Here is a 72,089-nt window from a genome sequence, read left to right on the forward strand (position 1 = left end):
GTTTTGACATCTAACTACTCCAAGTACAAGTCAAATGTAGCACACATCGCCAGGACCACTCGAATTGGTATGAGTCGAACCACTGGAGAAAATATCTCATTGAAGTCTATATCTTTTTTCTGAGCGAATTCTTTTACCATCAATCTTGCACGATACTTCTCCACTTGATAATTATCATTGCGTTTGATCTTGTAGACCCATTTGTTTCCAATGGCCCTCCTTCCTAGTGGTAATTGAAAAAGATCTCATGTTTTATTTTTATGAAAAGCTTCAATTTCTTCTTGCATTGCTTCCATCCATAGAGATGATTCTTGGTCTTTCATAGCCTCGTAAAAAGTTAAAGGCTCTCCATCCTCTGTCAATAGACAGTATGCAACATTGCCCTCCATAGAATAATCTGAGTGCCAAGATGGTTCTCTTATCTTCCTAGTTGATCATCGAACTTGTGGAGTTTCGATCTCAGTTTGCTCTTATTCTTCGTACTTTGGTGCTGCTTCAGAAGAAACTGGAACTTCTTTTATTTCTTCAACTTCAACTGTAGTAGTCTCTGAATTTTCTTTTGAAGTGCTACTTTGTTTTACTTGTATCTTATTTTCAACAAATACAATATTTCTGTTGATTACCACTTTTCGGGCAGTGGGATCCCACAAGGGATACCCCTTGACTCCATCAGCATACCCTAAGAAAATGCATTTCTTTGATTTTGGATCCAACTTCAATTTTTCTTGGGTATTGTACATGACACAAGTAGGACTTCCGAATATATGTAAGTAAGAATAATCAGCTGGTTTTCCTGTCCACATCTTCATTGGCGTTTTCAGATCAATTGCGGTTGATGGTGATCGATTGATCACATAACAGGCAGTTTTGACTGCTTTTGCCCAGAATGGTTTTTCCAACCCTGCAATTGCCAACATAGCTCTTGTCCATTCCAACAAGGTTCTGTTCATCCGCTCTGCTACTCCATTTTATTATGGAGTATATGCCACCATGAACTGCCTTTTAATACCTTCTTGTTTACAGAATTTATCAAATTCATCACCAGTGTATTCTCTTCCATTATTTGTCCTCAAACACTTGATTTTTTTCTCAGATTCAAGTTCCACTCACGCTTTGAACTCTTTGAAGACTGAAAAAACATCTGTCTTTCTCTTGATTGGATACACCTAACTTTTCTTGGAGTAATTGTCGATAAATGACATGAAATATTTCTCTCCTTCTAGGGACTCTACCAGTGCTTGTCAGACATCAGAGTGGACCAGATCTAATATTTCCTTACTTTTAGCAAATGAACTGCTAAACTTCAGTCTATATTGCTTACTGGTAACACAATGCTCATAAAAGGGTAGTGAAACCTTTTTGAGCCATGGAAGAAGCTTTTGCTCAGCAAGAATCTTCAAACCTCGTTCCGACATATGGCCAAGTTTACGATACCATATCATCATTGATTCTTCAAATGAATTTGCTGACGTGGTTGATGCTTCTCTTTCTTGGTGTGTTTCACCTTTAAGCACATATAGATTTGCAGCAAGTTTTTCCGCTTTCATCACTATAAGCGCTCCTTTTGATATTTTCATGATTCCATCATGAATCTTATATAAATATCCATTATCATCTAATTGTCCCAAAGACAATAGATTCTTCCTCAAGTCTTTTACATGTCGTACCTCTTGGATGATGCGTACCTTGCCAACATACATTTTTATTTTGATTGACCTAATACCAATAACATCCAAAGCATGATCGTCTTTCATGAACACAGACCATCCTGAGATAGGATTATATTGATGGAACCATTCTCTTCGGGAAGTCATGTTGCTCCTATTTCCATGATCCAGACATCAACATTCTCTTGAACATTTGATGACTCAGGGTGTTCATTCTTCTTTTTGAACCGACAATCTTTCTTGAAGTGTCTTTTCTTACCACAGTTGTAACACTTGATATTTTTCTTACTTTTTTATTGAGATCTACCATGATTGTGACATCCACTGGGGCCACGTTCCATTGGTCTTCCTCTCACCATCATCAAAGCTTCAGCTTGCTGCGAACTTGTTTGTCTGTCTTTCTTATTTTTGCATCAATTTTCTTCTTCTAAGACGGCGAATGCAATTTCATCGAAAACTAGACTGTCTGTATTGTTAGTCAGGTTGATGATGAGTTGATCATACGAGTCAGACAGTCTTTGAAGTAGAAGCTCCACACATTCAGTCCCCTCTATTTTGCAGCTCATTATTGTAAGTTGCGAAAATAAAGTATTCAAAGTATTGATGTATTCAGTAATCGACATGGACTCTATCATTCGAAGAGTATACAATCTTCTTTTTAAGAGGATTTTATTATTCAAAGACTTGTCCTCGTACAATTCCGTAAGAGTATCCTATATTTCCTTTGCCGTCTGTTTTTCAGCCACACTAGACAATACTTGATCAGCTAGTGCCAAGTGTAGATCAGAAACTGCATTGTTGTCTATGTCGTTCCATTTGCTATCATCAGTGAAGTCTGTGGGCTTGCTTTCAATTGCAGCTAAGCAATTGTCCTTTTTCAATATCATTCTTATTTTCATTTTCCACAATGAGAAATTAGTCTCATTAAATTTCTCAATGTCAAACTTTGTTGTACTTGACATTGTTATTTGTTTTACATCCTTCTAGATCGTTTTTGTATATTTTTGTGAATAATTATGATAAACTGTACCGTCACCAAAATTTACTATTCATGTGAATAGTACTTTTCACCGAATTTTATTATTCACGAAAATTTACTATTAATAGATAGTACCTTCGCATAAAATAAACAGAATAACCGAGGGCTCTGATACCATTGTTAGAAGGAGGAAGCATCACAACTAAAACCACAACTAAAGTTTGATATGATAATAAATAATGAAAATAAATTAGACACGAGAATTTTATGTGGAAATCCCTCAAACAGATAGAGAAAAAAACAATAATTAATACTTCTCTCTTGTAATAGGACAACTCACTAAAGAGGACACTCAAGACTACAATATTTATCTTGGTGTATAACTCTCTTTGTGTTGTTACTCTATTTTTTTGAATGAATTAAAAGAGGGCACGAGGCCCTCTATTTATTGGAGAATGAAAACGCGTAAAAGGATTTTATGTGTTTTATTTTTACGCGTAAAAGGAGGTTGTTGGCTGGTAATTATTTTTCAAAAATTGTTGCTGCCTACCTTTTACTTTTCCTTTTTTTGACTTTTCTTGAAATATTTTATGGCTTGTTGAGTAGCCCGTGTACAGAAAATTGAAAGTTTTTTTATCGTTAAAGAGATTATCATTTCTTGTTAACCAACTATATCACAAGAAGTAGGAAATCATAGTTTTAGCTGGAGGGAAGGAATTGAATTGTTTATGAGTTGATTTAATAAGGCTTGATATCTAATGATTAGCCATGAAAGATTGTTGGTTATAGTGCATAATTTGGATATGAAGGCCAATTCGAGGCCAAAATGAAACGACGTTTGAGCATTTAATGAGGATGTAGTTGATATCCTCAGAGTGAAGACCACAAAAATGACAGTAAATTTGGATTGGCATTTTCAAGTGATTTACGTAGACTATTATGGGGAGCCTTTGATGGCTCTAGACCCATAAGAAATACTTAATCTTTGGTGTAATAAACAGCTTTCATAACCAACTAAAATCCCCTCTTGTGTGGAAAGTTGCAAGAGAGTAATATATAGTTTTTGTATAGAAGGATCAATTGTGAGTAAGACCCCAAACTGCAATATCCAAAGATGTGAACTCAGTAGCGGATGCAGGATTTCAATTTTGGGGGATCAATATATAAAAAAATAAAAAAATAAAATCAAAGCAGATGCTCGTTAAATTTTAACCCAGCTTATTTGTCCTTTTAATGTTTTTTTCTATTTTTTCTACACCGTCAAGCTTTTTTTAAAAAAATCATATTTTTTTTACTTTCATTTTATAGTGTCCTGCTTTATTTTAAACTTTCTATTTTTTCTTTCAAATTAATACCCCTCAAAAAACTAAGTTTCTAAAAAAAAGGGTGAGTATTGAATTATTAATATCGTAATATGTTTTTTGAAATTGATTAAAAAAATAAAAAATATTATGCTATTAATAATTTAATACATATTGAACAACATCGATATATTAATATGTAGAATGATAAAAATATAATTGAAAAGAACACACTAGGTAACTCGATAAATAATAAAACGAGATATGCATAGTGTATTATTTCTTTTCTTTTGGTTGAAAAGTGTGTTAATATTAAAAATTAGTTAGAAATTATAGAAATGTAGCTAGGCCTTTAAATTAGCATGCGAGTATGAAAACGAGAGAAATTGAAATATTTTTCATTCCAATTATATAAAAAATATATACAAAATATTTTAAATACAATATGTAAATTTGAGAAATATTAAAATAATAATTAACTATTAAGTAAATAACAAATACACACAAATGAGTTAAATTCCCCAATTGCTCATTTCAGAGTGAGAAAGGCACAAGCCCAACAACATATTCAAAGCCCAAATCATTAAACAAAAAAGAGAGTGAGAAACTTTTAAAAGTTAAAAACAAGAAGGTTTTGAGTGAGTTTTGATCTCACAACCTTAGCTATAAATTGAACCCCCTTGACCACTAAGCCACTGCTTTTAATTGTTCTAAGGGGATTCATTAAACGGTATATATCTGCAATATTGAAATTTAACCTTCTATATACAATGTAATTTTTCGATTGAGGGGGTTCGGGTGAACCCCTCACTCTCATGTAGCTCCGCCCCTCGATGTGGTTTGTTGGGGTAAGTATACACTGTTAATACTACATATCAGTTATGTTGAAAACTGAAAAGATAAAGTTTGAAAAAACCATTGTCTATGGTCCCTAAGCTAAGAAATAGTAAGAGATACTTCATCTTTATTTAGAGATCATACAAGGTAGGATTTGAGTGACTTAAATTTTGTAAACATTGATCTTTCTAAAATTTAATGATTTTCTGTAACACCCCCTAAAAATATTGTATATGATATTTCAATTCTCGATGAAAATGATATCGCTTTTGTATTTTGGGCATAACTTTTAATAGGATGGTCCAAATTAGGTGATTCAAATTTCTGAATAACCCGAACATCATTACCTACAATTTTTGTGTATTTTAAGTTTCGGAGGTTAAGTAAATCAAATAAATTAATTATTGCAAGAAATAGTGTTGTGACGAAATGGAGTGTTTGTAGAAGAAAAATTGCATCTCACTGTAGGATACTCCAAATCGGTTGATTCTTAAATGACATGAAAGTAGACTTCTAGAGAAACAATTCATATGAAGACATCAAATCCTAATGAGGAAGTAATCATTTTTAAACGCAGCTCCAAAAAAAGGTATTCGATAAAAATAAGGTTCATCTCACTAACCATGGAAAGATCTAGATCCATTTGACATCACCCATGACATCACAATCTTCCATTTAATTTTCAGATTTTTCTTTATCATTATTTTAATTATTGTTAGGTCCCTCTTTCACACCTATAAATACCAACCTTATTTCATCATTTTGTTCATCAAGCTTTCTCAAGCAACCCTTCTCTCTATACACTCCTTTACTTATTCTCAAAATATAGTTTTAGTTCTTAGTAGTATAAAAATACTATTCCGGAGATTTATATACTTCGGGTGGTACACAAAACGCTCCGGTGAGGAGAAAATGCTAGGATTTAAGAGTGTTTATTAAGTCCTTCGATTCTAAGTAACGCTTTGGATTTCAGGTATGTAAGGCTTCAATGAGAGTGTTCCTTCCACTCTCATGTCTAAAGTATTTTGATTATATGATAAATTATGTTTATTTTCTTTAAGCTTTACTCTAAGTTATGTGGGTGTTTATCCATGGATTTTTCCACCCATGTAGTTCAAAACTCTTTCAACTAAATCTCTTGATTTTAAGTAAGATTTTCTTATGGGTAATTCTTATTTCTACTTAATAGTATGAATCATGGTTAAACTAATGATTATTGGTCTATTTTGATACAAAATGATTTCATATGTATAAATTAATGGTTTGCAAGTATTTTCTTTATTTAGCTCTTTAAAGGTTCTTGAAATTCATGGTGGCTGTTTAAAGCACGATTTTTAATTGATGGATTTCAAAGTATTTATATATAATTTCATCTACATTTATGTTTGAAAATTGAAGTGATTTGAACCCACCTAGTTTTGTTATGTTTTCAATGAAGTTTAACTTGAAAGCTTCGACTCCAAATGAATGTATATGAAACCAATATATATGATCAAAATAGAATCTTACGAAATGATAAAATGATGAAATAATATGAATGATGGATTCTTTATGCAATAAGGACAATTCTTGCATATTTGAATTACCAAAGGTTTTTAATGAGCTATTCTACCGAATATGATGTTTTGAATTCTTAAGCTATATGCTATGACTATTTTGAAGTATTAAACTATTCCGTGGGATTGACTTAGCACCGAATGGGTTATTGAGGTGGGATTCGGTAAGGGAATCCTAGTAGCAACCTTTGTCTCATTAACTATGTGCCAACATAGGAGCTCTTGTAGGCTTAGGCTAATGGATCCACAAATAGCCCTTAAAGTTAAAGTTAAAGAAATGAATGAAGTTGATGGAGTTCTACCCGGCAAGTAGTTTTCTCGGCCAACGTAGGGGGTTATGTTGGATTTCATGTAATAGCTCGCATAATCTTAAATGTCGGTTATGGTCATCTTCCCACAAAATAAATATTTTAAATAATATCTATATGATTGATTATGCATGCATTGCATTATATTTCATATTACATAAATATTTTAATGTTTCCTCAATGTTCATGCATGCTTACATACTTAGTACATTCAAAGTACTAACGCATACTCTTTTTCCTACATGATATCACCATGTAGGGACCAGTGCTCCTCCTCATTCTCCTCCACGTGGCTAGTTGAAATTTCATTTGAAGACTACTTTTGGTGAGTTTTCATGTTCCGGGAACAATACCCCTTTATCTTTCTAGCTTATGATATGTTGAGATCTTTAGACACTTACTATGGCATTTCTTTCTATTATGATTGAGGGTGAGCTAGGGACTTGTCTTAGCCCCGTTAAATCTAAAAGTTAGAGGTATTGTTGGACATATGTAAGTTGAAGATTTACTATTATGATTTCCACTTATTTATTTATTGTCATTACCTATGAAAGGCTAAAAGAATGCTAAGAGGCTTGTTTGAGGTACTTTCGGGTTCCTCATTCGCCATGTCACGTCTAGGCCTTAGGCTTAGGTAGTGACATTTTCTTCTTTTTCGATGTTTTATTTAATATTGAGTTTATATAAAAGTCAACCTTTCAGAATACTTTTCCAAGTAGATGTTATGGATCTAGTAATAGTTATGTTCGATGAAAGGTAATTAGAAAGGAGAATATAATCCCAAAAGGAAAAAGGTGAAGTGTATATTCTCCAAGTTAGATTAGCCATAGTGCAATATTGTTTTGTCTAAGCTTTTGAATATATCCCACTTGACTAGATGTAGTCTTCTGCGGGTGTCCGTAGAGCCCCATATAAATTTATTTTGAAGGCTTTTTAAACGTCGAATTATGTAACTTGGAATAGATATATATTGCATGACATGATTAGGCAAGCTATTGAGGGTGGATCAAATAAGAGTTGCCTGAACAATCAAACTAATAAATTTTATTCTTCATTATGCTAGTCTTATTTTGAAGTTGTCAATTAGGAATTGAAAATGTCTTTTAGTTGATCTAGATGTAAAGATCGAAAAACCTAAGTATTTTTCAAAGTTGGAATCCTCAATCATGAAAAAAGAATAAGAGGACAAATTGTTATTTCGGAGTGAAGTGTTCTGTGAAAGAATATTTTTGACTTTGCAAAATTAATTTTTTTGTCCAGAACATTGATTGAAATTTGTGAGATTGTCAATAATATTATGGCAGCTCTAAATAGCGGTCTTATAGAGAAGAATAATGTCACTGATAAAGAAAAAATAAAAAATTAGAGGACATTGTCTAAAGATTTTAATACCATCCTATTGTCTAGTTTATGAAGAGATATCAATTTGTCTGGATAACATTTCTAAGAACATAATAAAGAGGTATCAAGATAAAGGGTCCCCTTGTCGAATACCACTTAACGAAAAGAAGTAGGTAATGAGTGTCCCATTGATAAAGATAAATATGAAAAAAGTGATTATGCAATACATAATCATATCAAACAGTCAGGAAACTTAAAATAGCAAAGAGCGAGTGTAGTATATGTAAGACCACTCTATACTAACGAAAGCCTTTTTTAGATCCAACTTTAGCAACATACTATACGTACGTCTTTTGAATTTGTTAAAATTATGAAGGATTTTCTGGACAAATATAACATTATACGCAGCCCGTTTACCTTTTTGATAGTTGATTTGAGCATGACCTATTATGAATTGAATGTTAGACTTTATATGATTAACTATCATTTTGATAATAATTTTGTAAATGGTGTTGCATAATCAATTAAATGTAAATTGAATAACTCTGCACTTTCAAAATTAAGTAAAGGTAAGTAAGGTTGATTTCGAATGGTATAAAATGGTTATTAAAAGTTTCTTGACGGAATTGTATAATAACATTTTCAACATGTGTCCTGTAATATTAAAAAAGAAAAGAATTTAAACCATCTGATTTGTAAGCTTTTAAAGTCTAAAAAAATTTAACTGCTCAGTAGATTTCTATAACTGAGAGAGTAAAAGTAATTATAGGAAGTGTTGTTGGGTCATACAAAAGAGTATTAAAGAAATGTTGTTTTAAGGGAGAAGAATTATGTTTCGTATTAAATAGAGTGTGATAATACTCATGAATGATTAAACCATTATGACGTTGATGAAATATCCAGTTGTTAGTTTTATATTTTAGTGCTAAAATCTTATTTTTTCTACGACGTTGTAAGGTCGATATATGAAAAAATATAATATTTGCATCGCCTTCATTAAGCTAAATAATACGTGATTTGAGTTTTAAAAATCATCTTCCATACAAAGGATACAATTGTATTTATCTAAGAGATCCTGTTCAGATTGGAGGAATGAACTAATAGGGTAGTGAATGAAAGATTGTAATCCACCAAGGAGTGCCAACAATTTTTGTTTTTGTTCAAAAATATTATCAAAAATAGTCTTGTTTCAAATAGATAAGTTATGAGTGAAGTTATTAATGCTGGGAAGTAAAGAAAGCAGTGCTACGTAATTAGCAACCCAATGATGTCTCACGATATTGAGAAAATCAGGGTAAGAAGTTCAAATCATTTTAAGATGATTTTTTTTGTCAAGGGAGAAAAGGACATTTAAGAGCGAGAGAACTAAAGAATATATATATATATATATATATATATATATATATATATACACACACACGGTTGAGTGAGAGACAACTAAAGAATTAACTCAAAGCTCATTAATAAAATTTCTAGCTTTAAAAACTTAGGGGTCGTTTGGTAGTTGGTTAGAGTTATGTAGATATTTGTAATATAGAAATTAGGGGTCGTTTGGTAATTGATTTGAAGATGAGTTATGTAGATATTAAATACTGCATAATACTACATTTGGTAGCTGTTTAGAAGGTAGGTTATTCATATATAATTTATACTAGATTTGATTTGCAATTTAGAAACTACATAACTAAATATATATATATATATATATATATATATATATATATATAAAGTAAGAGAAAATTTATGTATTATTTTATGTAAAATAAAAATGTGGAATAAGTAATACATGAATAACTAAATCATGTAAAACCAAGCCATATAGACAAAATACATAATTTTTTCATAACTAATTCATGTATTGCTAATATCTGCATAAGTTAAAGTATCCACCAAACAGCTCCATTAGAAAATTCATGTTTTATTCAATACATGCATTAATTATTCCACTTTCTTCATAAATTTATTTATTCATATTTTAAACTATTTTAGTAAAAAATCTAACTCGGCTTATTTCCTTTCCCCATTTAAAAAAAATGAAGAGGAGAAGTCAAGAAAGGTAGAGTATTAAAAAAAAGAGAAATAAATACGGGATAATTACGTCACATGGTCATTCGGCAAAAATAATTAAAAAAATAGCCATTCGCTGTATAGACATATATAGTCAGTGTATATTTTATGTATAGTCAAACTATATTTAATTTTTAAATGTATCATAATGTATATTCAGTATAGCTCATATATGAATAATGTAAATAAAATATGACTATATTTATAATTTATTATATATATTTAAAATTGTACCAATAAATAATGTAAAAAAAAAGGGCCTTCTTCGCCACTAGCGGTGCAATTGGGAAATTTGGTGTATACCGATGACCGAAACCCCTTTCCCTTTTATGCAATGATTTCTCCGAAACCCTATAACCCATTTACAACTTCTCTAAAATCACCCATTTTCTCAGCTCATCAGTAGTATTAACACGACAACTTCCTCCTTTAACTCTGCAGATTCAGGTGAAAAAGTTCATCTTCTTGTTAGTATTACTTAAAGTTTAATACTACTTGTGTTTGTTTCTCAAGTTCATGTTTTGATCATGGGTTGTGTTTAGTTTGCAAAGTGATGCAATTGGGGGTTAACCCATCTTGATTATAGATTGCTTTTTTCAATTTTTTTTCTTGGGGTGGGGTTACTGAGATCGACTTCACAGTTCCAGAATGCAGGATTTTGATCTTTCACTTTCATACGCAAGAGTATAGTTGATGTGCTTATTTGGTTTTCTTTTTGTTTTGCCTTTGTATCAACAGATTGTCTTCTTTAAGTTTTTGAGACTTGAAACTTCAATTTTGATGGTGTTTTTTTGGAGAAAGATTCGTCTTGTAATCTTTGAAAAGGAAAAAAAACGTTATCTTTTGGATTTCCAGATGTGTAAGCAGAGACCATTTTGAAATTAGTCAAATTTAAACACTAAAAAGCGAAAGAATACTTTTTTCCCCCTTGATGAACAGCTTTTTGTTGTTGAAATAGTTGATCTTGAAGTTGCAATCTTCGTGCTACTCTCTCCCTCTTTTATTTTTACTTATTATATAAATAAAGTAGACGTGTTTAGAAAACAAACATGACGGTATGACATAGTTTATATGGTTACCTTATTAAGAAAATTAAAGAACTTTGTTTGCTATGGTAGTTGAGATTACCTCTCTTGGCTTGAGTTTGGTGAAGTAGTTGATTAATTGAAGCTTATTCTTAATTAACAATCACAGACGCGATTGAAGAGGAAAAGATGAGGATGGGAAGATCCTTGAATGGTTGACCTTTTTCATTTTTTGGTGCAAGTACAGATGGTTCACGTCTGACGGAAGCTTGTTGAAGTGAGAAAAGACGATCTTACAGATTGACAGAAAAGCAGTTTGCTTGGTATAAATTAGTGCTTTCAGCTCACAATTGTGACATGGCTGCAAAACCAATTGCTGATACCATATGGAGGTACATTGAAAACCTATTACTAATTTATTATTCTTTTTCCATACTAACTCTTAACTCTTCTGGAGGAGGCATTGATAAAAGCTGCAACTAGTTCTTATTCAGTTCTAGTATGAAATCTGGTTATTCTTATTTCACAGGGGTAGTTTCATGATCTCCCGTCCGGAGATGAGATTGAATCTTGTAGCCCATCTATCAAGTAAGGCATGCGCAAAAGTATGGCTGGCAGCTAAAGAGATGGAAGAGGTGATCTATCCTGAATTTCTTCCCAAGCGTGATGTGTGGCCAAAGAGTTTTAAAAGTTCTAAACTGATTGATGATAATATTGCCATTTATTTCTTTTCAGTTAAAGGCAGGTATGGTAACCAACCTAGCATAAATCTTTGCGTCTTCTGTTATACCACCTCTAACCTTGGTATGATTTTGTCTCAGAGATGATCAAGTTTTTGAAAATCTGCTGTATAATTTAAGACACTACGACATTGCATTAAAAGCCTTGGTTGGTGATTCTGAACTCCTGATTTTTACTTCTGCCCATCTGCCAGAAAAGCATCACAGTAATTCCTACCACCCCAAAGTCTTGAATAGACAAGCTTCTTCACATGTTCGACTAACCACACTAAATTTGCAGGATTTGAGGGTAAATTATATCTATGGGGTGTCTTCAGTGGAAGAGAATCTCCACCTCAACACTCACCCGATGATTGTTTCATTCATAATTCCCGAGTGACACAAGCTTCAATCCTGAATTCAGCAAATGATGGGAACGATAAAAGTTGCAAGGAATTCTCCAATAAGAAAGACCCTTGTAAGTCTGGGGGTAATTAAACTTGTTGGCTGCTTGCTTATATGCTCACCCGTGTAATTTAATGAATATTACCTTCATCAAGTAATGTATCAATTTAGCTGGATAATGTGAATTTCTAGCTTTAATTGTTTGTGGTGTGCATGTACACTCGAAAGGAAAATATTTTTGAAGATGCTACCGGTTAAACTTAAGTTTGAAGATACATGTTACTATTGTTCAGCAAGATGTTTTAATTGTTCATTTTATTACTTTTTGAAGTTTGAAGATACATTTTTTTTTAAGAGCCGAGGTTCTCTCGGAAACAGCCGTCCTACCTTGGTAGGAGTCAGGTCTGCGTACACTATACCCTCCCTACACTATACCCTCCCCAGACCCCACGTTGTGGGATTTCACTGGGTGGTTGTTGTTGTTGTTTATTACTTTTTTATGTTTTGTTTTCTTTTCTGTTTTTTTTTTTGAGAATGAATTTCCTGATTTGATTTTCTCAGTTATCATAGAAAATACTGTTCGCCTCATCTTGTGGAGTTTGGTCATTTTATAGTTTTGAAAATCAGGGCCATCTTGAGGAGACATGTAGTTCTTGTCCTTCACAATGAGAAATGGTTGCAACTTGCAAGTGTGTGCCAAGTAGTAAAACAGGTGAAAATAGAACACTTAGGAATAAGAAGCTAGTGGATATTGATAGTAGATGGAAAAGCAGAAAGGGAGATCAATGCTTAGAGCTTCTCCGTGAAAAAATGCCATATAGGATGTGTGAAGGCCAATGGAGCATGCGAGAGGTCATTTAGCCACAACGAGAGCTCACTAATCGCTCAAAACAGTTGTAAAATAGCCAATTGAAAATGACATTTCATCAGTGTGATTTAGTGCACCAGAAATCAGGAGTTTTGGTGCATTGTTCCAATAATTAAGTCATATCTTGATCGCTTTTTCCCTCTTTCTAGATGGAACAAGCGCTGTTAGAAGTAAACATATAATTTGTTAGTGGCAATGTACTAAATACCACTAATTTGACCAGCCATTCTACAGATACAAGACTAATGGTAATGTTTCCGAAAGATGTGGCTTAAGAAATGCCCTAACTTTCTTGTCATTTTTCATTTCTACATGAATCTACAGTACTTCATTTATTGTCCATGTGAAGTTGAAAGAAATCTCCATTAAACAGTATTGACATTTTTGTCCTTTTCCTGTTCTTGTGTTTCTTTCTGGCCTCATTTCAGAGGGGAATAATAGAGTTTGTTTTAGGCAGAGTGTTGAATATGTGCCTTACAAAACGTTGTTTTTACTTGCAATTGTTTTAGTTATTACTAACCTTTTTCCCGATATTACTAACCTTTTAAAATGCATTGGTACCCTGCCATAAATTTAGTTTCCTACTTGAGGGAGTTGAAAGTCCATGGTTCAAAGTGAGAAGTTCCTTTTTTTTCAAAATTAGTTTTCAGGTGTAACAAGAATGCCCCAATCAGCATAGATGGTTTTGTTTATTTTCCTTTGGGATTTTTATTGTACTATGTATATGTTACATGATTGTTGTATAACAGTACCTTTGGTGCAAATCAATAATATCGAATAAGTGCTCTTTGTAACAACTTAAGCTTTTAGATGTTATGATTACACACTTCAACATGATATCATATCAGATAGAGGTCCTGAGTTCGAGTGTCCTGCCACCCATTATCAAAAAAGAACTTCCACATGTTTGGCCCATGGAAAAGAATTAGGCCCACACATGAGGGGCGTGTTGAAAATATGATTAAGTAAATAAACGCGTGCTCTCTCTAACAAATCTAGCTTTTATATGAGATGATATAAGCTTAGTTTTGAATAAAAAAATTAAAAGAAAAAGAAAATTCACATCTATGCGTTACTTGTCAATTTGTTAGTGTTTATTTTAAACTTTAGTAGTGCTTCCATCAGGTCTAATTACTAGTTTCTTTACTTTTGTAATTTGCTTCTTGTGTACTTATTAAGTGCATGGATGAACTCTGTTCTCGTTCCATTTTATTCTTTCTCTTTTTTATCCTTCCCTTCAAATCTGTTGGAAGTAAGATTTTTTTTTCTTTGGACATCCTCCTCTTGCTTCTTTAAATAAGCAGCACCTGCCTCAAAAACAGCTAGAAAGGGAAGACCGCTTGATGACGCTTGGCAACATGCTACTCCAGTAGATGGAAAGAAGCAGAGGACAGTTTGCAATTATTGTGGATTTATCTCTTCCTCTGGAGGCATTACTTATCTTAAGACACATCTGGGTGGAGGTGATCCGACGGGTTCGCTAAAGGGTTGTCCAAATGTGCCACCAGAAGTCAAAAGGGTGATGAAAGAATGGTTACTAGGAACTATAAGAGGGGGGAAGGCCCCACAGCTACATGATATCAGGACTGACTTTGAAGGTATGTTTCTGAAAACAGGGATGATTTTATATAGCCTTTAATATGGAAAACTAGTAGTATCTCGACATGAGTCTTTTGCTCCACAGAAAGATATTTATTTCTATCAGAATGAGAAAAACAGAAGCATCGGAGGATGCTGTTTATTGCCTGTCCCATAGCTTAATTTTGGATGACTTGGAACTGCACTTTTGTAGTTTGAACAGGGTGTGCAGTTGGTGAAGAGCTTGTGTAGATTAACCTCTTTTGGATTGTCAAAGTATTTTGCTTGTTTGTAGATTGACTGGAGACCCTTATATAATATTGTATATCCGCTGCTTCACACTTTTTGATAGCAACCACAACCTGTTCCATATTTATGACAGGAGATTTTCTAGAAGATTGATTCTTATGACAAAGAGTTTAGCCAACATACTTCAGTTCCGTCCTTTAAGAGTACTACAATGTTCAATCACCATTACAACTTCAATCTACAACAATATACATCTAGTAGGATTAATATTAGTAAAAAAATATCATGTTTAGCTCTTCTTGGCATTTCATTAAAAACCTAGTGTGCATAAAGCACTACAACCTTCTTCTATGGTGTTTCTTCACCCGGCAACCTATCTTCTTGCCAACAAATGATACAATCATTTTTAGATATATAACAACTTCCTTCATCAACATCGTGTCCAACAATTCACTCCCAATGATGTTGGCACCAACAAATAGAGGAAGAAGAACAGGAAAGAGACGAGCAAATTCTGTATTTGATAATCTTCTCTCCCACAATTACAAGTTATATATCTCTTGGACTCTAAGTGCAAAACTTAAAACCTAAAGGACTCATTTGTATACTATACACTTATTTAGCAAGTCGTAGACTCGACTATAAAATAGAAAATTCATATGGAATAATCTGTAACTCTTCTTACTCAGCCTAATTATATCACCCAACCTATAATTCTACCATTTAAATCATTTCTTCTTTCAAGAACCGTAGCTCAATGCTACTCATTTCAAGAACTAATGTTATTTACAAATGGTGATTTCACCTCACAATACCTTTCAAATACTAAATCCATAAACATATTCAAGTGTGGGATGAAGAATTTTACTCTTGGTAGACAAATCGTGAATTTCGGATTTCATGGTGTTCTTGACCAAAGTTGAAGGTTCAAGCAAGAATCTGTAATCCCAAGGTTTAATCTTGTTATGAAGATTCGAGAGTTGAAATTAACTTAAAACACCATTAAAACTCACATTGGAGTGTGTTCAAGTCTTGGACGAGCTCCCTCTCTCTAGGTTATTTTTCTGACTTGGGGAAAATGAAGAAATGGGTCCCAACTATCCTTTAAAAAGGCTTTAGGTGCCTATGTGGGCCACACAGTCCCCTGTGTGACCCATGAAGGTCTTTTTGGATGTGTAGCTTCTCTACTATTCTTTAGTAAAAAGGCCATAACTCCTTATACAAATGTCCAAATGACAAACAGTTTGAAGCGTTGAAAACTAGTCTTAAAGAACTATAAAAATGTCCAAATGGAGATATGCTTATTTGAAGTTGGGTCTTGTGCAAGTTCATTTGCAACTTTAGTCCATTACATAGTTCCCAACTTGACTTTGTTCTAGGGCTCCTCTCCTTGCACCTTGAATCTCTTCCAATACACCTCCTATCCTCCTCACCGTGTCCATGTGATATAGTACTAGTCTGTACCCTTTGGCACACAAAACATTATTTCTAGTCATCGTTGGCACACTTTAAAGTCTTAGATTGTTTCGGGCTTTACCATTTACCCAAAACACTTCTAAACCCATCGCAGTCCATTTAATTACTTTTTGACTCTATTGCCCTCGGGTGGTCCTTGCGTTTCGAGCATGGCCCATTTTTTTTGACATTTTGAAATCGGATTTGGCTGAATTTCTAAAGTTTGAATTTACGTGGCCTTATAGGTTTCCGCACACTTAGGATCTTACATTCGAAGAATTCAATGAGGATATAAAAATGAAGTACAAGAGAACAAATTCGAAAATCTATTTCTTTCTTGAGGAAGCTATCATCTTTTAGGTTTCTCATTGGTATTGGTATTCTCCTTAGGATCTTAGGCAGTAGCCTCAATACACTGATCAAACAACCATCTTCTTCCAAGAATATTGTGATAAGCATTCATTGACTTCACTCCACTTCAATTCAAGATCATTTCATAAACATACACAAAAAAGGAAGATTTCACCATTTTAGATACCTTAAACTCATTTTCCGCTTTGAACATTGAAATCTATTTGGTCTAGGATACATGAAACAATGAAGCTTCAACTCATTCACTAAGATAGTGCTTGCTAAATTCACATTACTAGCAACATCCACTGCTGGAGTATAAGTTTTATCCTTAAACTAAACATCTTTCGCGTAAGATATTGCCCTTTTGTGTCTCAATACTAGGTCATCCAAAGGGCTTGTGCAGTGTCGTTCCTCTTGTTGCTTTAACATCATTAGCAACATAAGGAACAATTTCATCAACAACCTTATTAACCTCAACTTGGACCCTATCAACATTATGATCCTTCTCAATTTGAGGTTTAGTAATATGGAATTCAAACCAATTAATTGAGTTATATCACCTGTCCTACCACAAGAATTCTCAATCTGTGTTCAACGATACCATTTCCGACATGAATTTGGAGATCTTCAACGTGCGAGGTATTGTTGAGAGACTATTCATTATTAACAAGTACAATCAGACTTTCAACTTGACACTCCTCAATATAGATCCTTTTGTACCAACAATTTGAGTTACACCATCAACTCTACCACTAGAATAATCAACTTGAAGTGCACCACGAATAACAACACTCTTAACAATATTTCAATCCATATTACGAGGGAAAAAAGATGTAAAACTTTCTACTTTTAAAATCTTACCTTGAAGCTATCTTGAATAATCATTTAAAAAAACTAAGTGAAACTACATAATGTCTGAGCCCATGCAGGAAAGGTTCCAAGCTAATACAAGACCAAAATAGCAAACTAAAGAAGCCTTCCGAAAGCTGGGTTTTTGTGGTGCAATTCATGGCATATGATTGGCTTTCGGTTGTGCTGCAGCAAATCATTCATGAACTCAGTACTTCATTGTTTTAAATTGTCATGTAGTTCATGGTGTGGTTGAGGGATAGTGTGTGTGAATATGTGCTACGTTGAAAATGTGCTCCAAAATATGGTGTAAATTCAAATACTGCGCGTGCCTTTGAAGGACATGTCGTTGGACCGCACAAAGCAAAGGAACTTGAACTATGGCCTATTTGTGTTATTGTCCAAGTGGTTGACTCTCATGAAGGCATTGCGCACATGAGCAGTTTTGATGCCTTTCTAAAATCTTCCAACTCCGAGAGTTGGACCTCCAATATGTTGTACCTCTTTTGTGAATCTTCTAGGGTAGTTCTTCAAATTATACCTTCTAGCTTGAAATGGGTTTTTATTTATCTTACCAAGAATGTTATTATTTTCGTGGATGCACTTCCTTGGTGGTGACATTTCATTGTCAATCGAAATCCTTATATTTGTTGATTAAAAATAAGGATATACACCTCTGTTGGTCGAGGGGGAAAAAAGGAATCGGGCACCATAGGGTGTAGCCTGGTGGTCAATGCATTGGGTTGAGAACTATGAGGTCTCAAATTCAAATTTTAGCAGTGGCAAAAACACTAGGTGATTTCATCCCATTTGTTCAAGCCTTGGTGGACAAAGTTACCTGTATTGGTGGAAGCTACCTCGTTGAATTAGTTGAGTTGCTGCTCCAGACACCACAATTATTAAAAAAGGGGAGGAATTGGAAAAATGTAGGATTGGTTCTATCCACTTTGTTGTAGATTTGTTAGTCAAAGAGAAGCTCAAGCAATTAGATAGCAGCTAAAGCAAGAAAGGACGTAACTCAATATTTTATGCAGACAACTTGCACTGCTGTTGCATAGTTAAAAAAATTTCTGGCACTAGGATAGAACTATCCAGGTATGTCCAGAACTTATTCTTTTTTGATCAAGTAATGAGTTTCATTAGAAAGAAGCATCAAGAAGATCAAAGTTACATAAGGCAAAGAAACAAAGAGCTGAAATGACAAAAAAGAGTAGTTAGCCAGGCTCGTATACAATGTGCTTGTCTAAAGTAAGAGTGCATACCAAATCCAGAAAATGGTCAGTACTAATTGCAGGGGACAACTTTGTCCAGCAAAAAAACATAAAGTAAACGTTTAACTTTCTGATTTGGAGTTGAGATGCCATCAAAACGTCTTCTATTCCTCTCTGCCCATAAATTCCAAAAGGTAGCTGCAACAATCATCAACCAGATTTTCTTGATGGCCTTATCAACTTTCCATCAACTCCAACTTAACTGTGCCCGTCTCAGGTTCTCTGGCATGACCCAACTTAGACCAAAAATGCGTAGAACATACTCCATATATCAGTGGCTACATGGCAGTGCAGTTTCTTGATTCCTTCTACATAGGTAACAACTGTTAGTGTTGTGAAAAAGCGCCAAAGCGCTCGCTTTAAGTGTGAAGCGAAGCGAGGCGAGGCACTAGCGCTTCAATACCGTGAAGCGAAGCGATTTCAGAAAAGTGTGCGCTTCATCGGAGAAGCGAGAAGCGCGCTTCATGTAGAAGCGAGAAAAAAGCTCGCTTATTTGTTAAAAGCGGCACTAGTTTTTTTTTAAAAAAACAAATCTGTAAACTTACAATTAATTGTTCCAAGCTGCTGTGACTTCTTCGAGACTTCGACAGTTCAACCTGGTTAGTTTTTCTTCTCTTCTTCTCTTTCTCTTTCTATTTTTATTTCTATTCAACAGTCCTGCCGTCTGCGCAACTGCTGTGATGTTCTTCTCTTGTTCTCTTCATCACTTCTTCTCTTCTTCTTTTTCTATTTCTATTCAGCAGTGCAGTTCTGCGCAGCTACTGTTATGTTTTGGCCATTTTTTTTTGATTTGGGTTCTCAGTGGACCTCTGTTTTGTTAAGCTATGCTCTGTTTTTTTATATTTGTATCATGATTTTTTTTCTCATAAATCATTTTATTACCAAAAATAAAACCATGAATTACAATCGTGAAGATCACTAAGGTTAAATTGAATAAAAGAGACAATAGATGAATTATACCTAAAAGGCTCTAACATTACCATCATAAAAAAAATTAACTAACATTTATCATATAATGTTAATTAATTTGGTGAGCTGAAAAATTTGGTAGAATTTTTTATAGTGATTTTATTACACAAAACAAGGGCTGCTTTATTACCCACTGCAACTGCTTTATTATTTTTTTTAATATTGCTGCAGCTGTTCTATTAGGCTAGTGGGCTCATAGTGCGGTGATATGATGTGGAGGATGGTTATTGGATGTTTAATTAACTGCATAAAGGGAATTTATCAAAAAGTGGAGCCCATAGACCACTTTCCATGGCCAATTTTTGACTTAAAACCCACTGCAGCAGCTTTATTTTTATTTTTTTTAATTTTGCTGCAGCTGCTCTATTAATTTTGCTGCCATCTGTCAACTGCTCTATTATTGTTTTGACAATTTGACTTGTGTGACTGAATTATTATTCTATTTTTTCTTTGTAGTAAGTTGTATTTTCTTAATGGCACAAAAAAGGGATCCAGCTTGGGCATATGGAATTGCCATGGGAAGTAACACAAGAATCAAATGTGTTTTTTGTGATATGACATATAATAGCGGAATATTTCGTCACAAGAAGCATCTTATTGGTGGTTATAAAGATGTTAAAGTGTGTCCAAAGGTCCCGAATAGTGTGAAGGAAGAAATAAAAGAGTATTTTACGAAAAAAAATGAATTTAAAACTCAAATGAATCCTGAAGCATCCATGGTTAATCTTGTTGATGATGATGAAATGGATGATGAAGTTGAAGTGAATACGCCAATGGGCCTCTCTCAAAAAAGAAACCTTCAACTAGTGAAAGTGGGTCATCCACCTCTAGCAATGTCAAAGGTCCTCTTAATCTCTATTTCTCGCAAAAAACAAATGAAAAGAGAAAAGGTGGACCTATTGATCTAGAGGCTTCTAGCAAGATTTTACGGGATCGTGCTGTATCTGCTTTTGCTAGGTGGATGTATGATGCAGGATTGCCTTTCAATTGTGTTAACTACACCGAAAGTTTTGGTGAATTCATTGAGGCAGTAGGCCAATATGGCCCTGGAATGAAGCCCCCCACCTATCATGAGGTAAGAGTTCCTTGTTTAAAAAAAGAGGTGGAAAAGACAAACAAAATTGTAGAAGATCATAAGGTTCAATGGAAAACGTATGGTTGTTCCATTATGATGGATAAATGGACAACAAGGAATGGGAAAATGATCATTAATGTTTTGGTGAATTCTCCAAAAGGGAGTGTGTTCCTTGAATCTCATGATGCTAGTGACTTTTCTACTGATTCTAATAAGATGTTTAACTTGTTTGAGAAGACTATCTTGAAAATAGGCAAGGAAAATGTGGTACAAGTTGTGACTGATAATGCAAGTCAGAACAAAAAAGCGGGTGACATGTTGAAGGGAGTGTTCCCGCATATTTTCTGGACTCCTTGTGCTGCTCACTGTATCAACTTGATGTTTGGCGACATTTTCAAAGAGGCCCTGTATTCTACAGGTGAACTTGAGTCTTGATATTTAATGTTCATTTTTAATCTTCATGTTAGTTTTCTTACTTATTAACTATTAAATTTTTTTGAATAGTTTTTGGTAAGGCTGTTATGATACATTCTTATATCAGTCAAAGGACACTGTTGTTGAATATGATGAGGAGATACACAAAGCAAAGAAACTTGGTAAAACCTGCTAAGACAAGATTCGCAACAGCTTTTTTGACATTGCATAGTTTTTATACGCAAAAGAAAAATCTGAGAACCTTGTTTATGTCCACTGAATGGAATGAGAGTGTCTATGCAAAGGAAACTCTTGGGAAAGATGTTGCGAGACACATCATTAGTCCATATTTTTGGAATGACATTGTTCAAGCACTTAGAGTTGGTGGTCCTTTAGTTAATGTACTTCGTATGGTGGATGGGGAGAAAAAACCACCAATGGGCTACATTTATGAAGCCATGGATAGGGCCAAAGAAAGTATTGAAAAGGCATTCAATTATGATGACAAGAAATATATGAATGTTTTCAAAATCATTGATGCAAGGTGGACAAATCAACTTCATCAACCTTTACATGCAGCTGGACATATTTTGAATCCGGGGCTCTATTATAAAAATAATGAGATGAAGACTTTAACTGAAGAAGTGTGGTTGGGATATCATGCATGTGTTGAGAGGATGATCGTAGATAAAACTTTGCAAGACAAAATAGGGGATGAGCTTGGTGTGTACATGAAAGCTGAAGGGCTACTTGGAATTGAGTCGGCCATTAGAACTAGAACCTTAAGGTCACCAGGTGAGCATTTCAACATTTAATTGTTAGAGCATTAATTTTTAAGTTATTACATATTAACTTTTAAAATGATTCTTCTACAGTTGAATGGTGGATGCAATATGGTCATAATGTCCCAAACTTGCAACAATTTGCTATTAGAGTGCAAAGTTTAACTTGTAGCTCATCCGGTTGCGAGAGAAATTGGAGCGTGTATGAACATGTGAGAACCTATATTATGTTATTACTAAATTAAATGGTATCTTAGTTGTCCAAAGTCCTCCCATTAATTACTTTCTACGAATTCTATGCAGATTCATACTAAAAAGAGAAATAGGCTTGAGTTAAAACGCCTGAATGATCTAGTGTTCATCAAATATAATAGAACATTGGTGCGTCGCTACAATGCTCGCAATACCATTGATCCAATTTTGTTGGATAATATTGATGATGCAAATGAATGGTTAACTGGAACATTCCAAAATCATGAAGATGAAGAAGTATATGAAGGAGAAGGTCTCACTTATGGTGAAGTTGCTACGGCTAGTGGTGTGGAGGAGAATATTTATGGTTTTAGGGGGAGTACTTTAAGGGGCAAGGAAAAAAGAGTAGCTACAGGTTCAAGTTCATGTTCAAAATCAAATAGAAGTAGAACTCTTGTTGATGAGTCCTCCGATGAGGAAGAAAATGAGGACCAAGTAGAAGTAGAACCCTTGTTGATGGCACTTCAAGAGTTGGAGGATCATGTTGAAGAATAAGATTTTTCTCTCTTTGTGATTTGGTTATGCATTTGCTTTATATGTTGTTACTTATGAGGATTATTGACTATCTAGTTACTTTTTAATCTAAGTCTTTTGAGTTTTTGATTATTTATGTATGCATATTTTATATTTTATATTTTTATACTAAATAGCGCTTTTTCTGAAAAAAGCATTCGCTTCGCTTCACGCTTCTCGCTTCTGTGAAGCGAGCCCTCGTCGCTTTTTTCCGCTTCTCGCTTCTCAAAACACTGCTGTTAACCAGCTGGAAACCTTTCCTGTTAAGGTCGTCTTGTGTTAGACAAGCTTCATACAGGGCAATCCAATTGAAGCAGATTACCTTAATAGGAAGTTTGGTTCTCCATATCAATTTCCATGGCCAAGAATCAATTACCTGATTTTGTGAGCAGATCTGTTTGTAGCAATCCTTTACTGAGAATATCCCATTTCTGCCCCAACACATGGTGTCTGAAAGATCTTCAACAACGTACAACTATCCATTTTTGCTTACATTTCAATCAAACTTCCCATTTCCCAGTCTTGGACAGGTATTCTTTGATGTATATCCCTGGACTGATTGCTTCTGTTTTGGGCAATTGAGGAATTTTTATCCACAGCAATGTTGAAAATGCTAGGATAATCATCCTTGAGAGCATTGTTGTTTATCCTTCCACCATTCCCAGTTTTGAAATGGATCTTTTGAGAGAAATCATTGCCCAATTTGCTGATGAACTTCCAAGGGCCAACTCCATAAGGGGCATTGGTAATATTTGTACTCCAGTTGTCTTTACTTCCGTGCTTAGCCTTGATCATCCCCTTCCAGAGGCTTTGTTCACCTGTGCCATACCTCCATAACCACTTCATGAGCAAACATTTATTGTGGATGGTTAAATCCCTGATCCCTAAACATCCAGTGCACTCAGGCTGTGTAACTTAACTCCATTTTATCAAGTGCAATTTCTGGGAGCTGTAGTTCATTTCCCATAGGAAATCCCTTCAGATTTTTTGCAGCTGCTCTAACACCTTTTTAGGCATGTTTAAACTTCATGCTAAGTCTAAAAGCTATAGCACATGATCTCTGGCCAGTCTGATCACCCAAAAAAGACGATGGCTTAAAACACAACTTCCTCGTTGAAGTTTGATAAGTACATTGTTGTTTTTCCCTCTTTCTGGAAGAAAGATGTTAAAATGTGAGCAAACTCAATTGGCTTAGAACAATTTCTAAGCTAGCTTTGGACATAGATTTGGTTGAAACTTGAAAAAAAGAGCTTTTGAAAAATAGTTTTTGAAAGTTGAAGTTGGGTTTGGACATGCATTTTACTTGATAAAAAGTTGAAGTTTTCTGGGTGGAAGAATGAAGAGCCGCTCCTGCTCTAAGCTCCTGCTATGTGAGGTCGAAAAATGGCCGAGTCACATCGTGCTTATTTTACACAACCTTATTTGCATTTATGCAAGAGATTATTTCCTCGGCTTGAACTTGCAACATCCATTTAAAATCAATCTAAAAGTAATTCATTTCCTTGTAAAAGTTGGAAAAGATTATCCATTGAAACTGGACAAGTGCTGTCCTTCTTTTTACTGGGCCTGTTTATTTGTTCCGCTTGCTGTTTTATTTGTCTTTGCTATTACTTAATTTTGGTTAATTATATTCCCTCTTCCTAAGAGGGGGAATAACAGAGTTGTTTTTTTAAACATCTACGTACATCTGAGAATTTCCTCTTGATATTTTGACCACCACCTTTAATTACACTGCATATGGAAGTGGCATCCTTTCCTGCACGTATTGCTACAATTTTGATTATGGGTTTGAAACAGTTTGTTTCGTTGTGTTTTAATTTTAGTAGTGTTTCCATCACACACAGTTATCCATTTTTTCTTTATTCAACAACAATTCCCCAAAATGAAAGGATCTCTTTACTGTAACAAGTTTCTGTTAAGGTTATTGTGCCAGGATTGCTCCTGCTTTCTCTTTTCCTTCCTTTTTAACTTTTTTCTAAATACCCCCTCTCAATTAAGATTTAATTCAGGATCCTATTGTTTGTGCCTTCTCCTCTTGCTCCTCTAAATTAGCAGCACCTGCATCCAAAAAATCAGTTAGAAGGGGAAGGCCACTTGATGCTGCCTGGGATCATGCTACACCAGTTGATGCAAAAAGGCAGAGAGCCGTTTGCAAGTATTGTGGTTTCATATCTTCTTCTGGAGGAATTACACATCTTAAGGCGCATTTGTCTGGAGGTGATCCAAAAGGGCCCTCAAAAGGTTGCCCCAATGTGCCGCCTGAAGTTAAAAGGGCAATGGCAGAATCACTCAACAGAACAGTGAAAGGGGTGAAGTCCATGCAGCCAGAGGAGATCAGGACGTACATGAAAGGTATGTTTCTAGGGATATAACACATCCAGAACTTGCTTTCATGAGGAAGTGTGCAAGATCTCCACGAAGTTTTTTGCACCATATAGAATGCTATAATACATCTTTTGGTCTCCAAGAAAAAGGAAGGGTATTGGAAAATTTTAGAGCTAGTTAACTCCTTACTTTACATAGAAGTCGAGAGTAAGAGCCTGTTTAGATTGGCTTATTTTAAGTGCTTTTAAGTTAAAATAGCTTTTAAGCACTTTTGGAGGGTTTGGGTAAACTAAAAAAGTGCTTAGAAGCACTTGGTTTAAGCTAAAATGATAAAAGTAAAGTCAAAAGCCACAAGTCAACTTATAAGTCAAAGATGAAAAGCCAATCCAAACAGGCTCTAAGCGGACAGGTTAGCAAGCAGTTTGCACTTTTTCTTGCTGTACATATTTACTTTTCCTTTCTGGATAAGTAACTAATTTTTTCAAATGTTTCAGCGGAAAATGATTGGTCTCCTCCCAGATCAGATGACTATTCGTTGAATCAACATAGAATTGTCAAGAATGCTCAGTACTCACATTTAGCCAGTGGGGGAAATTCTGTAAATGATATGACCATGTCAAAGCAATCAGAGACAGCACATGTGGATAGTTATATGGAGGTTATGAGTTCTCACAATGCTTGTAAGTCGAGCTTTTTAAGCAAACCTACAACTCGAGTAGGTTTTATTTAACATGTGCATCAGTAGGTTGAGGACTAAGAGCTAGAAAGGCAGACTGCTTAAAACTAATGGTGAGAACATGCTCCATTAATTTATGACATGACAAAACATACACGAGGACAGATGACGAAGTTGATTGTACTGCTTTATCAGCAAAAAAGTTGGTTCTTTTGATGTACAAACATCTTTTAACCCAAAGCTTGACAACGACAACATGGTGACATTGCTTGTGATTATTGTATCTATGTATTTGTTGCGATGTTCCCTTCAGTTTGGAGTGATTTTGCAGATCTATTAAACAGGTTGAGAATGTTCCCTTTAGTGTTGAGACATTTGAAAGTCCTGAAGTCGATACCTGCTGAGAAAGCCAGGTTGAAACTGAATTGAATCCGACATTATCTTACACTCAGATGTTAACAGAACATCAAGTACAAGGTTGTGTTAAAGATGCAAATACTCTTTTGCATATCAGTTGGAGATGAACTTACTTTAGATATGCATGCATAGGTTGCCAATGTTTCATTATCGTCTTGAGTGTAAGGCTACCATTCTCTGCCTCTATCGTCACATCTTATCATCTTATCTTATATGTGAAATAAATACACAACATTCTTACATCTTATACGTGAAATGAAATACGCAACATTCTCAAACCGTTTTATCTTTAGAAAATGCATTTTATATATGTATTTGTTTCTTGTATTACTTTTGAATGTTTAGTTCTTGAAATGGACAAGGCACGAGTAGATCCAGCAAAATCTGACATTAATAATAACAATAGAGCATACAACAATGGAAGAGAAGCAAATTGAACACAAGTTTCTGACTTATGGGCTAAAAGTTCTCAAACTAAAGTTTTATGGGGTTAAAGTTGGAATTGTGAAAGTCTTAACTTCAGACTTGTAGGACTGAAGTTTGAAATGATTGAACTTCATACCTTTGACCTGAAGCTGGGTTTTGACAATTCCAATTTCAAACCTGTAATTTTTTAATTTTAGTTTTGTCTGTCTAAATTTGATTCTAATGACTTAACTTTAACAACATTGTAAATTTAGGCTTCTTAATCTTTTAGGCTTGACATTTTCTTAAATTACTTGTTGATTTCCTCATAATTATGGTTTTATTAGGTGATTTAATTGTGTTAAAGACTTTGTTGGGCTGAAGCACGAATATCATTAGGAATATTTTAATAGTATTTTAACTTGTGGATGTATACACCAAAAACACAAATATATTGATAAAAAGAAAATTGTTGAAATTCATTCTACAACTTCAAACTCAAAAAATAAATACAAGTCGATTTGCTTGTTCCTCGAAATATTTTACGGAAAAGGGCCAAAAATATTCTTGAATTATAGAAAAATATTTAAAAATACTATCCATTCATCTTTTGATCTAAAAATACCTTTCTACTCATCTTTTGGTCTAAAAATACCCCTTCATTCACCTTTTTGGCTCACTATAACCCTTGAAACTAACAACCCTCTTTTTATTTTTTATTTTTAAAAATATTTATCATGTGATATTTTCTTATTGGATGAAATAAAAATTTCACCTCCATTAATTTTTTTTCATAATTTATCTTAGCCAAAAATAATATATCTCTTCAAGACCCCAAACTTTTTTTAAAAAAATCAATAGTTTTTTTTTTGCCGTAGCTTTTTCGTCTTATTTTTTTTTAAAGTTTGTTTTGGGATCATGAAGAAGGATATTGTTTGATTTGGATAAATTATGGGGAAAAATATATAAAAAATAATTTTTTATTTCCTGTAGTTTTTTTCTTTTAATGTAGTTTTTTATGATCATCAATCATGTATATTGTTTTGATTTGGATAAATTATGAGAAAAAAATTGAAAAACTTCTTTAAAAAATCTTTTAGTTATACATATTATTACAAGCTAGTTTTACAATAACTATCTAAAAACTATTTTGTAATAACTAAAAAAAATATTTATTTATTTTGAGCAATCTTGTAATAACTTATTTAGTTTAAAATAATTTTTAACTATCTTGTAATACTAGAAAATAATTTAGTTATACGTTTAACTACAGTCTTTCAGTTATTTTATTTATACATATTGTAAAAAAATCAGTATTATTAAACAGAAAAGAAAAATCAAGCGAAGAACTAAATAGACTTTTTTTTCTATTTAACAGGATAAAAAAAAAATTCTAGTCTTGTTTATCAATGTAGCTTTTTTTAAAAAAAAAATGAAAATGGGGGGGGGGGGGGGGGGAACGGGGCGCTTGAAGAGGTATATTGTTTTTGGCTTAGATAAATTATGATTTTTTTTTGTGGAGGTGGATTTTTTATTTCATCAAATAAGAAAATGACACATGATAAATATTTTTTTAAAAATAAAAAATAAAAAGAGAGTTGTTACTTTGAAGGATTATAGTGAACCAAAAAGGTGAATGTAAGGGGATGTTTAGACCAAACGATGAGAAGAAGGATATTTTTAAATCAAAAGGTGGATGGAGGATATTTTTAAATCTTTTCCTATAATTTAGGGATATTTTTGGCCCTTTTCTGAATATTTTATTATCTAAACGTCATAGAGAATGGAGAATTGAAGTTTTCTAAAAAAAATTAATTTGAAATGACAGTTTTACACTTTGTTTGGATGGTTGTTACCCGTTGTATTGTATTGTATTGTTAGTTTAAATAGAATGTTTATTTTGATTGTTACTTAAATTATGTTGTATCGTATTATTTAAATCCATCATTAGATAATGACAAAAAGACCTATTTTATGTAACGATCATTTGGCGTCATCACGTCATTAACTTAATATTTTCTTCTCATTTTATTTTTATTTATTATTTAATAATTATATTTTATCTTTTACTTTACATTTTCATAGTACTCTATTTTGTACCCTACTTTTCTTGTAAGTTTGTCATGCAAATTATTGATGTATGACGTTATGTAACGACGAAAAACGATACAATCTATTCAAATTCTATATTCATTAATACAACACAATATAATATAATTCGATATATTATGAAAGAATGCGTAACAACCATCCAAACAAAAGTATTAGGGAAAATTCTTGTAATTAATGAGGAACTCAATTGGTTCACCGCAACCTAATTGCAACTGACGTGGGTTTAAGTCTTGTGTTTGATAGTCAGTAGCATATTATTCTCTCCGCCCACAAAATATTTATCATATTTCTCTTTATCCATAGTTAATTTGATTAATCTTCCGAGGTGTATTAGATTAGATCAATTCAATATATAAAAATTAATTATAAGAAATTTTTTAGTCTATTTTAAAAAAATATTTCTTTCCTAATTTGACAACTTTTTAATTTTAACATATTCATTAAAAGCACAAATTAAAGGACATTTTGATACATTATACATATTTTTAATTTAAAACTATAAAATTAAAAAATCTTCTTTACTTTCTTAAACTCGATATCAAGTCAACAACAACAACAACAACGTGGAATCTCACAACGTGGGGTCTGGGGAGGGTAAAGTGTACGCAAACCTTACTCCTACCAAGATAGGACAGCTGTTTCCGAGAGACCCTCAGCTCAATATAAGCATAAAAAGAGGTCAGATAAGGCTAAGAATTGAGAGATTTTTCATTGTTCAAAGTTCAAGATAGATATCTGAAACTCTTTCCATATTTGCCCTTTCATTTATTGAAGTTTTTATATTTTCTAGGAGATAAATCACACTACTTGCAAAATTATATTTATGATTTTACAAAGGGCAATAATAGAAAGTATGATTCAAATTATGTCCTTAATATGTATGCATTGCCTCACAAATTCACTTAACATGGGATGGAGGGAGTAAGAGTTTCTCCTCAGTTGAACCACGGGAATTGAGCATTTGTAGGACTTCATAAGAATTTGAGAAATATGCAAAGATAAAGTAATAAGATCCACTGCAAAAAGCAGAGGATAATGTACAAGCAGGCAGACAAAATGGAATCGATTAGAAGATGGCAGAATCGTAGAGCTAAACAAAGGCTAATGCAGAATTGCTTACGTTGAAAAAAATATCAATCAAGGTCAGTTATGAGTTAACAGAACATGTGTTGACCCAAAAATTCAGAGGAGCAGTGACAAAGACAAAGTAAACTCGATATCAAGTCAAATTAAAATAAAATGCCTACCCTAAACCATGTTAATTATTATTATTAGTATAATAATATAAAATGTTATAATGTCATATATTTAAAAGGTTTAATAAGATGTATTATGTATTTAGTACATTAAATTCATTTGTTTGAGGACATTAAATTTATATAATGAATACACAATTTAGTTTTTGTAATATTAAAATATTATTATCTAGCTATAATAAGATACAATTTTAGTTTTTTTTATAATTATATATGTTGAAAGTTTTAAAAGGAAGATATTTGTTTTTAAAAAATAAATATTCATATGTATTTATTGATTTTTTTTGTTTTTGTCATTATAATATATATATATTGGTTTTTTCTCTTATTTGGGCCGATATTTTTGAGCTGAGGGTCTTTCAGAAATAGTCTAACTCCATGAGGTAGTGGTAAGGTTTGCGTACATTCTACTCTCCCCAAATCCAATTTGTAGGATTTCACTGGATAGATTGTTGTTGTTGTTCTTTATATGTATTTACATTTTTATTTTATTAGTTATTATTTTTTTAACATAGCAATATTTCAATAATAACATTAACACGATATGTACATTTTACATTTGTTTTATTCAAAACCATATGATTAATAATTTTTCTTTAATGTGTTAACATTTCTCAATAATAATATATTTATTTAGCATTTATCATGAAATTAAGTAAATACAAATAGTGAATTAATAAAATTTTTGTATACCTTATTTCTTTTTACAAAAAAAATGGGCTAAAGTATATTTTTCTATGCAATTTGATTAATTTTAAAACTAAATAATAAAAAAGGAAGCAAATAATTACGTGATAATTAATTATTTAAATCACAATTAGGGCTTTGCTTTAGTTAATTAAATAGTTTTAATTTATGCCTTGTGTCTCAATCTATTGAAAAACTTGGAAATAATAGAGAGAAACGAAATGGAGAGGAGCTCCATCGTAGAAAGGGAGCCATGTTTCTTTTCCCTACATCTCTCTCTATATGTAATAACAATGGTAAAAGAGAGAAATTCATAGAAAGTATAATCAAATTTATTATCGCAAAAAATTATTTCTTTATACCAAACAAAGATTATCTTCATGCAGTTCAGTTTTTAGCGGTCCATATTGTGGTGTTTGCAATGTTCTGATAAAAAAGATTTATTTTCTTTTTTTAGTGTTTCGTATTTTGACATGAATAAACAAATAGAGAAGGAATTAAGAGGATCATAAACAATAGAGCATACTGCAGAGAAGGAATTAAGAGGATCTTGCTGGCATCAACATATTCATAAATTGAGAGAGTGATTTCGATTACAAAATAAATAAATAATTATTGCGCACAAAACTTTGTATCCATTGAAATTTAATGAATTACAAAAGTTCTTACATATGATTAAACAATAGAATGCATGTTGGTGGGTTGAATAGTTCTCCTTTGTTAATTTCTGAAATACTCTATTGTTGCTTTGTTGAAGAAGGGGAACAATGTGGTTTGGTATGGTTATCCGAGAAAGAAACTACGTTGGTGTTGTTTGTGCCTACATTTTGTTTTATATTAGAAGTTGTAACTGTTATTTATATTTTAGATTTTAGATTTAGATTAAACTAGTATATGTACTTGTGCGTTGCCTGATTAATTGATGAAAATAAATTAATATATAAGCTTAGTTTATTGTCTACATTTAATAATAATAAATTTTAGCATAATTTTTTTTTAAATTATTTAAAATCATAAATACACTCACACAATCCATGTTATCCTCTTGTTAGAATAATAAAGATATACAAAAAAATTAATCGTTAGATTAAAAAATAAAATATAGCTAAGAAAAGTCCTATGATTATGATAATGCTAAGCATAAAATTAAATAATTTTAATCACTTGAATATCAAATTGTAGGCATGCTATTCAAATTTTCAAAGTTTGTCTTTCAATTTTTCTAAAAATCATATAATTATATGGTATTTTAGAACTATATAATTGTTATAGTTGAACAATATTTATAAATTTATTTTCAAATCTATTTCAGATAACACATTGAACGAATAATGATATATAAAAAAGATAATATTATAACATTTAATTTTTATTGCAATCAAAAATCATTAAGAAAATAGTCAAAATTAGTGAGAAAAAAGGTTATTGCATATGCATAAGTTATCAAAATTTTAGGAAATATATTTTTATAATTATTGTTATCATTGGAGGAAATAACAAATTTCAAAGTAAATTTTTTCTCCAAATTCATCATCACTACGTATAATAATATTTTTGCTTAATGTGAGTGCTAAGTAGATAACCTTTGTTCAATAGAAATATTCAACTCAAATATTTATTTTATATGAGATTCAAAAATTTATGCTTCTATCTTACATACCCTATTAGATATATCTATATATTTGAGTCTTAAAAAATAATTGATATGCAAAAAAACATACAATAGTACTTTCATCAATTATGCCAAAGTTGCAAGTGGTATTTTCTCACGAATAATGGTATAGAAGATAATATTTTTGATAGTGTCATATTAGATTATTCCGATTATTCTATTACTTAACAACACTAATGCTTCTTCAAATGTAAATACTACCTTAATAAAGTAATATTTGAAGCTCTAAATAATATAAAATTTGAATTATTCTACTCCAAGAATCCTCCAATACATGTGATGCTTGGGCAGAAATTGTACCCTTATGTAATACTATTTCCCGCATCTAATATAGCAATTTGACAATATATATTGCCAAATAAAAATTACAAACAAAGAAAAAATAGATGATAATCATAATTCCTATATGAAGATTTCCTTTAATTTTTTCACTGCTGGTGAATCGAGAGCGTGCAGATATTTTTTTTACTCTCTATTTCTTTTTATCCCATTTTTATTTCTATCTTATATAGTTGTGTGGATAATTTCTGGAAAGTGATTATGTGATGAAGGAAATGAGGAATGGGAAGTTACGCCCGTATAGTTGAGAATTTTGTGGATGGTTTATTTTTGTGGGGTCTTTTTCTTATTTTATCTTTTTTTTTAAAAAAATAACATATCTCTTCGGTTAAACAATTTGGAGAGAAAATTCTGGAAAAGATCTAAATTATGTAATTTTGAAATAATTACATATTTTTAAATAATTAATCAATAAAGATAAGTATTCTACTTTTTAACTTTGGTAACTTTTCTTTTTAGTGTTTTCAATTTTTATTTTTATTTTCAGATTTTTAATTAATTTTAATTATTAAAAAAAATATTTTTTGTGGTGCTGACACGATAGATAGATAGTACTCGTAACCGCGGGATGAGAGGAAAAAAAACATTTAATTTATTTGAGCATATCAAAATTATATAGTACAACTTTAAATTTAAATAATAATTATTTTATTATTAATGCAATATACTTAATAAAAAAATTACTATAACTTTTTATTAATTTGTTGCTCAATTTAGTATTGTTATATATTTGTCTTTTTTCCAATTGTTTACGATTCTTCAGTTTTGTATTATTTTTTGTCTTCCTTATCAGCAGCGAGTTAGAAGTCGGCATACTAGTTAGCGAAACTCAATAATTTTAAATCAAACTTTATATTTATCTTATAATATTTAATTTATATATATATAGCTTGACTTTATCCAAAACTTAGAATCCATAATCTTTAAAGTTGTTGTTTCATCATATGTATTACTTTTAGATAATATTTTTTGAGTTAAATATCTGTTAAAATTTTAGTGAAGTAATCTTATCCGTAAAATATAATTTTTAGTATGTGTTTTAAGAAATTAAGAGAGAAAAAAAATATCCATGATACCTCATCGTCCATACAAGGATTTTCGGATCTACACATATTCCTTCATTACTTGCAGAATTTTGAGTACTATTACACAAGTTCTTTATTTCTCTCCCTCATCACAATCTACCATAAAATCTCATAAGTATATATTTTAGTTGTTCTCCAAAGATCATCCTACTGTTTTCACTCTTATTTCTTCTCCCTAAAAATTCAAAAAGAGAATTAAATAAAAGTTGAAGCCATTTGCTGCTATAAAAAGAAAGATCTCGAGTGATACATGTACCAAAAAGAAGAAGAAATAATAATATGTTATAGAAAATTGATAAATGCCGCTCTCGTCCGCTATTCCTCCCAATGCCATCATTGTCACCTTTTCTGTATTTTGTTGCATCTTTTGCACTCTATAAATGTTGTTTTTCATATTTTTTTTGAAACTAAAATTCAAAGAACATAAGAGCATTAAAATTGTAGGAATAGAATTGAAATAATTATCAAAGAAATGTTTAGACTTTCATAATTAATTAATAAAAAATTGGAATTAAGAAAATACATGAAGATGCACTAACTTATTGTATTGTGATGAGCTAATTGTATACTATTGTTTAATTTTGTGAAACAATTTAAATGATAGAGGGATGGATAAATAAGTAAATAAGTGTACATGTTATCTATGGTGTTAATTACAACATTGTAAAAATAACACTATCTTGCTTAGCCAAGAAAACTTTAACTTTTGATTAGCCACCAAGTTAGTGTACTATATATGTTGTCCCTTCAAGTCCTGCAACTTTGTAATCCATCGATTAGTCAATAACTAGACACTTCAACCAATTAGTAAATATATATTGTCAAAGAATTTCAGCCACTTGTTGCAATTAGATATCAACCAAAACAGTTTCAGTTTCATGCCATTGAGAAAGAGGAAAAACGCACGATCAATCATAAAGTTGATTACCGGCCAACAAACGATAGATATCAACTTTTATAATTTTCATCTAATTGGCCTGTACATAGACACCAATCACCATAGCAGTTGATTAACACCCCCTCACATGTATAAAATAGTTATAAAATCATAAAAATAGCCTAACATTTGAATATATATTAAAAGATATTCTTTTCAAGAGCGATAAAATTAATGAAAAAACTATTTTACCTTTGACATGACAAACTCACTAATATGTGAATGTTTAATATATAGAGTACCTCTTTACATCCCTATCTCAGATGAAACCTGTGAACAAATAATGGAATCACAATAAGTTGAGTATAGCTAGTTCGCTTCATTATTCATGAATTGAAATAAATAATTTTTTGTAATTGAAGAAGGGGTGGAGAAGTCATCTTCTTTCAATAAAAAATGGAGAAGTTAAGTGGGTGAGGAAATAAGAGGGGGAAGTTATGTTGGTGAGGAAAACACTTATTCAATTTAATAATCTTTAAATTTCTCTGAAAACTGATGGATTCTATAAAGAAATAATTAAAATCAATTTTAGAATTTAAATTAAAAAAATTAAAATAACTATAAAAAAATAATATATTTTTTTAAAAAATTGTAAATATTAAATTGCTAACGTGTTAGCATGTTAGCGATAATCGTAGTTTTTTATAAAAAAAAATTGGTTTGATTTTTTATATGTATATAAAATTGAAAAATGATTAACAATAATTTAAAATCTAAGTATATGTGAACAAATAAATTTAAAAATTCGATTTTATCTCTTAGGCATATTTAAAAAGGGGATCTGAAACTTTCAATAATGTGTGTAACTTTCTTTTGAAACTGTTGTGGGATTTTGAATTGTCAAAAATTTTCTATTTACTTATTTTTTGATTATTTGTAACTAAATTTTATTCTATAAACGGTGCGTAGTTTCCTTTGGGGTGTTTGTGAAACCGTGCATGTGTGTGTTTGTGGGGATATGGGGGCAAGGGACGTGCGTAGTTTTATATAGTTTAATTTTTTTCCTTTTTTTTTCTTTCTCTTCTTCTTTTTTTTCTTTATCTTTTTTGAAAAATTAATATTAATTTATACTTTATATTTTAACCTAAATACATACTTAATATTTTAATTTAATTAAACTAATCCAAATATGTACTTTAAGTTTTAATAAATTAAATCTTATTAACATTGACTACTAATTAAATACCTTAGTTAGGTGTTATGAAATATTAAATTTTAAATATTTAATATTAATTTTTCTTTCTTTTCAAAATTCTTTTAATATTGTTCTAGAAATTATCAGAATTTAAATTTTAGAAACAAACTGTCAAGTGACAGTTTTTGTAATCCGATTTTGTCAATTGGGATTTTTTCCAAATTTAAATGTGTGCATCTTTTTGTAGATGGACAGTTTTTAATAATTTTTTTATTTTCTATATTAAAATTTAATTAATTGATAATTGATTTTTTAAAATTTAAAAATTCGAGAATAATTGTAGCGCTGACACGTAGCGTTCTTGCCTCTCCTATTATGTATAGATTGATAATTGAGTTTTACGTGGAAATATTAGACTGGGGGCCTAAAAAATTGGGAAACAGGTGATCACCCAAAACTAATTAATAGTCTAAATAGAAATTTTAAAATTGTTTTGAATCAAACGTGGGAGGCTAGCTAGTTTTTTGAAAAAATAACTCAAACTCCCACTCAAATTTAAAAGTCATACCAAATAATAAGTGATTAGGATTAGAATTTAATTTTTCAATATTTGTTATTTTAACTTTATTTATTTAAAATTTGAATTGCGACGACAGTTAGATTTTCATGTAAATTTGAATTACATGAATTGCTAATGTTTCCTTCATTTTTGCAGTTAGATTTTCATTCCATCTTTTTTCTTTTACATTTAATCTTTTTCTCTTTTCTTTAATATAAAAGATATTCCTAATTTTTATAGTGATGACACATGAAAATTTTGCCTCTTCTATTATATATAAATAGATTATTATTATTATTATAAATAATGATAAATTGAGATAAGAACGTATACTAATCTATAATGATGAAGTAATAGTTGCGTTTCATCTGCGTACAATCAGACTGATTATCCAGAGCTTAGAGCGCACCTATCACTACCTCATAAAGGCATCGGGCCCATATCATATGAAACGTCTCCATAGTGCTGTCCCATAAGATAAGCACGCCGCTAGCCTGCTGGCCGGGTGAATCTATCCACCATTGTGTTTTTTGTTTCTCCTCATTTCTTAGGACACTCTTAAATGCAAGAGCAATGGACCAAAACTTTGGGGGTTAGGCATACAAGAATTTTGGTGAATAGTACGGGTTTACTTCTAATCCAAGTCTAGTTTTCGTAGTCCTAATTTAATACATGTTGTTAGCTGTTAAGCATTGAATCAGTTTCCATCTCAAACAATACAGGAAAACTGTTCGAGGACAAAGCATAGAAACCACAAAGAAGGTTAGTTACGAAAATAACTTACACTAACCAACTTATTCATTGTGCATCTAGCAAGTTAAAGGTGGACAGAAAAAGAAAAGAGTCAAGACTTGGCGAAACATCGAAGCTGCAGTATCATCTGGAACTGCAATTCAATTAGCTTTGAGTACACGAGAACGATATTCTCCCAATGCCCAAATTGGGAAAATGTTCCTGTATGCAGAATATGATATCATGCAGTTCCTATTGAAGACCCCGCTGATCTCCTGAGAAATAAACAAGCAATCCAGCCACATATTAGAATGCCTGAATCAGTTTCCGAAACAAAATGTAGGAAACATGCAAATCATAGTGACTGGACATTTGTCCTTTGATTATATTGGGTCATTTGAGGTAAAAAAAAAATAAGACTATTAAGTTCCGCAAGCAACAAACATAACCATGTACATATACAACTTAGATATGAAAACAGCTCCACTACCAGTTTACTGAATCTATTGCCTCAGAAATGTAATTATTAGGATTTCAGCCATCAAAATTTAGGTGTTAATAGTTTGAATACTTTATCCTCTCACTAAACACAAAACTAAACCAGGGATATTGATTTAAGAAACTATAATAAGCCACATTGAAAATGCAGTGAAAACAGTATAAAAGAGGAAAATCATATTAAACCCCTAAAATCACGAAACAATGAAACCTCCGTGTTTATTTAAAACTGTTGGCAATTCATTTGAAAGGTACTAAGGAATGACCATGTGATAGGGGCAAATATTATCCTACATTAACCAAAACACCATCTTCTTATCCCAACTGTTGTACTTGAATAGAATTCTTGCCTATCAAATGAAACGATAAGCAATATGTAGATTTAGACCTTATTCATTGAATCAGCCTTCACCAATTTTTTCTCCAATGCCAGTACTCCTATAAAAGCTTACTCTCCCATGGAGATTGTACTCCCCAGTGCTCCTGATCTTTCTCTCAAGCTCTCTTCTTCCCCTCCCCCCACAATGAAAGATACCCAATATTTACCAGATTCTGTTGAACAATGTAATTTATATTTACATGCTTCCTTTCCCAAAATGGTATGCAGCTCTTAATTCAAGTTAATCCCCAAACTCTATCCAGGAGGCACAGCCAGATTTAAAACCAAATCAAAACTAAAACGAGAGCTTAGGCAATCTTTTAACCAAAAGTAAAAGGAGGCTACACTCTTTCAGTTTTTTAAAATACCAACCAGGCACTGGTTCTTATACCATAACAGGCACTTTTAAACTACAAAGCTTAGAGACTGCAGAATTACCTGCTGAGGGTAATCTCCATTTTCTTGCTGAGCATTTATTAATTCTTTTGCTGCAGAGTGTAATGGTGTAGGATTTCTCTCAGCCTACAATTGTTAAGAGGTAAAATGTAAACTCCAGCGGAAAAAAGTGGCCCATTTGCATATATAGTTCCACATCTCAATAATCTACAAGGATGTGTTGTGCAGAAAGGCATGACAACCATCGGTCATTATCACAAAGCAGAAGACTCCAATAGTTATGAAGGTATACAAAATATTCAGCTGAGAGGTGTGAGCAGATCCAAGATGTTGGGATGTACTGATGCCACCAATTTATTGCCTGAAGATTTCTACGTCTCAAATTTTCAAATTAGGAATAACCATGTAAATCAACTTACTTGAGTATGCCAAATGCTTCATAAAGGTCTTTCACTAAAATCTCATTAAAAAGAACAATTTAACACTAAAGAATTGTCAAGAGACAGAATAAATGCTTCATAAAGGTCTTTCACTAAAATCTCATTGAAAAGAACAATTTAACACTAAAGAATTGTCAAGAGACAGAATAAATGATGGCTATCTAAATACAAAATTACCCTTCCAAAAGCACATCAATGACTATGACCAAATGATCTTCTGGCATCACTGCCAGTTCACTATTGATCTCCCTACCCCACCTTCCCTCCTCCCCTTCAAAAGAAACAGAGGGAGAAGAGAGAAGGGTAAACTATCAGCATTATTTCAAAGGAATGCCAACTTTAGCAGAGGGGGAAGCGTTTGAAAGAAAATCTATCTGAACCAGACCCGTGATTGTAGAAATCATTTGGGTTGGTTTGGTCTTAAAAAGTGGGAAACTGACAATTTTGGTTTTAACAATTAAATATCATAGAAAACTAAAACAAACTGATTATTGTAATATATGTTCCTACAAGCTTTCTTAATTTCCTATAATTAGAGTATTTATGTTTCAATTTCTCCTCTTAGGTCTTTACTAATGAGAAAGCATTAGTCTCTAATGGGGTTCTTTTTGCTATAATGCTTTCCGTGGTTGAAGGAATTTGTATCTTATACATGTTATAATTTATCATATTTTGGTTTAAAGGGCAGCCCGGTGCACTTAAGCTCCCGCTATGCGCAGGGTCCGGGGAAGGGCCCGACCACAAGGGTCTGTTGTACGCAGCCTTACCTTGCATTTCTGCCAGAGGCTGTTTCCAAGGCTTGAACCCGTGACCTCCTGGTCACATGGCAGCAACTTTACCAGTTACTCCAAGGCTCCCCTTCATAATTTATCATATTTTGGTTTGATGAGTGGAATTCAATTAAAGGTATGCTCTTATTTGCATTACTGTAGGTTTATATGTTTCTAGTTTTCTTACTATTTCTTGTATTTTCGAGCATTTTCTTCAATATTAGTACTAGTTTTCAAATAAAATTTCGTTTTAATTTTCTAAAACTGATAAACTGAATAAACCAGTATACCAAAACTACAACACTGTTCATCTTCAATACTCTTGGTTGGTTTTGTCATTAGTTCCTGAAAGACCATTTAAAATGGATTTTTTCAATATAAAAGAAGGATGATCCAAACAATAGTACACTAAACAATGTCTCGATACCATAGGAAGTCTCAGTCGCTACTGGCTCCAGCCATTTTTCTGAGGATATAAGATAGTCAACAACAGCTTGGTCACTCCATCTTTAAATTTTCATCCATGAAGGTACATGGTAATTGTCATGAGGTCTTCATCTCTCCAGAAAATTACACAGGGATCGGCAGAAGAAAGCAACAAATTAAGGTTTCAAACTAGTTTTTTGATTTTCCTATTTGAATGTGAAAATGAAGAACATCTATTTCTTTGTTCAATTGCAACGAATATATTTTAACTATTTATTGTTACTTACAGTTCTGACAATCATGTATGGGTCAAAACTTTATTAGTACCTGTCCAGCAGCAATTAGAGTCAGCATAGCCCATGCTGTATTTACAACATGAGATCTGTTGCCTTCAAGATTTGAATACACCTGTAAGGAAGACAAGGAAAAGAGAAGACAAGAATGACTGGTAAATTAATGTCTGTACAAGAGAATAGAAGGCAAAGATAACTCTCCCTACTGCATCTTATAGGAGATATGACAAGCACCTTGATAGTATGAGGAAATATGTAGCTATTTAAGTCATTGGTTTGTTTGTAAATGTTTTCTCACTGTATTATATATATATGAACTGACAATACTCCAAGCCCAAGTCTTTATTCATGATTATCTATGAATTTCTAACATACAGGTTACGCCGCAACCCCAGTCGACACGACATGGGTGCGAGATCCGTGCCTGATTTTGGGAACTTTGACCAAAATCGACAGAGAAATTCGTACAGATTCTATAAGATCTGTAATCAAAACAAAAGCTATGGTGAAATTGAAGAAAATGGAATAATACGTGTGTCAATCTGAGAGAATCAGTTCGGATTCATGCCGGGGTGGTCGACTACTGAAGCAATCCATCTTATGGGGAGATTGGTGGAGGAATTTAGAGAAAGAAAAAGGGATCTTCATATGGTGTTCCTTGATCTTGAAAAGGCTTATGACAAAGTTTCGAGGGATGTTCTCTGGAGGTGTCTGGAGGCTAAAGAGGTACCAATGGTGTATATTAGGGCGATAAAGGACATGTATGCCAGAGCCAAGACTCGGGTTAGGACGGTGGGAGGTGACTCAGAGCATCTTCCTGTGGCGATGGGACTACATTAGGGATTTGTGCTTAGTCCGTCTCTTTTTGCCTTGGTGATGAATAAGCTGACACGATCTATTTAGGTTCCATGGTATATGCTATTTGCAGATGACATAGTCTTGATTGATGAGACACGGAATAGAGTTAATAATAGGTTAGAGGTTTGGAGACAAACGCTGGAGTCCAAAGGGTTCAAATTGAGCAGGACCAAAACAGAATACGTGCAGTGCAAATTCAGTGTTGTGATGGAGGAAGAGGGCAGGGAAGTGAGGCTTGCCACTCAACCTATCCCCAAGATAGAAAGCTTTAAATATCTTGAATCCATCATCCAGAGTAGTGGAGACATCGACGATGATGTCACGCATCCATTGGAGCAGCATGGATGAAATGGAGGCTTGCCTTTGGAGTACTGTGTGATTAGAAGGTATCACTTAAACTTCAAGGTAAGTTCTATAGAATGATGGTTTGACCGGCATTGTTATATGGAGTGGAGTGCTAGCCAGTCAAGAACTCTCATATTCAGAAGGTACATGTTGCAGAGATGAGGATGCTGAGATGGATGTGTGGGCACACCAGAAGAGATAAGATTAGGAATGAGGTTATTCGGGAGAAGATGGGTGGCCTCTGTGGCAAACAAGATGAGGGAAGTGAGACTGAGATGGTTTGGACATGTGCAGAGGAGGGTGTCAATGCACCAGTTAGGAGGTGTGAGCGGTTGGATTTGGGGGTTATGTGAAGGGGTAGGGGTAGACCAAAGAAGTATTGGGGAGATGTGATTAGACATAATATGCCGCTACTCCATATCACCGAGGACATGACCTTAGATAGAAAGGAGTGGAGGTCGAGGATTAGGGTGGAAGGCTAGTAGGGATAGTATGGTGTATTGCCTTGTGATGATTTAGGGTTGGTCGTAGGTCTAGAAGTGCCACTACAGTTGTATTGTTCCTTTTGATTATCTCATTACTTTGCTATTGTTATTATTATTGTGTTGTGTTACTCGTTTTTGCCGTTATGCTATATATATTGGTTCTTCTCTCTCTTTCTTATTTGGGGATGATACTTTTGAGACGAGGGTCTATCGAAAACAGTTTCTCTATCTCCACGAGGTAGTGGTAAGGTCTGCGTACATTCTACTCTCCCCAGACCTCACTTATGGGATTTCACTGGGTATGTTGTTGTTGTTGTAATATCTCATACTTTAGGCTTTATGACTATTTAAAGATATTTGAATTTTTTTTGCCGATTCCCTGAAACCCGTATCCAGACCTGGATCCGTATCCCCAAATCTTAAAATTTAGATCATGAATGATCTGAACCCGTGCGGGAACACTCACACTCGAGTCTGAGCAACATAGCATACAAGTCCTAGATCTGAGCACTCTGCCTGATTATGTGTATAGGCAGATGTTAGTACTGCTAAGTAAAAAGTAGAGTCCGAGGGACAATTTTTTCCATGTGGTAAACAAAAGGTTTGGACTTAATAAATAGGGAAAAGGGTCTGATATACCCCTCAACTTTGCAATTTAGAGTTGATATACCCCTCGTTAAAAAAAGTGGTTCACATATACCCATGTCGTTACACAAATGACTCAGATATACCCTTTTTAGCTGACAGAAGTGAAAAATTGATTTTCAATTTTTTTTCTATTTTTTATTAAAATAAAATGGCATTTTTTCTGATTTTTTTATTAAAATAAAATGGCAAAATAGATCGAGACCCTCCTAAACTTGTCGAGTTTTATTTTGTGCACACCTAAACTTTACATTAGCCTAATTAGCCTCTTGAACGTGGTAATTTAATAGTTTCAACCTCTCTAGATGTTGATATGGCAAAGAGCATGAATGCACTCTCTTTAAGGCGTGTGGGATCAGCTATTAATTGTCACATAAATTCATCAATGATTTATTTGTTTATATATATATATATATATCTTTTTCTAAATCCAAATTTACAAAACTTAGTTGAAGCTTTATTTATTTTAGCCAAATTAAGATAAGGTTTAGCCAAAATAATGAAGTTCAAGCAGGTATTTTCTACAACAAGAAAGAGTCGTATATTTTTCTTGCAAAGACTACGTATTTCAATTGTGCACAGTGCATTGTTCTATTTTCAAGTCAAATACACAAATATTTGGTTGAAATTTTATTTATTCATTTTTTAGATGCAATGATTATTCATTCTAACTGCGTATTTCTTCTTTTCCTGGCCTTGATTAGAATATCATTGTCCTTGGCCAAAAAAAAAATTTTAGTCAAATATCATTGTTCCATTTTATTTTTTATTTTTTGTAAAGAATTGACCTTGAAAAAATTATTTAAATAATTAGTAAACTTACAAAGGTAAAAAATATATATTTTATTATAAAAAAGTCACTTAGATAAAAAAGATCCATATGATAGCGTGTGTGTCACACATCCCTAGATTGTAAAAGCTTAAGGGGGTTGTAACTATCAAAATACCATGTTGAGAGGGTTAATCGAGACAACGCAAAATTTAGGAGTGCACCGAATAAAACTCGACAAGTTTAGGAGATATACACGATCTATTCTGCCAAATAAAATTCATATAGTGGTATATTTAATCCTTCTTACAAATTTTTAGGGTATGTTTGATCCTTTTCACACGTGAATTCTTTTTCACTTCTTTGATTCAACAACTAATTTGGATTTCAAATATCTCCCGTATGGATCTATTTTCTTATTCATTATCTGAGTTTCTTGTTTTTATTTTATTTTTTTCTTTCATTCTTTAGGGTGAAAATATGAGAAATAAAAGAAAAGAAATGTGAATGAAATAAAAGAGAATAAAGTAGGGGAAAAATTTGAAAAACTGATTTTTTTTGGCGGCCAAAATGTAATTTATTTTTTGTATCTAGGAAAAAAAATCGGGGCATCTGTGGCAGATTTACAAGAAAATGAGCAAAACAATTAATTTGATCATCAAGATTATAAATCCAAATTAGTCGTTGAATCAACGACGGCCAAAAAAGATTCATGTGTGACAAGGATCAAATACACCCCTAAATTTTGCAAGAAGGGTCAAATATACCCCGATATATATTTTATTTTAACAAAAAATCAAGAAAATGAATTTAAAAATAAGATTTTCACTTCAGTCAAAAATGTTATATTTGGATCATTTATGTAACGGTAGTGGTAAATTCTATGTACACTCTCCAAATTAGGAAGGGGAGCCTTGGAGTAACTGGTAAAGTTGCTGCCATGTGACCAGGAGGTCACGGGTTCAAGCCTTGGAAACAGCCTCTGGCAGAAATGCAAGGTAAGGCTGCGTACAACAGACCCTTGTGGTCGGGCCCTTCCCCGGACCCTGCGCATAGCGGGAGCTTAAGTGCACCGGGCTGCCCTTATATATGAGCCATTTTTCTAACGAGTGGTATATCAGCTCTAAATCGCAAAATTGAAGGTGTATTAGACTATTTTCACAACAACAAAAACAACTCCTCAAATAGTCCTAAAAGTGGGGTTTGGAGAGTGTACATAGAATTTACCACTACCCTGAGGAGGTAGAGAAAAGACCCTCGGCTTGAGTAACAAACATCAAAGTAGCAAATAGAACAATACACAAGTAAAGAGGGCATAGAAAATAATAAGGAGAACATAACATTAATGTCCACTGATTTAGACTCCTTCCCCTTCTCAACTACGAAAAAGATCAAGAGAGGCTTTTAACATACTAAAGAGGAGCAACAACCGTAAGTAACCAATGTGATAACTGAAGCTGTAAATAATGAGGAATAACAAAAGTCATAAGATAGGCCAACTACGAGACAAATGCTACTACTACTGGTAAAAAATAAAAATCAAGAAACAAATACAATGCACCAACCTATCCTGCTAGGAAATGAGACAATGCTCAACTAACTACTAACTTTCTACCTTAATCCGTGACCCCCGTGACTTCCCATCTAAGGTCAAGTCCTCGAAAAGCTGAAGCTACGCCATGTCTTATCTAATCACCTATCCCCAATACTTCTTTGGCCTAGCTCTATCTCTACCTCTCCTAAAATACATTATGACCAACCTTTCACACCTCCTCACAGGAACCTCTCCGCATCTCCTCTTCACATGTCTAAACTATCTCAGTCTCACTTCCCTTGTCTTGTCCACCACGGAGGTCACTCCCAACTTGATCTGAATATCTTCATTCTTAATCTTATCTCTCCTAAGTGTAAACACACATCAACCTCAACATCTTTATTTCCATCATTCTCCATCTTTTGGACATACGAGTTTTTAACTAGCCAGTACTCTGCTCCATACAACATAGTCGGCCTAACCACCATTCTATAGAACTTTCCTTTAAGTTTTGGTGATACATTCTTATCACAGAAGATTACCAAAACGAGTCTCTATTTCACCCATCTTGCACTAATACGATGTGTGACATCATCGTTGATCTCCCCATTGTCCTAAATTAGAGATCCAAGATACTTGAAATTGTCTATTTTGGGGATGACATGTGTATCTAGTCTCACTTCCATGCCACCCCCCATGAGACGTGTCACTGAACTTGCACTCTATGTACCTTCTCAACTTGAACTCTTTAGACTCTAAGGTCTGTCTCCAAACCTCCAAGTTAGTATTTCGTGGATTGTTTAGTTCTCTGGATAGGATAAGGTGGATGGCTTGTGAAGATAATGGATGGGTTTGTAACACTCCTGTCAATATTTAGTTTAGAAAAAAATAAAGGTGGGAATAAGCTTGTAACTAAAGCTTCACTTACATAAATGAAATGGCCCATAATAATTAACTAATATTACATTCAATGTATATCAACAAGCATAGACTGTTCTTCAAAAATATTTATGAAACTATTACATGAAAACTTAGTCAGAAAAATTCATTAATTCAGGGAAAAAATTAGAGCAATATGGGAAAAAAACTATCTAACAATACGTGTAAGAGGTTATGGTGAGGAGAGAGATATAAGGACAGAAAGGATCGGAAACAACCCGTTATCTCGTGGGGCCGGGAAGGGGGGAGGGGGTTGGACTGCAATTGCATTCCCAAATCTAATCACAAAATAGCAGAAACAACCAAAAAATATAATTTTATCCGAACTAATCCCACACCAAAATTCGCAGAGACCGCTTTAGATGTTCCGAACTTGAAAGTTGCTGAGGGACAAGTTTTCGGCGTTCCCAACTTAAAACTTGATGTGGGACAAGTTCAGATTTACTATGCATGGAAAAGATAAGATATGCAAGGAACCAGAATAAGAATTAAATAAAATGAAATGAGATGAAAGTACCTTATTTTGACATGACAGATAACTCTCCCCCCAGCCACCAGATGGGACTTGTTTGGACAACAAAAAATTACATGCCTTGCGGATGCTGGAAGAATTATTGTAGTTCCTTCCCGCAGCTAGCAAGCCAAGCACCCCAAACCAAGTGCCATAGGTGAAGCAAACTGCCCAAGAGCCATACCTAAGAAGGAACCTCAGATGCTAAATACAAATCCGATGATTTCACAAGAAAACTGTGGACGTGAACCAAGTATGGACTGCTTCATTGTACATAGACACCAGATGTCTTGGTAGTTCTACTGTGTGTTCAGAAAACGAGGATAAAAAGAACTAACCAGGAGCCATCTATTTCTTGAATTGATTCAATGAAGGCGGCAGCTTTAGCAATACAGCGTTCAACTTCTTCTTTACGATGACCAGGGTATAATTTCTTAAATGCTGTTAAAGCTTGAATTGCAGCTGAGGAACACTCTACATAACTGTATAGTGACAAAGCTGTGTGGTTAACAGGAATCTATGGATGTATTTTGTACACATACATATACTACTATAGAAGAAACAAAGTTAAACATAGGTGCAGATGACTTACGGGTAATCAATAACAATATCTCCAAAAGTCTCAGCAGGATTGATTAGCTGAACAGGAAAAAATTAAATCCAAATCAACAAAGACTTGAAAACTTGCATAATGCATATCAAATAAGCAGCAAACAACCAATAGTACAATACATCCATGTAACATTATGTCATGGCCAAGTACAGAATGAATGTTTTGTGCAAGATCTATTTTAATGATTTTCCCACATTCTCTAGCACCTCAGCCCAAAACTTCTTCAGGAAAGGACAAAAGATTAAAAATGTCAATGTGGAAAAACTATTCATTTTCCTTAATACCCTTTTATTTATGCTACTTGTTAAGTCGCGACTAGCCCATAGATGTCAAAGTATCCCATGTTTGGCAAATTGTAAACCTCCTAATGTGGACTAAGGAGTCAGAATGCACCAGACACTCCAGCAAAAAAGACTAGGGAAAAATGGTAGATGGTCATCTAGTGTGGTCTATGACATTGAACATATTAGCTAAAGGGAGCTGAAAAGTAGATTAACAACTTAGGACACAAGCATAGAGTCATCATCCTACTGCATCAATAGATGGCCACTTGAACCCAATTTTCTTTATTTCCACCGCGCGACCTAATGAAACCTGCTTGATGATTAACTCTTTAACTTGTAAACGTCGAAGCACTCACCTAAGTATTAACTGTAAGAGTTCTATCTATTTTACGTTTAAATCTTTTGATTTTTGAATAGCTTGAAGATTAGCTCCGATATATACGAATGGGACCAACGAGCACTCCACCATGCATTGATAAATGAGTGGTTCAACAATAGCATTTCACCAGGTTTTTCCATACTAGAGAGACTTGCGGACAGGGTTTTAATGTAGTTGTATAAACATCTTTAAGAACTAGCGGTGACCATAATCTCTAGTGGACGTGTAATACGAGCCAACAAGAAAGAAGCCATTAAAATTCAGAACTTCCCTAGAGCAAAATAAGTAGAAAAAATCATCTAGTTTTCTTTTTCTTTTATAGCAGGAAACAACTTCAAAAGTAAAAACAAGAATTTGCTAGCCTACTAATCACGAGCGGAATCACATTGAATAAAATGGTGTATATGACTCCAACTTGACAAAAATGTTATATGCGTAAAAGCAAAAAAGCAATGACATCAAAAATAATATTTTCTAAGGGGAAACATGAAACAAATGTAATTTTGCAAATGAAGTACCTCCAACCATGGATATGACCTTGAGAGTTCATATGTTGCAAAGCCGCCACCACTATTCTGCATATATACAAGGAAAAAGCTTCCTTAGTGATTCACAAGACTGCACTTTCAGGAACATCAGGAACAATCAATAACAAGGAATTATCTCTAAAACTTCAGAAAGGCATAGATTTTATCAGCTGGATTTAGAATAAAGAGACTAGAGATGTGGCTAAATTAAGCTCACTTTCAACTGGTTGAATAACTTCAGATTAATCTGTTCAGAGCATGCTTCAATAAAGAAGTACTTTTAGTGTTCAATAAAATGTGGGTGCGGGTGCAGAGGTAAAAAATTAAAATTCTAGCACATCAACTGGAACTAGCATTTACAATTACGTAGAAAGGACAGAACACACAAGGAGCCCCAGATCATTCTCATATCTAAAACATGTTAGTTTATGTGAGACCACCTTTGGGAGGTGGGAATAGTTTATGTGAGTCCACCTTTGGGAGGTGGGAACTAATAGAAGTTGTTTTACTTTTATATGCAGTTTGATGGAATATAACAAAAACTTTCAAGTAACAGGAATTAAGAAGAATGGTATTCAAAGTTGTCTGCATGAGTTAGGAATGCAATACAGCTTCAAGTCAAACCAGTTAGCTTGATTTAGCCTTTACTAAACCAAATTAGGCCAGTTTACAGTAACTAATCTGCAAGGGAAGTTGACAGAAATCATAGCAGGTGCACTTACCTGTGTTTTATTAGAATATGTACAGAAGCCAGGGGTTAAAGCTCTGTTAATGCCTCCTATCCCTTTTCGGTGGCAGTACCTTAAAAAGATAGTAGAGTCTGCTATCCAGATCCAACCAAGCACAATGTTACCTCCTAGTACATATTTGAAGATGCCAATTTTTTTTTGGAACATGGTTGACTAAAAATTAAACTGTCATACCTCAACATGAATGTAACCTACCTACAAAAGCCTCTAAATGATAAATTAGCTTATTTTTCTGCCAGAACGCACAATATCCCAAACTTAACATCCACCAGGCCACATTAAGCATCTTGGGGATGCAATAAGAGCCTAAAGAGCATCTAAGAAAAGATTGAAGCCACTCTTGGAATTGTCAGTTCATTTACACACAAAAATGCAGCATTAACTATAAATGACGGAAAGTGAAAGGCAAAGTAAAGCCACAAAGTATGGGCAATAAGAAGGAAAGAATGCTACTACCTGTAAAGAAAGTAAAACATTTACAGCATCATACAAACGCTTTGCCTCCAATGGATTACCGACTATCTCTGATGGTAGCTTTGATAATAGAAGAACTGCCTGGTAGACAGAAATAGGTTAACAGAAATTGGGACATATCAATAGGTTGTGAATGGTTGTTACAAATACCAACTTTGAGTCCCTCTGCAGTACAATCTGAAATGGGCCACCCGTGATCTGCAGTTGAAAAGGGCCAAGCACCTTTTGAAATATGACGATACCAGAAATCTAGATCGCCTGGGCAATCATCCAACACCTTCAAAGTAAAAAAAAAGATCTTGCAAATTATATCAATATCAGAGGTAAAAATCAAGATAATATGGAAGGTAACACCATTGATAATAATAATATGACCCAGCAAAGGTTCTACTTGTGTATTTATTAAGAATGAATGTGCTTTTCTCAATGTCAATCCATATTCTTCGCCAAGCCCTGTTGCAATGATTGCTTGAACTGCAAATGATGTATCCCAAGATTGACTTCCATTGTATCCCTACAATATGGCAACAGATAATCTATGACGTAAGGAAAACAGAACTTACAAATGACCAACACCAGTATAACAATGGTATGACATTTGGGAAACCCATATTTCAAACATTAAATCAGGAAAGTGATATTTATAGACCTTCATTTTCATGCCATCTTCAGCAACCCACATATAATCATGAATTCTTGGAAGATGCAACTTGAAAGCTTCTGAATTAGGATCTTCAACCCAGCAGCAAAGCATATTTAAAATCTGCAAATGAAAGGTTAGTTTTTCAGCAAACAAATGAAGATTATACCCAAATTAGCCATGTCATCTATCAGGAATAACTGAAACTTGCAGGAAAACAGAAGAACAACAGAATATCTAAATAGATTACTCATTTGCCTAAGATTGAATGCAATGAATTAAAGCTGAAGAAATGCTGGAGACAGTAAAACGCATCTGCAAACTGCATTTTGACACAATCTTGAAAAAGATCATCAGATTTTATGGCTTAGGTAACTTTGAAAAACAATCACTAGTGTATGGATTAACAAAGACCTTCACTAATGGAAGTTAAGGACTAATACCTTGTTTACAGGTCCTATGCATATGTAACGAGTGTTTTCATCTTCATAATGAATGTGCTCCATCACAGTGCGCAGAGCTTTTTCCCTCAATCTTTTCCCAGGCCAATGCATCAAAATAGGTTCTACAACCTTGTGAAGAGATGCCCACAGGATATCTTGAACTAGAGGGTGTGGGTAGTAAAGGTCTTCCTGCAGAAAATTTAGATAAGTAAAAGAAGATACAATCCAGAAAAGAGATCTATTAGATATTAAGAGATGTCGTTAATGAGTATGTTAATGTTCTTTAAAATAAAACAATTTAGCCTAGAGAACTAGTCAATAAATATTGATTTTTTTTATTTTTTATTTTTTGAACTTAGTCACTAAATATTGATTAGAAACTTAAAATTGCATCTTCGCATCAAAGTTAAAATTTTCAATTAATCTTTAACTTAGTTGACTAAACTCTATATATTTCGCTTAGTTAAAATGAATTTAATTTATATGTTATATAGTAGTTATTGTTGCTTTTTACCTTTAACAACACTACTGTTTATAAAATAGGTATGAGATGATGATTGGTCTCATAATGCATACAAGCTAGATCTCTATGTTGTAATGATTTTATCACAGTTAAATGTTCCCTAACTCTACACGAGATTGTCCAAAAATAGAAGGTGAAAACAGTAAATAAACATAGACAAAATACTGCTCCTACCAACCTTTGCACACTCATTGCGAGCTTTATCCCAATCTACTTCATGATATGGGACTGTAAAGAGCTCCTTTCTCAAAGATAAAACAGTTGGCGTGATAGGACCAACAAAGCGTTTACCATAAAGGTAGCACATAGGAAGATAAACCATCCGGCAATGGCACCACATTCTTCCTGAAAAAATTGGATGAAAGAAGAGTTTCCATTTCTTAGAGAAGACGAGAAACGTACATTTCTTGAGAAACAGAATCACTAATGTATTGAAATGTCATGATACAGCCAATACTATAATGTGAATATTTAGCACTATTGCTTCAAAGGCACCATTATGCTTAAAAGACACCAATAACCAATGATATCAGAGGCGAAAAGTGCAAAAAAAAATAATCTAAGGTCCATTGGAGGTTTAAGCACAAAGCGCAAACAAAGTGTGGACTTTAATGAAGAAAGGCGCAAATGGAGAAAATATCATATAAATGTTTAGTCCGAGACTAATAATTATAAACATGAATAAATAATAATTATATGGTCAAAGATATTGAAATTTTTTTACGATAAAGTGAAATATCAATTGGTAAGTGTGGCCTCTTCAGGATTACGCCCATTGGTAAGGAAAAGTATGTCTTAGAGCCTTGATGATGACACTGCAGCTAGGCAAAGCGAAGCGCTCAACATGTTATGTGCCTCGCTACAGGGCTTAAGCGCCCCTTTGACAAAACTGTCAATAACTAACAGAAAAAAGGAAGTGAGTAATGACACATTGACCTTACAGATTTTTTCGTCTGAAGTATTAAATCTGCCAACATAATCAGTTTTCTTTCATCCATTTGTTTTATGAAGACATTAGCAATGAGTGTATGTTCTCCAGCTTACCCATTTCACCACATTCACTGATAGATTGGTTCTCCCATTATTCTATTACAGGGGATGATTTTCCAAAGGAAATAAATACAAGAAGTTGAAAAGTAATACTATAAGAAATAAAGGTGAAACTAACCAGGATGGACTGGAAGGATATACGGAAGAAGCCATATTTCAGGAGGGAGTGGATTGTTCCCAGACCAGTCAAATGCTCCAAGCACCTTATATTAATTTAGAGGAAAGTACAGTTTATTAAAATATACAATTCATACTGATCTATCTAAAAGGCATGCTTTCAAATCAAAAAGATGAGATCTAGAAGTTACTGAACTGTGAGCCACATTTTCCCCCATGACGTAATGGCCGTGGCACTACCATGATCTAGAATCCATTTACGGCCCTTCTCCATGGCCCCTTCTCCATCATTAGCTCCTTCCCCAAGCAACCTCAGAGTAACATAGCTCAAAACAGAACCAAACATGGTGCTGTGGCTCTCAATATGCAAACCCCACCCACCGTCACTGTTCTGTAATTCAACATTGTTACAGCTTTTTCGCCAAGCTCCATCAGGTGAATAGCGAAGGAAGAAGTGCCAATTAAATAACTAGCAAATTAAAAACACAAGCAGAGATGCGAGTATAATCAGAAAGGACTTGCCTGATGGTTATAAAGATATCGAATCATCTCACGTTTATGTTCACTTGATAATACTGCATTGAGTGCCCCCGTAACAGATAGAGCAATAACCTGTTAATGATATAAAAGAAATCAAAAAATTATCATTAAAATAGAAGTTATGACCCAATTCTAGGGCATAAAACATTAAAAGTATCTTTTAAAAGGTTAGGAAGCTAGTAGCAGCAATTGAAACATTTACCATGCCAGGCATTAGAAACATCGGGCCTCCATAATCTCCAGCCCAGTGACCGTCATGATTTTGTAGAGTGGAATAAAAACTTAAAGCTCTTCTCAGCGTGGTAGCTACACTATCTTCTGTAATATCTTCATTGTCATGTACTTTGACTTGTGGCAAGATACTAATTCCTTGGTTCTCCTTTGACAACTGATATACAAAAACAAAAGAGAAGGGGGGAATATGATGACTTGAACTGGAGAATCGACATATACACAAGAGCTAATCACACAACTTTTCATGCATGTTTCCATCATATAGTCATTCCCCATTCATATGGGGGATTGTTGGGTATTTTTGGTGTGAAAAGGAAATGAATGTTTTATTCCCCGTGCATTTTCTCGTAAAGGCAATTATTTTCTGAAAAGACACATGCCTTTTTAGAAAAGAAACCTAAACTAAGTAGCAAGTGTGATTAGCACCTCTCTTTTGCATTTGCAGAGTTCTGTAGTTTGAAGTGCCGCTATTACAGAACAGGTTTTTTGGTTCTATCCTATGAGCAATTAATCTGAAACCTTGGACAACATTGTGGGAATTAAATTCCTTAAGGACACCACAGTGTAATCTGTGGGCTCAGAATCAATTTAAGTTACTATCTAATTACAGATTCTGCTTAGTAAAATTGCTTAAGGATGCAGGCAGATAACAGTATTAACCTTCTAAGTTATTGTGCTCTAACCAGACCCTATTAAGAGGATTCATCATAATTATTTATTACATTAGCACTCAACCTATTGCAACTTTTCTCCGTTGTTTGAGAGAAAACGGAAAATTGGAAGTAAGAAGAAACCATTTTCTCTTAAGTTCCCTAGTACTTAATTTGGAGAGATGTCTTTCTGCAGAAGTAGCTTTTAAGCACTTGTCCCATTACTTCCCTAATAGCCATATATGTAAGGGGAAAAAAAGTAAAAGATATTTAGTTTCTGACTAGCAAATTAATCATTGAAAGTTCATGGGCTCTAACATTATATTTCAGGAACTCTAGGAAGCCCAACTAAATATAACAAACAAGCAGAATGTAGAGCAGAAAACTCAGAAAAAGTGATCACACATATTAATCACTATTTGCACCTCATCAACAACCTGACTTGCAATAAAAAGCTGAAAAATTTCCAAATAAGACAGTCTTAGAAGCCGAGCTGAAGTAAATTGCCAACTCATAAATCATGTTCTGATAAAAATAAAAAGATAAAACCAGAAAACGCTTCTATCATGAATGTCTTCATTAGTCAAGTTTTAATCCTTTTGACAGCGTCTAGGCCTATCCTGGGGGATTAAGATGCGCAATTAAACAATTAGCAACAGTTTAAACACAGACCACACTATTTTTATCCTAATTACTTAAATGTCAACTAATAGAATTTTATCTTTAAGTCGTGCAGTTCTGAACAAAGTTGAATGCAAAGGCACCATATTTCACACTACAGTTGCACCTTTTATTTATTTATTTATTTATATTTATTGTGATCAATAGAACTCCACTTTCCTATTAAAGTTGCACTTCAGTCTTCAAATTATCCAAAGCACAAAGCAACCAGTACAATTGTGTGCAATTTTATTTTATTTTTGATTGTTGCAATGGTGTACAATTGAGGCATTGCAAGAACAGAAACAGAGAGTAGAGCATGCTCCTCTACCCTTCTATGGTATCGATTATATACTTACAAGTTCAATAATTTTTCAATACCCCTGCCAAATGTTGAAACATTATATGTTTAGTATTAGAGAAAATGGATATAGGTAAAGGTAAACTGTTGCTGTTTGTGTTAAGTTATTTTGAAATTTCCTTCTCTGTGTACTTTTACTTACAGCTATATGTTGTTTACAGGTCAACCTATACTAAAAATACTGTGACATAAAAAACATAAAAGCCAAAAAAAAAAAAGTTAAAGTAAAAAACACGTATACCGGTTTTTTGAATTTCAGGATACCTGGGTGAGTTTCCTACCTAAAATATCACCAACTATTTATCAAAACACAACTATCCACTGTTAACTTTTCCTAACTGAAATCTCAATATAGTTGACAACTAATAATTAAGAAACAGAAACAATTGATAGTTCAGATACGAAACTAGGTAAAACCGCAAAGACCGGCGGCCCCTAATGGCAAATGCATCTGCTAATTTACTTGAGGAGGAACTTGATTTTTACCTGATAACGCATAAGGAGATCAGCACTGTGTTTTTGCTCCAAACGGTGTTTGGTGAAGTGTTCACGAAACTTTTCGATCTCCGCCCGATCTTCTGGAGATCCAAGGTTTGGATCAAACTCCCATACTTCCCTACCTACATGATTGTTCGTTGTCCGCAGCCATGGACTCCCTCCTTCTGCTACTTTCAACTTCCACATTCTTCTCTCCAATTACTACAAAAATGATAAATTATCACACTCAAATCTTACTATGTGAAAATAACAATAATGAGAACTACTCACAACGGCTGGAAAATGATGAACAAATGCTGAAAATTTGGGGTAAAAAACAAAAATTAATTGAAAAAAATCAACAAAATAATGGAAATATGTATGGATGCCAGAAGATAGAAAAAAATTAAATTAAAATGGGGAAAAAAGTTAGAGCAAATGTGTAAACTCCGGAAAAAATTGAGATTAAAATGCAGAAATTCATGTGTAATATTTTTGTTTTTGGTATATGAAATCTGAAAATTTAAGAAAATCAATGCTGGAATCAGTGAAACAATAGATAAAAACAAAGAGCTAATTAGAGTTATGTAGTGAATCCGACGATAAATACAAGAATGAGAAGGATGAATTAGAAGAACACCTGTATGGAAGAGATTATATATTTTGATAAATATTTGTCTCTGTATAATTATTTCGGAGTATGAAATTTCAAATACTTTATAGTAATGTGAGATTTTTTTGCTCTAGGAGAATCCAAATTAATAGCACCTCAACAATAATTACTGAATACGGACGAAAAAAATCAAAAATAAATAATAAAGTGATTTTTGTAAAGCAAGCTCTGAGTTAGCACGTGCAGTTGAAAGGAGGAAAAAAAATGTACACCTGTCATATAGAATTGAATGTTACTATGGGAGTTGGGACGGCAGCCCACCAGCACGTTTTCCTATATATTCAAAAATAGGGAGGCCTATGTGGTTTTTATAAAAAGTACTTCATCTTTTATTTTTATTGAAAATTAAATATTACTATGTGGTAAGATAATTCTGTAAGACTTAAATGCATAAATAATAATACAGTAATAATATTTTTTTAATATTATGATATAAAGTTTTTTGGGGGTATAGAGTAGTTTTTAAAAAATTAGAAGACATAATTATATCTCTAATGTAATGTATAATAAATTATTAATTTATCTTAAATTAAGAGATTTTTTTCATCTTTAAATAAATTACCATAAAAAGAATATCAAATTTTTGTCTCTCTCTATATATATCTAAATCAAAATATCCTTACCAAATATTTTGTATTGTACCAATAGTATTTATTTTAATATCACTAGTTATTTTCATGTAAAATCAGTCTAATAGTATTAAATAAATTTTAGTTTGTACTATATAGATGATGTACACTTTTTATGTAACGATCCGACTCGTCGTTATTTAAAATTAAAAGAGCGGAATGTTCCTTCCTTAGCGGCACCGCTAGAACAGGAATGTGGCCACCAGAGCGGGAGGTCATGGGTCAGAAGTTAAGTCGTGAATTTCTTATTTCCCCACTTCTCCCAAGTAAGAGTTAGAGGCGAGGGTTTCTACAAAAAAAACCTCCAAAAAGACTGTTCTTGACTGGAGAAGAAGAGGGAGGGAATCTCAGCATTGGGAAGCTTTCAACCGGTGGAATTTAATCCGATCTTGCTCGTAGAACATTTGGGACCAATGATTAAGCAACATTATCTCTCAATGGTTGTTTGACGCCCAGGTAGGCTAGGCTTTCCTTTTCTGAGTAGAAAATTTATACCTACTATGTAGTATAAAAGGAAATTTAATGAGAAATCGTATAACTAAGCTGTGAGTGATGGGTCACAGGGAGGAATTTCGGTGGTGTTAGTGTCTAATTCGAAGGTGACCTAAGTTAAAAGGGTGTTGTAATGATTTGGAAAGTGTATTTGTGGTGATTTTGTTACATACAAACGATTATCTTATAACGGACGTAGTAGAGTGTACAGAGATATAAAAACTAAGTAGATATTGATGATAAACTTTAAGGGCTTGGTAGTGTAAACGATGGTTGTTTCCAGGTAATGTCTTATGTATGTGTTGAGTTATTTATGATATGTGTATGGACAGGAGAAACATGTTAGTCTTCTTACAAATGATCAGTTGTTGGTTTGTTTTGTAATGAACATGTTTTGTTGTTATAATGTGATCTATTGTTGATAATTTATGATTGGTTGCATAACTGGATTGGGTATCATATTTCGACACATATATGGATTAGGTGTCACGTTCAACAAGTATTTGAATCGGGTGTTACGTTTCAACTTTTTTTTGGATCGGGTGTCACATTCCGACACAAGTATGACTGGATTGGGTTTCCTGAGAGGGACAAATATGTATGTGTGGATGGTCCCATGAGAGGACCTGCTGATATCTATATTTTCATGTAATAATAAGGTTAGTAGTAAATGAATCATGGATTGAGGACCTATAAAGGAATTCTTGAGTTGAGGTATGTTAGTTATAAAGAAATGTTAGCATGAATAAACGTATTGGTGGGTAAGAGGAGGGGCCGTATTAGGCCTTGATGTGTCGTATGTGTTATAAATGTATTCTATTTTTATAGGCTTAGAAGTTGAGGTTCTTGTTGACAAGGAGTTTTATTATTGAGATTTCCACGAATAACTATGGCAGTAGTGGTTACCTAAAAACCAGGTGGAGTTAGAAAGTGTGGTCGTGGGAGGACTATGTCTTAGGTTGTAAAACAGTTGGACTAAGACCAGTGATGGTTGGGTGAAATTATTGAGTGGTTAAGGTTGTTAGGTGGGGACCGTTAGGCTGAATGAACAGTAGTATGGTAGGCTCACAACCCACATGCCTTAAGTTGTATTCAGAGTGGGTAGTGGAACTTTGAAGTGTAGAGTGGTGAATACCTTTAGGGCGAGAGTAAAGAGTGTACTTATTTGGTTAGGATGGACAAATTGATAAAGTTTAATTATTATGATATCTCTTATTTTTCTGTTCATATATTATGCTGTGGGTATCAGATTGAACGATGGTGCCTACCAGTATGTGTTGTTTGTACTAATACTACTCTTGATATGCTACTTAGCATAGTATGGTTGGAGGGTCAATTATGTTTCTTAGGTAAAGACGAAGACAATCCTCCAACAGCTTCTATTTTCCCTTCCTTATGATGGAAGGTGGGTCATTGATCTTTTATTTATTTACTACTCGTAGAAGCTCTTATACCTGCTTAGACTATATCCTTGGGAGCTTTTGAATAAATTGTATAAGCTAGATTTAATATAGCTTTCTTTAGAAATTTTGGTTTATTACTCAAGTTTTTTATTTAACTTCCGCAAATATTTTCGTAGAATAATTAAGGATTCCCCTACTTAGGGATATAGTGAGTGCCCACACGGCTCGATAAGTTGAATCGTGACATCTTATATCTAAACTATTTATCTATTTACCCTAGAATTGCATTGAGCAAAAAGGGAAAAATTTCAAATCCCAAGTGATGATGACAAAAAAGCGAATATTAAATTATATATATATATATATATTTTATTATATTAATTTATTTAAAATTTTAAATTAATTAGTATTATTTTATTTAGTTAATTAATAATGTAAATAATATGAAAATAAAGTAATAAAATATACAAGTAAAATGAAATTTTTTATTTTTATTATAAGGTCTGAGTAAAACAAATGGAGGAAGTACAATACAATGACTTTATATTTAACAAGTATTACTCTCTCCGTTCATAAATAAATGATGTTTTTAATTTGTCTATAGTCCTAAGAAATTACATATTGCTAGAAAATGAAAAAATGCTTTTACAAACTTACCATTAATAAATATCTTTAGGAAAATATAATTCTTTCATCATTTTTTGATTATGTAAAACAAATAATTAAAAGAACATAAATTAATAACTTTTTAATTATCTAAAACGTCACTTATTTAAAAACAAAATAAAAAAGTTAAAACAATATTTATTTAGAAACGGAGGGAGTATTAGAAGAAAGGTTAGGAGGAAAAAATCTGACCTTTGAAATTGGAGGAATTGAATCTTGACCGTCCATAGAACGAAGTGAGGACAGTAAAAAAAAGTGAAGGCAAAAAGTATCGATGAATCTCTTTGAGATCTACGCAAATTTGTGGAAATTATTTATTTTTACAGGTTCCTTGAATTGAAGAAGCAGTAAATAATTTACAGTATATATTAACGGTTTGAACATGAATATTATTAACTTTATTCAGGATATTTATTCATTTTATTTGACATCTTTGTTTAGTCAAAAAAATATCAAATATAAGTTGAAATTATATTTGAAATTTTGGACAACACATTAAGAGGTTTTTTCATTTTTACAATTATTTTTATTTTTATGTATTACTCCATCTTTTTATTTTTACAAAAATTACCTCATTTATCTTATCCACCAATCAAATTGAAAAATTATCAACTACATCCATGATTTGAAATGGTGTAGATCTGCATTGGTTTATTAATAATTGATTTTGCTTCTTAAATCTTGCAGCTTGATGAAAATTGTTCCGAGTTTGATTCAATAATAAAAATGGTGGTTTATTGGTGATGTTATGGGAGATTGGAAACATGGCTTCATGTGGTTGCTTTCCATGTTTTATAGTAATGTTATTTACTTTTTGTATTATATTGTAGTTGTAAAAGTTAGGTTGGGCTATTTTGCTAGTTTTTTTAGAAATTAATGATATAAATCATATTTAGTACATTCAAATTAAAAAATAATAATAAATGTTATATCCAAACACAATTCTAACTCGAATTTCAAAAATTTCAAATAAAGTGAAATATTTTTTAATTTTCATGGCCAAACGCGTACTATAATTATTTTTAGAAATGTTTTGATTTGGACTTTTTATTGTTCATTAAAATATCTTAAGATAAATAGAATTATTATTTATTATTTTTGAAAAATAATTATTAATTATTATCCTAATATTAAGAATTTTGAAATTTATCAAAGTAATAACAATTAAATTTTCACTTATTTGTACGAGGTAAAAGTTCGAATATTTGTACTTTAAAAATTTTTAAATTTGTGTTTCTTAAATCTTTCTTTATTAGAACTATTTTAAAAGTCCTAAAATTTAAGACTTAAAATCAATTAAATTTTTGTTACTTATACCTATTATTTCTATATTAAATAATTAATTATTCATCACATTTTTATAACTCACGATACAAGAAAATAAATTAAACAGTGTTACTTCATTTTATATTCATACATTAAATTCCTACTACTACTTCTTTTAAAGTTGTAAAATCGAAAAAAAAACAAAAAAAATATATAGTAAAACAGCATACTTTAAGTTATTTCAATTAATCGAGTGTTTTTGTTATTCATTTTCTTTAGTCATATACTAATTCTTTTATTTTAATATATGTGAAGGCATTTGACTAGATACATAAATTTAAAATATGAGTTGAAATCGTCTTATGAATGGTAAAATAAAAAATTTAAAATTAAATTATTACTAAATATTTAAAGTACGAAACCCCATAGCAAAATATCATTCACGATTTTACCCTTTTAAAATAGAGTTCACACTTGACAAAAATGTTCTTCTTTTTTTATATTAAGAATTTTAAAATTAACTAACTTTTATGTATTAAATCCTTCTTTGTTCGAAATATATAGAAAATTTTAATATTTAAAAAATTAAAAGCGATTAAGATTTTAACTTTTAATAAATAATTACATGTTAGATAAAATTGTTCTTATATGCAAAGCAACTTATAAATAGGATATTTGAATCTATAATTTTACTAAAAAAGGTCAGCTCAGTGCACAAAACATTCAATGTTAATAGAATTTTGAGAAGGATCACACTCCAAGGAGAGTGATATAGATAGCTCATTCCAATGCAAGCATTAGTGGTTGACCACTAATTTTGTTGAATCTTTCTTAAGGACAATTCCTTAACTAGTTGCACTAACAATAGTTTAGTGACATAACAATTCTTTAACGACCAATTACAAATAAATAATGTGTTTGTGATATGATACCAATTTATTAGTTAGTGCCCTAAAAAATCAGTAAAAAATCACAATATTATTTCGTAAGTGCTAATTATCTAAATAAATAACTTATATTATATATTTATAATCTATTATATAACTTGAAATTACAATGTGTTTTTGTGATGCTAATATTCATATTTTTGAGATTTATAAATGAAATCAAATCTCATAGAACAATAAGTATAGTCCCGCTTAAAAGTCTGTGAATATTCATTTACATCATTTCTTTGAAAAGCTCCCGAATTTATTTTTCACTTCACGAGAGGACTGGAAAAAGTAGTAGCCTAGGAGGATGACCTTCTATCCAAAAAACTTCGTATCTTGAATAGCTTTCTCATACAAATAAACAGGCATGATGCTAATATTCGTATTTTCGAGATTTACAAATGAAATCAAATCTCATTGAACAACAAGTCATAGATGAAAAACAAATCATCAACTAATTTACATTTGTTATAACAATAAGAAAAAGAGATGTTGAGCTATTCATTTATTCTATCATATTCCGAACCTGTATAAAAACATATTTGTCAATTTCTTTTCATGTTCCCTTTCTCTATTTATTATTTGTTATGTATGTTTATTCATTTAATCCCTAGGAAGTCGATGTCACGATCCCGATCCGTCGTGACTGGCATCCACAATAACCCTCTAGTGGGAGAACTATTTTTACAACCCAATTTATCAAACTTAAGAGATAACAATTAAATACTTGTGGAAGCAGGAATAAAAACCAGAGATAATACTGAGTTTCCATAAACTCAGCTAGCAGTTTTTAATAACAAACGAAGTGCGGAAACTTCCTAGGAACTAAAAGTCATCTGTACCAAAACTTTAATCAAACGTCAATGAAAGAAAATAAAAGGAGAACACTCCCAAAAGAAGTCAAGTAGTAAACAATTGTCTGAACATCTGAGTCCCGAAAGAAGGACTGAGACTAATGAGAAAGTCCACGGCAGCATGACAAAATAGCTCACCCTTGGACTTCGAACAAGCTTTTACTCTTCTAACTGAGGTCTCTCCGAAGCCGGCTGAATATGTCTTGTACTCAACAAAAGGCAGAGTAAGAATAGTATCAGTATACAAAAACAACGGTGTACTGATAGGATCACGGGTTAGCCAGTAAGCAGACTGTAGACAAGTAAATTTTACACAATAAGCATATATATATATATATATATATATATATATATATATATATATATATATATATATATATACAGAATAAGCCAACTAGTCTCAAGTTCAACTATATTAAGTAATATCACAACTCAATATCTTCTACATGCTATAACTTCACACAAGGGTCATCTCAAGGGACCTACAAACAATCAGCTTTGTATAGGAACATGACACGCGATCCAAGCATACCACCATCACAAATACATTCAGTATTTACAGTATTTATATCATCAAGACTAGGTTCACCACAAAAATAGGCCAGCAAGTGATCATTTCATACATAATTTAGCATGTTTCCCTAGTCATAGACATATGCATATCATGAAGAAATTTAACAAGTATATGAAATACATATGGAAAACTAGATCATCACCTACCTCAAATTTAAGCTTCAAAAACCTTACAATGCAATAGCCTTCCCTTTTTGGGTTCGTTCTTCTCGTTCTTGGTCTAGAAAATAATAAATACATATAAATGATCAACACAATGGCATAACTATCATGAAATATAGGACAATTTACATCCTAGGTCAAACCCATGATCCTAACCCCAACCTATGGCTATTTCCCACCATTAGTTATCAATTCAAACCCTCCCCCAATGATTACCAACCATAATTTCTAGGTTCTAGGAATAAAATAATGAATTTAAGGAGTAAAATCCTTAGCTTAAGCATGAAAATTAGTGGAAAATTGATAAAATTCACCCTAGGTCGACTCTCAAAGTCCTAGAAATTGATTTTACAGAAAAAGACCATTTCTGGACTTTGTTACGATTTAAGTCGCGATTGTCCCGCTTTGGCGGGACCCATCCCGCTCTGGCGGGATCCATCCCACTCTAGAGGAATATACGAAAACAGTGAGCTTGAAATTTGTGCTCCAAGCCCCCATTTCACAACACACCCTTTTTCAATGATATATTAAAATATACCTTTCACGCCAACTTCGATACCTAGAGTTACTCACCCAATTGGGATTCCGCGAAGACTTAAATGCTTTGTATCATCTTGGCTATTAGCCTATACAATCAAAATAGAGAATTAACCTCTCATTATTCACTTATCACCCTATACTTCACCTGACTCATAATTCGTCCAAGTCTGGCCTAGGCTAAGTTTTTCCGAAGTTACTACCCGAAGTTTTCTAGCTCGAATTCCTTCTCTATTGGTCTATTCCTAATGATGGGGATATGTCGTTACAATAGATATCAATTTACTCATTACTCATCCTTGAAGAAGCCCCTAGGCTTTTTTATGATATTCTACTGAACGTTGAATCATTCAAATTTCTTGTTGACTTCATTATTTTTGACTACGAAGTAGACTTTGATGTTTCTATCATTTTGAGTAGACCATTTTTGGTAACCAAACGTGATTTGGTAGATATAGAAATTGGCCAACTAAAGTTTTATTTAACCAATGAAGAGGTGATCTTTGATATATAGCAAGTAATGAAGAAGCACAATGATCTACGAGTTGTTTTTGTGATTGATGTTGTCGACGATTTGCAATCAGACATACCTATTGAAGAAAGATTGGATGTTGAAACTGTAGCTACCATCATCATGAATTTTGATAAAGATCACATTGGAGAGTATGATGAGATTGTTTGTGCACTAAATGGCCTTGGGACTTTCAATCACACACCTAAGTGACTCGACTTAGACTTGAAGAATAGAGCAACTCCGTCTGCGAAGCCATCCATCGAGAAACCTCCAACTTTGGAACTCAAAGCACTGCCATCTCACTTATAATATATATTCTTGGGACCTAACAACATGTTGCCAATCATAATAGTTGTCGATCTTCACCAAAGGTAAGTATAAGCTCTTACATTTGTCTTGACGCATTTCAAAAGAGCAATAGGGTAGTCCATAGTTGACATCACTGGCATACCACCGGGCATATGTACTCATAAAATCTAACTCATGCCGGATTTCAAACTAAGCATTGAACACCAACAACTCTCAACCCACCCATGCAAGAGGTAGTCAAAAAAGAGATCATCAAATAGTTAAATGCCGGAGTTATTTATCCAATCGCAGATAATAATTGGGTAAGTGTCGTCCAATATGTACCAAAAAAATGGTATTACTTTGGTGCCAAACACAAAGAATGAACTCATTCCAATAAGGCGTGTCAATGATTGGAGAGTATATGTAGATTATCTCAAGCTCAACTCATGGACTGAAAAATATCACTTTTCAATGCCTTTCATAGATCAGATGCTCAACCATTTCACTAGGAAAGGTTGGTACTATTTTCTTTATGGATATTCGGGCTACAATCAGATCTCTATAGCACCAGAAGACCAAGAGAAGACCATTTTCACATGCTCATATGGGACGTTTGCCTTTAAAAGAATGCCATTCAGATTGTGTAATGCACTAACGACCTTTCAACGTTGTATGATGTCTATCTTTTCAGACATGGTGAAAGATACAATTGAGGATTTCATGGATGAATTTTCAGTGGTTGGTGACTCATTCAAGGATTGCTTGACTTATCTCCAAGATGTACTAAAAAGGTGTAAAGAGTGCAATCTTGTACTAAATTGGGAGAAATATCACTTTATGGCGAAAGAGGGCATAATGGTGGGTCACAATATTTCAAACAAAGGCATTGAGGTAGATCGAGCAAAGATTGAGGAAATAGCAAAGTTACCTCCTCCCATCTCCGTCAAAGATATTCGAAACTTTTTAGAACACGCCGGATTCTATCACCGCTTCATCAAAGATTTCTCCAAAATAGCTCATCCTTTAAGCAAAGTACTACAGAAGGAGATGAAGTTTGTTTTTGATGAAACATGTCTAAAAGCATTTGAAGAGTTGAAGAAAAAATTAGTATCGACTTATATCATCATTGTACCGGATTGGGAGCAATCTTTGAAGTCATGTGTGATGCAAGTGGAGTAGCACCTGGTGTAGTATTGGGACAAATATGCGAGAAGATCTTACATCTAATATACTATGCTAGCAAATCCCGTAATATTTCTCAAAGAAACTACACCATGACCGAACAAGATTTACTAGCCGTTGTGTTCGCTTTCGAGAAGTTTAGATCTTACTTGTATGGAACCAAAGTCATTGTACACATAAACCATGCTGCATTGAGATACCTTATGGTAAAGAAGGATGTTAATCCAAGACTTATTCATTGGGTATTGTTGTTATAAGAGTTTAACTTTTAAGTGAAAGACCGAAAAGAGACAGAAAACCAAGTTATGGACCATCTCTCTAGGCTTGAAGAAGAGGCGATGTTAAAGTTGGAAGATGGAGTTGAGATAAATGACACCTTTCTAGACGAACAAGTATTGGCAGCATCATATGACTTAATTCCATGGTTTGTCGATGTTTCCAACTATTTGGTTAGTGATATAGTTCCATCCGATTTAAATATTCACCAACACCGCAAGTTCATGTCCGATGTGAAGAAGTTCTTTTAGGAAGAACTATACTTGTTCCGTGTTTGTGCAAATAGTATTTTTTTGTCGTGGTATACCCGAAGTAGAGATGATGAGTATTTTGGAAGCATGCTATTCTTCGCTCATTGGAGGCCATAATAGTGGTATCTGGACAACCTATAAGATCCTACAATGTGGGTACTACTGTCCAATAATTCATTAAGACGCTCATGATTTCGCCAAGTATTATGATCGTTGTCAAAGGGAAGGAGGAATTTCAAGAAAACATGAGCTACCACTGACTCTTATTCTACTAATTGAATTATTCAACGTATGAGGAATTGACTTCATGGGACCTTTTATGAGTTCAAGTGGAATGAAATGTATCCTCATTATGGTTGACTATGTGTCTACATGGGTTGAAGCTATCACACTTCCCAATAATGAATCATAGAGGGTCACCGCCCTCCTCAAGCATAACATCATCTCAAGATTTGGTACACCAAGGACAATAATCAGCGATGAAGGTTCCCACTTTTGTAATCGATTGTTTAAAGCTTTACTTGAACAATATGGGGTTCAACATAGTGTTGTAACTCATTATCATCCACAAACTAGTGGAAAAGTTGAAGTCTCAAATCATGAAAATCAAGCAAATACTTGCAAAGACGATGAGTGCAAATAGAAAGGATTAGTCAAGGAAGCTTGATGACACTCTATAGGCTTACCGCAATGCATTCAATACGCCCATAGCTATGTCGCCTTATCAAGGTATCTTTGGGAAATCTTGTCATCTGCCCCTAGAGTTGGAACACAATGTTATGTGGAAATTGAATAAATTGAACATGGATTGGGATAACGCATCAAAGCAAATGATGAATCAAATAAACGAGCTTGATGAGTTTCGCCTAAATACATATGAGAGTGCAGCCTTGTACAGGGAAAAAATGAAGAAATATCACGACCAAAAGATTGAAAAGCAAACATTTGTGTCCAAAGACTTGGTCCTTCTTTTCAACTCAAGGATGCGTTTATTTCCTGGAAAACTCAAGCCAAAATGGTTGGGACCCCTTAGAGTGAGTCAAGTCTTTCCACATGGTGAGGTCGAGCTAGAAAAAAAGGATGGTACAAAGTTCAAAGTTAGTGGTCAATGAATCAAATCATATATGGGCATAGAGGGATAAAATCAAAATTGTGGAAGCATGGAAGCTTAGTGAAGTGTGAGTAACTAAGCATGTCTACGTTGTGCCGCAATGTTAAATCAAGGGTTACTTGAGAGGCAACCCAATTTACTTTGTATTCATTTAGTCTATTTTTATCTTTTTCTATTACTCACTTAATAGTTTTTAGGATAGCATAGACTTTGTTAGGGTCCGCGTTAAATTAGAGTCACAAATAAAAAGCATAAAAAATAGGCCAATGGTTGAGTACGTGCCCATGCCGAATTGAAAATACTGGAAACTGAAAAGACTCAAAAAGACATACGAGTCATTTTACGGGCCGTAGAGACTTCTACAACTCGTAAATCTGACTCGTCAAACTCCAGATGCAAAACATAAAGTAGCTTTAAGTCTACGACTCATAGCCTACACTCGTGGACTCCAGGTATGTTTTCTTTCCTTTGACACAATCTACAACGCAAGTCTACGACCCGTAATAATTGTTACGAGTCATAACTTGCCTCTTTCATGGACTTAGTAAGTTAAACACCCGACCCGTGAATACATCAAATAAAAGATCCAAAGTTCAAAACTCATTCTTCTCAAAAACTTATAACAGATCACTGTTCACCTTCCCTTTTCACACAAACAACTTCTCAAATTCCCACCCTTGCCAAAACCACGCAAACCCCATTATCAATCCACACCATTTGAGCATCAAACAACCAGAATTCAAAAACCCTAACTCCTAAAGCATTTAGTAATCCAGTTCCAATACCAACCTAACTCAAACGCGTAAATTCTTCCTTATGGTAAATTATTTTTTTAATGATATTACATTCCACACTTGCCTTGCTTAAATAGTTTAGTAGGACTGAAGAGCTATATCAAAAAATAGGGCTTTTTGAGAGTTTAAATTTTGATTATTGAACTAATGTGTGAAATAGGGTTTTGCGTTTTTGAATTTAAGTGATCTATGATATGATCTTTGGGGTAATTCCATTCATTGATTCCGAGTATGATTCATGATTGTTATTTACTTTTTGACGTTAAAACTCTTAAAGTAGTTGATCTACTGGGTTTGAGTATTTTATATGTTGGACAATAGTTGGTATATGAAAGCCCCTAATCTTAAGGACCCTATAATGATTAATGTCCTTAAATTTTATAAACTGTTTTGCATTATCTTGATATGTGTCTATGATCCCTAAGGCTTTATTGAATATAATTCATAATGACAATCAAAGAGTACTGAACATGACTATCGCCCTGATACTCGAGTATTATTAGCCTACTTATCTATTAAGTCCCAAATGCATATAGTTACTCACTACTTTGCTCTTGCATACTATTATTACATCTTTCATCGAATCCCAGGCCGGGTATATTATCACGCACATTTTACTATATTATCCACAAGTCCCTCACTAGGGGTTCGGGTACCATATATTATGATTTAATGATGCAATGATATGGTTATGGAATTGAGTCCCACGATGGGCCGAATACGGTATACGTGCGCTTGACTTTGTTCACCAAGTCATTTACTAGAGGGTCGGGTACGGTATATGTATATGATAATATGATAATATGCTGATATGATTATGGCATCGAGTCCCATAATGGGCCGGGTATGGTATATGACAATGATATGTATGATTTGTTCCATAAGGCACAGTTACAGTAGGTTCTTAATTATCATACTTGTCTCCTGGACTCTTTACTTCAATTATGATCTTTCTTACTGAATTTCATGTTTTATATACTTAGTACATTTCTTGTACTGACCCCTTCCTTTGGAGGGAAGGGGGCTGCATTTCATGCCCGCTGGTATAGATACTCATTTTGGGGATCCGCTAGCTTAGGATTTCCATTTAGCTGTTTTGGAGTGCCCTATTGTCCCGAAGCCTAGACTTTTGGTACGGATCCTTTTGATGTATATATTTGGTTATCCAAGGGTACGGTGGGGCCCTGTCCCATTATATGCTACTGTTAATACTCTTAGAGTTTTATAGACATATATGTGGATTGTGTGTATATGTGTTCGGTTATGCCTATATAACTTGTATTTTATGACGTTTCCATTCGTAGTGGCAGCCTTGTCGACTTGCATATGTACATATTTTAGGATGTTGTATATAGTGACAGCCATATCGGCTCATATATTATGATATTTTAATTGATTGTGAATTCTTAGGAGATAGGTTACCCTGATACATGTATGTAATGCTTGACATGACATCCTGTTTTCATAAAGTCTCCATATTGGGTTTAGTTTCAGTTTGACGATGTCTAACATATATGTATATGGGTGCCCAGCTCGAGCACTAGTCACATTCCAAGTGGTTGGATTGTGATAGTAGGGTCCTCTCATAGATGAACTTCAGAGACTCAATACCTGCAGGTCTAAGTCTACGATTTGAGTCTACGGGCCATCTACTCTTCTACGGGCCATCTACTCTTCTATGACCCGTAAATTCATCCTCGTAATACCAAAAACTGTGACTGTCTAGTTTTCTTTTCTTTCTTTACTCATTTTTCTTATTGTGTTTGTGTCCTAACTCTTCCTCCATAGGTACAATGCCTCCAAAACAAATATCGAAGAAGGATGGTGGGAAGAAACAACCTTCCGAGAGGAAAGCCGTGGAAAATTTTAGATGACACCTTAAGGATGTGCCAATAAATGATGAACTCAGTACATCCAAAGAGGTGTCCTTTCATGATTCAGAGTCACCATTAGTGAGGAGGTCCAAGGCCCGACACTCCAAATAAATCGTCTTGACGTTAGACTAAAACGGAGGCTTTTCCTCCCCTCTATTCATCTGTAGCACTCACACCTTTTTTTTCTAAAGAAGGGTTTCAACAGAGGTGGAGGAGACAGATGCCGACTCAATACCCTAATCCTCTTCAAGATTCGAACCCTCCATAGGAAAGTCAACGCTTGAACGACCCTCTATACCAGTCCACCTAAAAGGGCAACCAAAGTGGTGGTGCGTTCTCAGGCTTTTAGATTTCTATAGAATAGGGCAAGAGAGAAATGATCGTCAAAATCTGAGGAGACCCATTACTAAGGAGTCGCATGTGATCACAACCGGGCTGGAGGCAGTTCCTAAGATTCGTGACTTATACTATCGCCACAGACTAGAGTGGATGGCTAAGCACCCCGAGAGTTACAACAATAACATGGTCCGTGAGTTCTATGCTTCATACACGGCCACAATCAAATAATTGGCTCCTTCCAAAGCAAAGGAGATAGAGCATCCAGTCCTCTTAACCACGCTAGTTCGGGAGATCCTGGTTAGTCTATCCGAGGAGACTATTTGTCGTGTCATTTACATCCCTAACTTTCCAGTGGCAGCCCCGACAATGAAGGTTTATCAAAAAATAAAAGTGGTTCGTGATAAAAATGCTATACGGGATCTGGTGCAATGTGGTGAAGTACTTAGATGGGGCATAGCAGCAGATTGGGTGTCACACCCAATCCTAATCAAGAAGGCATCACTAAACTTCGCGGCTAAGTTTTGGTGGACCATTGCTAGATACCGACTCTGCCCGACAAATACGGACAACCATTTAACACCAAATCAAGATGTGATTGTAGCGATCTTGAGGGATGGATATGAGGTCAACGTGGTGAAAATAATTATTTCAGAGATTCATAAATGGGCTATTCGGTGGAACACCGCAATACCCTTTTCTTGCTTTGTGTTTGCATTGTGCTGAGATGCCATATTTTCATTCATTAGAGAGGTCGATCCACTGATTAGAATGAACACGACTACAGACCCGAGACTCATTAAATATGATACTAACCCGGCCGGACAGCAGCATGCTCCCATTCTAAAGATGCAACTACCGAAGTTTGTACATGTTCAGCCGCCTATGCAAGATGATTCAACAGCTGCTTTGGACCATAAAACACCTTTCATAGATCTATTTGAGGCTGCCCCGACTATTTTGGCAGTCCCATCTACCAGCATGCTGTGACCACAACACATAGGCTTGGTCACCATTTCAGTTGAGGCTTTACACACTATGATGCAGTTGTAGGCACAAACCTACTCCTAATTGGGCCAGTTGATTCAGCAGCTCAAGCCATGGGTCTGCAAAGCCATTACCAATTAGAGGAGCGCATAAAAGCAAAGTTTGAAGTTATTTTAGCTGATCAAGAGTGACAGATTCAGACGCGTATTGATGCCTTTGAGCTAAGGGTGAATGCGAGGTTACTAGCCTCATTTAGTTCTAACATTGCTGCTATTAGGACTGAGATTGGAGCACTATGTGCGAAGATCACATCCTTGGCTACACCATCCCCTATACCATTTGCTTTGCTTATTATTAAGCCACAACAATTATTTGATTTATTTGTGGATAATGAGTCTAAGGTAGTCCCAGACAAAAGGCCCCGTATTGAGGATGCCACTTTGGACAGGAATGAGGCAAGGAAGAGAAAAAAAGGGAGCGTCAGGATCTTGAGGTGGACACTCAGGCATCTATAGTGATCGAAGAGATACGTCGAGAGAAAGAGAGGCAACATATAAATTTTGAAGCTCCCGTGTTAACACTCATGATGACATAAATACTGTCGTGGTACCATATGCTATTGCACCGAGATCCACACTATGGACTCGGATGCCACCATATAGATTTTGAAGCTTAGGTGCCACAGGTTATGAATGAATGCACGAGTATCTAGGCAAAGTATGAGTACCCTAGACATTGTACTAAAGTCTTGAGATTTTCTTGCCTATGTTCTTTTTCCCTATAGGATCTTTTTAATTTATGTTTAACCGGTATGTTTAGAATGTAATGTGAAATAGGAGTAGGGATCTATGGCATGATGGTTAAAAGGTTTTAAACTAAAACAAATAGACCCCTTCGAGATTTACTTGAATTGTTATGACTATTTCTTTGACATATTGACTATGTAGGATCTTTGTGTGACATGATGTAAATCGGTATGATAACACATGACTTAGACTAACACATGAACCAAAAATTGATGATTGACAATGAAACTTATTGTTAAGTGTGTGTGAGATATTTGTGTGTGCGGACTGTTTGTGCCAATTTAAAACTTGCCCCATTGG

At 33.6% G+C, this 72,089-nt stretch overlaps 2 protein-coding genes across 7 annotated transcripts; one reads left to right on the top strand and one right to left on the bottom strand.

Moving 5' to 3' along the window:
* The first annotated feature begins 10,307 nt into the window (after positions 1 to 10,307).
* On the top strand, positions 10,308 to 26,280 carry LOC129904724 (uncharacterized). 6 transcript variants are annotated; one of them, XM_055980304.1, is made up of 8 exons: positions 10,308 to 10,503; positions 11,251 to 11,473; positions 11,611 to 11,826; positions 11,903 to 12,027; positions 12,102 to 12,278; positions 14,378 to 14,671; positions 24,833 to 25,186; positions 25,654 to 26,280. In XM_055980304.1, exons 2-8 carry the CDS (start codon positions 11,439 to 11,441, stop codon positions 25,887 to 25,889), a joined length of 1,437 nt encoding a protein of 478 aa, XP_055836279.1. In that variant the 5' UTR covers positions 10,308 to 10,503; positions 11,251 to 11,438; the 3' UTR covers positions 25,890 to 26,280. The 6 variants fall into 6 exon arrangements, with proteins under 6 accessions (XP_055836279.1, XP_055836282.1, XP_055836283.1 ...); XM_055980307.1 differs by having other exon boundaries at positions 24,887 to 25,186; XM_055980308.1 differs by having other exon boundaries at positions 24,890 to 25,186.
* A 10,844-nt stretch (positions 26,281 to 37,124) lies between these two features.
* LOC129903025 (cycloartenol Synthase) lies at positions 37,125 to 55,960 on the bottom strand. The gene is made up of 19 exons (XM_055978498.1): positions 55,821 to 55,960; positions 55,190 to 55,402; positions 53,001 to 53,186; positions 52,781 to 52,870; positions 52,455 to 52,649; positions 52,260 to 52,344; positions 51,270 to 51,436; positions 50,569 to 50,757; positions 50,135 to 50,248; positions 49,877 to 49,999; positions 49,640 to 49,762; positions 49,468 to 49,566; positions 48,254 to 48,310; positions 47,052 to 47,098; positions 46,798 to 46,941; positions 46,466 to 46,643; positions 40,408 to 40,488; positions 38,487 to 38,570; positions 37,125 to 37,446 (listed from the first exon to the last, which is right to left on the bottom strand). Exons 2-19 carry the CDS (start codon positions 55,385 to 55,387, stop codon positions 37,333 to 37,335), a joined length of 2,274 nt encoding a protein of 757 aa, XP_055834473.1. The 5' UTR covers positions 55,388 to 55,402; positions 55,821 to 55,960; the 3' UTR covers positions 37,125 to 37,332.
* Positions 55,961 to 72,089: the final 16,129 nt, after the last annotated feature.

The sequence above is a fragment of the Solanum dulcamara genome, chromosome 9, assembly GCF_947179165.1.
Source record: "Solanum dulcamara chromosome 9, daSolDulc1.2, whole genome shotgun sequence".
Lineage (NCBI taxonomy): Eukaryota > Viridiplantae > Streptophyta > Magnoliopsida > Solanales > Solanaceae > Solanum > Solanum dulcamara.

Excerpts from the sequence above, each read along its gene's own strand:
- LOC129903025 (XM_055978498.1), bottom strand. The coding sequence starts at position 55,387 with ATGTGGAAGTTGAAAGTAGCAGAAGGAGGGAGTCCATGGCTGCGGACA. Across the intron at positions 51,437-52,259 it reads TATCCTTCCAGTCCATCCTG|GAAGAATGTGGTGCCATTGC; the intron begins GTTAGTTTCACC and ends CAATTTTTTCAG. Across the intron at positions 50,758-51,269 it reads CTCGCAATGAGTGTGCAAAG|GAAGACCTTTACTACCCACA; the intron begins GTTGGTAGGAGC and ends AATTTTCTGCAG.
- LOC129904724 (XM_055980304.1), top strand. The coding sequence starts at position 11,439 with ATGGCTGCAAAACCAATTGCTGATACCATATGGAG. Across the intron at positions 11,474-11,610 it reads ATTGCTGATACCATATGGAG|GGGTAGTTTCATGATCTCCC; the intron begins GTACATTGAAAA and ends CTTATTTCACAG. Across the intron at positions 11,827-11,902 it reads TTCTTTTCAGTTAAAGGCAG|AGATGATCAAGTTTTTGAAA; the intron begins GTATGGTAACCA and ends ATTTTGTCTCAG.